Source organism: Somniosus microcephalus, chromosome 4, assembly GCF_052327205.1.
Source record: "Somniosus microcephalus isolate GS21.2 chromosome 4, FLI_Smic_1.0, whole genome shotgun sequence".
In the NCBI taxonomy this organism is placed as follows: Eukaryota; Metazoa; Chordata; class Chondrichthyes; order Squaliformes; family Somniosidae; genus Somniosus; species Somniosus microcephalus.
The window spans coordinates 226,470,429-226,542,517 of record NC_140990.1 but is presented as its reverse complement, the minus strand read 5'-3'; the positions used below and the strand labels follow the sequence as shown (position 1 = coordinate 226,542,517).

The 72,089-nt window shown below is 45.8% G+C and overlaps 1 protein-coding gene across 2 annotated transcripts; it reads right to left on the bottom strand.

Moving 5' to 3' along the window:
- Positions 1-26,928: 26,928 nt before the first annotated feature.
- On the bottom strand, positions 26,929-70,073 carry slc40a1 (solute carrier family 40 member 1). 2 transcript variants are annotated; one of them, XM_085985892.1, is made up of 8 exons: positions 69,586-70,073; positions 69,310-69,377; positions 64,054-64,213; positions 52,078-52,193; positions 50,362-50,488; positions 37,230-37,475; positions 34,777-35,445; positions 26,929-29,062 (listed from the first exon to the last, which is right to left on the bottom strand). In XM_085985892.1, the coding sequence occupies exons 1-8, from the start codon at positions 69,626-69,628 to the stop codon at positions 28,737-28,739; spliced, it is 1,755 nt and encodes a 584-aa protein (XP_085842018.1). In that variant the 5' UTR covers positions 69,629-70,073; the 3' UTR covers positions 26,929-28,736. The 2 variants fall into 2 exon arrangements, with proteins under 2 accessions (XP_085842018.1, XP_085842019.1); XM_085985893.1 differs by lacking the exon at positions 69,586-70,073 and adding an exon at positions 64,834-65,002.
- Positions 70,074-72,089: the final 2,016 nt, after the last annotated feature.

Below are 72,089 nucleotides of genomic sequence, written 5' to 3'. Positions count from 1 at the left end.
ATCCTCAAGGCAGCCCTGCCCAATTTGATTTGTCCAATTAATATGATAGTTAAAATCCCCCATAATTATAGATGTTCCCTTATTACAAGCCTCAACTATTTCCTGATTGATACTCTGTCCAACAGAGTTGCCACTGTTCGGAGGCCTATAGACTACGCCCACTAGTGTTTTTTTCCCTTTATTATTCCTTACCTCCACCCAAACTGTTTCATTATCCTGATCTTTTGACCCAATATCATTTCTCTGTATTACAGTGATTCCTTCCTTTATTAGCATAGCCACCCCACCTCCCCTTCCTTCCTGCCTGTCCTTCCTGATTGTTAAATAACCTGGTATGTTTAATTCCCAGGCATTGTCACCCTGCAGCCATGTTTCTGTAATGGCCACAAGATCATACCCATATGTAGTTATTTGTGCCATTAACTCGTCTATTTTGTTACGAATGCTATGTGCATTCAGATAGAGAACTTTCAAAGATGTTTTGTGACACTTAGTTCCTGCTTTTGCCCTTTTTATTACTTTACCTTTTACTCCATACCTTCTGCCCCTTCCTGACACACTCTGGTTTTCAATTTCCCCACTGCTACCTAAGTCTATGACCTTCTCTGTGGTCATTTTTATTATTTGCTCTCTAGGAACCTCCCCCCCACTAGTTAGCATGCAGGTACAGCAAGTAATTAGGAAGGCAAATGGAATGTGCACCCCACTAGTTACAGTTTGCCAACCTGAAAATGACCCATTTATCCCATTTTCTGTTAGTTAGCCAATCCTCTATCTATGCTAATATATTACCCCCAAGCCCGTGAGCTCTTATCTTGTGCAGTAACCTTTTATGTGGCACCTTATCGAATGCAATCTTCGCTGTACTTGCCATAGAGGGAGTGCAGCGAAGGTTCACCAGACTGATTCCTGGGATGGCATGACTGTCATATGAGGAGAAATTGGGTCGACTAGGCCTGAATTCACTAGAGTTTAGAAGAATGAGAGGGGATCTCATTGAAATGTATACAATTCTGACAGGGCTAGACAGACTGGATGCAGGGAGGATGTTTCCCCTAGCTGGGGGTTCAAGAACAAAGGTTCACAGTCCCAGAATATGGGGTAGGACATTTAGGACTGAGATGAGGAGAAATTTCTTCACTCAGAGGGTGATGAACCTGTGGAATTCTCTACCACAGAAGGCTGTGGAGGCCAAGCCACTGAATATATTTAAGAAGGAGATAGATAGATTTCTAGACACAAAAGGCATCAAGGGGTATGGGGAGAGAGTGGGAATATGGTATTGAGATAGAGGATCAGCCATGATCATATTGAATGGTGGAGCAGGCTCGAAGGGCCAAATGGCCTACTCCTGCTCCTATTTTTCTATGTTTCTAATGTGGGCCTTTATTGCAAAGGGAATGGAGTATAAAAGTAGGGAAGTCCTGTTACAACTGTACAGGGCGTTGGTGAGACCACACCTGGAGTACTGCGTACAGTTTTGGTCTCCTTATTTAAGGAAGGATATACAGTACTTGCATTGGAGGCAGTTTAGAGAAGGTTCACAAGGTTGATTCCGGAGATGAAGGGGTTGTTTTATGAAGAAAGGTTGAGCAGGTTGGGCCTATATTCATTGGAGTTTCGAAGAATGAGAGATGATCTTATTGAAACATATAAGATTCTGAAGGGGCTTGACAGGGTAGATGCAGAGAGGATGTTTCCCCTCGTGGGGAATCTAGAACTAGGGGGCATAATTTCAGAATAAGGGGGCACTCATTTAAAATGGAAACGTGGAGGAATTTCTTCTCTCAGTGGGTTGTGAATCTTTGGAATTCTCTTCTCCAGAGAGCTGTGGAGGCTGGGTCATTGAATATATTTAAGGTGGATGTTATGTTCATTAATAAATAGACATTCTTATTATGAACACGGCTAGCTTTTGCTAGACACTTTTATTGAGCACATGTGGACTAGGTTCAGTATCTGTGGAGGCTTCCATTTTGACTGCTGCCTTATGGGTAGCCTAGCCTCATGGGTAATGTAGTCTTAATATATATACAGCTGGGTATTGTAGTCTTAATACATACAGCTATATACAGCTCTCCGGCTCCACCTAGTGTCCACTATAGAATGACATGTTATTGATCACTACATCCCCCTTTCTTTGAGGTTTAACAAAATCAGTATCAATCAACTTTCAAGAAAACAATAAAGATGATATCAGTAACACTTTTGTTAGTGCTCTATAAACATAAACATTTTCAAAACAGTCAACACATTTTCAAAGCTTTACATTGTACTCAAAGATTAAGTCTATCAGGCTTTTTTACTTCACGTGTGGATCTTCTCAACACGGGTAAGTCTGATGTGTCTTCATGAGATTGTTCTGGCGGTGAATGACAAGATGCAGTTGCGGCATTGTCATCAATCTGCTCTTGTATAGATTGCGGTCTCCTTGCGATCTTTGCTTGGAGAGGGTTTCAGTGTTTCCTTCACTCTTCATGCCATAACTCTCAATGTAGTCAATGCACTCTCGAAAAACTGCTGGCAGCTGGATCCCATCATACAGCATAGTCCTCTCAGCAGCCTCGGCTAATGGAACACCAAAGATTGGCCTGAGGGAAGAAGGAGTATCCACCGGAACTGCTTCCTGCTCTGGTGCAGGCTTCTTCTTTTTCTTTTTCTCTTTCCACTGCTTAACAACATCTGCTGCGGTTATATCTTTGGACTTTTTCTCCTTGTGTTTTTCCTCTTTGTGCTTTTCTTCCTTTGGCTTCTCTTTGACCTTAAAGTCTTTTTCTTTCTTCTTGGAGAAACTAGGCTTTTTGAAGACATGGATACCCTTTAGCCTTTTCATCCTTGATGGGCTCTCTGCTTCATCACCTGAGTCATCTGGTCTGCTTATGGCACAGTTTATACGGTAGACTCTCTTGACCAGTTCTAAGTCTTCACAAGCTTTGTCACCTAGTATCGAATCAAGTCTTTCAGCCACAACAGAAAACATGAGATGATGCACTTTGTCTTTGACTGTCACTTTAAGTCTGCATACACCTAAGCTATCTATTTTCTGTCCATTATAGCTCTTCAGTAGTACTGACTTTTTCTGTATTTTGGGCTTTTCTTTCATATTTTTTATGTCACTCATACTGATTAAGTTTGCTTTTGCCCCAGTGTCCAGTTTCAATGTAACTAATGCTCCATTTATCTGCAGTGGTATCATCCATTTGTCCACTTTTACTGCATTGACTTTATGTTCAGCATTGTCCATTTCTGAGGGCTGCACATTTTCTGTATCTTTTTAGATATCGTCACATGACACCATTCCTACAAAAAATGCCTCACTTAAATCAGTGTCCTCAATCACATTAACTTGTTGCCCTTTCGTTGTTTTTACTTTTGAAAAGCATTGTTTGGCAAAGTGATTCTTTCCATTACACTTTGTGCACATTTTTCCAAACGCTGGGCATTGTCTTAACTGGTGTTTGTAACCACAACGTTTACAATTAAAAGTTTCATCCTCCGATTGCTTTTCATTTCTGTTCTGCCCACGTTTCTTCCCCTTGTAGGACACAGCACCGACAGCAGCATTTTCACTCATTACAATCGCATCATTATTGATTTCACTGAAAGTCTTCGCGTGCTTTTGAGCTAGCTCGCTGGCTTGGCATATTTTCACCGCATTTTCCAAATTTAGTTCGGTTTCTCTCAACAGACGTTCCCTGACTTTTTTATCATGAATACCAAACACAATCTGGTCACGAATCATGGATGCTTTGAGCTCAGAGAAATTACATGTCTGTGCTTTCAGTTTCAGATCAGTTATAAAGCTATCAAAAGTCTCATTTTGTTGCTGTGTCCGAGAACGGAAGATGTATCTTTCATACGTCTCATTCTTTTTGGGAGAGCAATGTGCATCAAATTTTTTTAGCACATCTTCTAATTTTCCTCTGTTCTCCTCTGGATTAAATACAAATGTATTAAATACCTCTATCGCCTGTGGGCCTGCAACCGTAAGCAGCAATGCTATCTTCCTTGCGTCTGGCTTCGTACCGAATCTGATGGCTGCAATGTAGAGTTCGAATTGTTGTTTAAGAGTCTGCCAATTGTGGTCGATATTTCCCTCGAGATTCAAACGCTCTGGTGGCTGCAAATTCTCCATGTCGCTTTTCACAATTTTCAGCAGATCTTCACCACCCTGGTACCATGTTATGTTCATTAATAAATAGACATTCTTATTATGAACACAGCTAGCTTTTGCTAGACACTTTTATTGAGCACATGTGGACTAGGTTCAGTATCTGTGGAGGCTTCCATCTTGACTGCTGCCTTGTGGGTAGCCTAGCCTCTTGGGTAATGTAGTCTTAATATATATACAGCTGGGTAGTGTAGTCTTAATACATACAGCTATATACAGCTCTCCGGCTCCACCTAGTGTCCACTATAGAATGACATGTTATTGATCACTACAGTGGAGATAGACAGATTTTTGAATGGTAAGGTTGTCAAAGGTTATGGGGAGTGGGCAGGGACGTGTAGTTGAGGCCAAGATCAGATTAGCCATGATCTTATTGAATGGCGGAGTAGGCTCAAGGAGCCAAATTACCTTCTCCTGCTCCTACAGCTTATGTTCTTATGGAATGGGAGGTGAGCAGCCAGAGGTGGAGCAGTTAGACGTTGTGGTTCATGTGGGAACTAATGGCATAGATAGGGGTAGGTTTGAGGTGTTGCAAAATGATTTTAAGGAGTTAAGTTCTATATTAAGGAGAAAAACTTCCAGGGTAGTAATTTCTGAATTAATCTCAGTGCCACATGCTGGACCATGCAGGGAGAGAAAGATAAAGATTGTCAACGAGTGTAAATGGGAACAGGAAGTTACAAAGGGACATAGACAAAGTGAGTGGGCAAAAATATGGCAGATGGGGTTCAATGTGGGAAAGTCCTGAGGGTATTCACTTTGGATCCGAGGAAGACAAATCAAAATATTTTCTTAATGGTGATTTAGGACTAGGAGCTGTGGAGGAGCAAAAGGGATTTAGGTGACCATGTGCACAAATCACTAAAAGCTAGTGCACAGACACAAAAAGAATGTTGGCCTTTATCTCAATGGAGTTGGAACTCAAAAGTGAGGAAGTGATGTTTCAGTTGTACAGAGTCTTGGTCAGCCCCCACTTGGAGAACTGTGTTCAGTTTTGGGCACCGCGCCACTCAGAAAAGATATACTGGCCTTGGAGGCAGCACACTGCAGATTCACCAGAATGATACTGAGGCTCTTAAAGGGTTAAATTATGAGGGCAGGTTGCATAAATATACTTTAATTTCCTTCACTTTAGCAGGTTGAGGGTTGATCTAATTGATGTCTTTAAAATGATGAAAGGATTTAATAAGGTAGATACAGAGAAAATATTTTCTCTGGTGGGGAATCCAGAACAAGGGGGTAAAATCTTAAAATTAAAGCTAGGCCAATTAATAGTGAATCCCAGGAAGCATTTTTTCCACAGAAAGGATAGTGGAAATCTGGAATTCTATCCCGTAAAAGGCTGTGGATACTGGGTTAATTGAAATTTTCAAGACTGAGATTTATAGATTTTTGTTAATAAGGGTATCAAGGAATATGGAGGAAAGGCTGAAGAACTGAGTTGGTACAGATCATCCATGATCTAATAGAATGGCAGAATGGCCTACTCATGTTCACATGAAACCTCAAGTGGAGTTTTTGTGGTAAAAATTTATGACCAGAGTCAACTTAGTCAAGTCCAGTGTCAGAGCCTACCACTCCTAGGCCTCAGGGGCATCACTGTTGAACCATTATTTGTGCTTTTTATTCCTGCCCCTTGATAATGTCCACCGTTATATTGTTATCAAGTATCACAGGGGGAGAAATTGGGTATAGCCCCGTTTGGGACGCTAGAATTGGCGCGGCGCAAATTTTATCGCCAGGCGCAACTTATCGCCACCTCGAGCAATATTGGGTTACTGCGCCCCTAAAGGTGATTGCAGCGTTGATTCAGGCGCTGCACGGGAGTCTTAAGGCGCTAGCCCGGCAGCGCTAACCCGGCGGCGCTACTCAATATGTCGGCGGCCGGGCGCAGCGCAGGTGCTGTCAATAATCGATTACCCCGAGACATGCTGGCGCTGGCCAGCTCTTAAAGGGGCGGGTCAATTAGGATCAGTAGCCACACTCTGCGCCTTGTAGGCCTCAAAATCGGCACTGTGCTTTCTGTGGCGTTCCAAACTTTGAACATATGGAGAGGGTGAGGCAGAGAGCGGAGCGCTTTACCGATGGGGCATTGGATGCTTTGGTTGGCGAAGTGGAATGCCGGCGAGCTGTGCTGTACCCCGACAATGGCAGGCGGCCTCATCAGAGCGAGTACCGCAGGGCTTGGAGGGAAGTTTGTCAAAGAGTCACCTCAAGCAGCGTAGTGGCCAGGACTCCTGTGCAATGCAGGAAGAAGTTCAACGACCTCACTCGGGTCATTAGGGTGAGTGCCTTTTTCGCAATCTTCTTCATCCCTCCATCTGCACCTGACATTATGGCCAGAGGGTGCGCGAAGCCCCAATGGCCATCTGTCAGTCAGCACCCATGGCCCTTTCTGGAAACACACACGCACATTCAGCTCAATGCATAATGTAAGGGCTATTCTACCATGGGGAGCATGTGATGTCAGCTCAATGCATAATGTAAGGGCTATTCCACCATGGGGGGCATGTGATGTCAGCTCAATGCATAATGTAAGGGCTACTCTACCATGGGGGGCATGTGATGTCAGCTCAATGCATAATGTAAGGGCTATTCTACCATGGGGGGCATGTGATGTCAGCTCAATGCATAATGTAAGGGCTATTCTACCATGGGGTGGCATGTGATGTCAGCTCAGGCCAGCATGTTTCATCACTTCCCGTCCTTTCTCCTGCAGGCCAAGCTGGCCAGGAACCGGAGGGAGCAGCTTTGTACCGGAGGAGGCCCTCCTCAGCTGCAGACACTGACGAACCTGGAGGAACGAGTCCACCAGATTGTTGGAGGCCGGATGAGTGGTCCTGTCACCACTGGAGCTGCCGACCCCATTGTGCACAGCGATGGTAAGGTCATCACCTTTTGAACTCTCTCCTTCCACTTGTTCCCCCCACCAGCATGCTTTTTCACTCTGGACCCATGTCAGAGCATTGCAGCACTCATGCATCCCTTGCTGCCACCCTGTCCTTTTGCTAAAGCCACTCTTCAACCTCCCTGCTTTCAGATGCTGCATCACCAGCTCGGGAGCCGGGCCCTCAACCTGCCACTGCCACTGACTCCGGAGGCGACGAGCAGGAGGAAGCCGGACCATCCATTCCACCCTCAGGCGAGCCAGCCCATCTGCAGACTGGGGATAGTACTTCCCTGGAGGGGATCGGGGGGGATGGCTCTGAGGAGGAACCAGCTCCAGCACCCAGCGGGCTGCAGCAACGCAAGGGGGGTAGGGAAGCTCGGGGGCCGTCTCCCCGGAGGGCGAGTCAGGCCGCGAGTACTGCTGCACAGAGCACAGAAGAGGTGAGTTCCCTCGCAGAAATGAGTGCCCAGGCTCGGCTCAGGCACACTGAGCTCGTGGCTGCAGTGGCAAGGATGCCTGAATCCATCGAGACACTGGCAAGGAGTGTCCAAGAATTCGGGGCAGCACAGGCAAGGAGCACGCAGGACTTTGGGGCAGCACTGGAAAGGACTGTCCAGGACTTTGGGACATCACTGGAAAGGACTGTCCAGGGCTTCACCGAAGCAGTGGAAAGGACTGTCCCGGCCTTCAGCGAAGCACTGGAAAGGACTGTCCAGGGCTTCACCGAAGCACTGGCACCTGCCACGCAAGTGCTGAGTGCTGCCATGCAGTTACTCGCTGGTCTCATGCAGACGCATATTGAGGCCACACGACCAATGACTGCTGCCACCCTTGCTGGATCAGGCAGGATTACCCGGGGCCCTTGGAGCACCACAGCAGGCCAGCAATCTGTGGACCAGCCAATTGGTGCGCATGCTGCTGTGCTGCCCCGTCAGAGTGCCAGTGTGTCGGCCGACCAGGGAGCTGCTGTCGGCTCTCAGGATGTCAGCATTCCTGATGCCACCGCTGGCACGTCTCCACTGCAGCTGCCACCACCTGCAGGACAGACTGCTTCCACCCATGCACAGTTGGAGCAGTCAGCATCCGGGCCCTCCAAGGCCAGAGATCGTCCAGGACGTCCCTCAGGGGCATCTGCGCTTTCGGACAGCCAGCAGGCCTCCCCCAGCCTTGATGCAGCCACTGGGGTCCCATTACAGAGGAGCTGCAGGGAGGGAAGGGGCCGATCTCGCAAGAGAAGTAGATCACCATCAAGGGGGAAAGAGTAGAAGGTGCTGCTGAGATGTCTTATTTGTAGAAATCAAGGCCGTAGATGCTGGTCAGAATGTTAGTAATGTTTTGGATAGTCTCCCGGGTGTGCGAGGCACTTATGTGTTAGTGTGTTAGTTTTGCTTTCTGTTGCCATTGCTTTGTCATGTTGGAAGGAAGCACATTTTGCAAAATAAACAACTTTTTATTTACATTGGCCATGTCTGCTATTTACATTCATACTGCCCTTCATAGGCTTTGGGTTATCCGAACGTTTCCATTCCTGCTCTTCGAATGGCACCAAGCATTCCGTGAGAGGGGCCTAGAAGCGGCTTGTTGTCAGCCTCTGACGGATGGCCCTTCCAGTTTGTACCTCCCCCCCGTCTTGGTCCTCCTCCTCCTCCTCCGCTGGTGCTTCAATGTCTGGTGGCATTGGCTGGGTGCGTAGGATGGCGAGGTTATGCAGCATGCAACAGACAACCACGAAGTGGGAGACTCGCTCTGGTGAGTACTGCAAGGCGCCTCCGGACTGGTCCAGACAGTGGAACCGCTGCTTCAGCACACCGATTATGTGCTCCACAATGTTCCTCGTCACCTGATGGCTCGCATTGTAGCGCTCTTCAGCAGGGGTGCTGGGCGAACGGAGCGGGGTCATCAGCCATGGGCACAGAGGATAGCCCTTGTCACCGAGAAGCCAGCCCCCTGGGTGAGCCGGGGCTTCGAATAGGTCTGCAACTGAAGTGTGGCGCAGGATGAAGGCGTCGTGGCTGCTGCCTGGGAACTGCGCATTGACTGCGAGGATCAGCTGTCGGTGGTCACAGACCAGCTGAACATTCAAGGAATGGAACCCCTTGCGGTTGCGGAACTCCTCCGGATTCAAAACAGGCGCCCGCAAAGCCACGTGCGTGTAATCAATGGTGCCCTGCACCACGGGGAAGTCCGCTATTGCTGCAAAGCCCTCTGCGCGCTCCCGCTGCTTCTCCAGTGTCTAGGGAAGATGTACTGCCGCCTCCTTTTAAATAGGGCATCTGTTACTTGACGGATGCAGCAATGCACCGCAAACTGCGATATGTTGGTGATGTCCCCAGTTGTTGCCTGAAAGGAGCCGCTCGCATAGAAATTCAGGGCAACAGTCATCTTGGCAGCCACCGACAGAGAGGTCCTGCACCTTATCTGAGGCTGCAGATCTGGCTAAAGCAGGTGGCACAGCTCAGTCACCACCTCCTTTTTGAAGCGCAGCCTTCTAAGACACTGCTTCTCTGACATGTTCAAGTAAGAGAACTGCTGTCGGAAAACCCTGGCAGCGTAAGGTCTGGTGTGGCGACGTCTGTTGGCCCTCCTCTGTCTGGCCATTCCTGCCCCTCTCTCCCTGCGTCTCTGTGCCCTTTCCAGATGGTTCAGCAGCAGGACGTTCCCCTCCAATGCAGCCCCCATAATAATAGCGCACAAGAAATTGTTAACATTGTAAATGCTCACCAGCAGCAAGGTGATGGTCAGAAGGCTGAAGTTCCTCTGGCCAGCACTGGCTCACTGGTGCAATGGCTCTCAGAGTGCAGCTCAGCAACTCTGTGAAAGTCTCGAAGAAGTTGTGCTCCCAAAATGGCTGCCGCTTTTATACCAGTGCAGTCCCCTTTAAAGAGCGCCCCCCCAGCCCAAGAGTGACTGGGGAACATTCCAGGTAAGCAGTCCTTATTAGCGCCAGGCGGAACAGAGGGAGGCGCCACTGAATTTCCGGTCCGGGGCACCAAAAAGGCGTTGCACACTGAAATGATGTCATGATCTGCCTGTGCCCGCGAGCGGGCGCTAAGATTTAGCGCCGGCACTAAAAGCCCACTCAATATGGCAAGAGGCGCAGGGTTCGCGGCGCCCGGGCGCTAGTTGGTTAGCGCCCCACTTCTCGGCCTCTTTAGGTGCTAATCGCTGGCGCTACCAACCGAATTTCTCCCCCACCAAATTTGGCAGTGTCAAGACTCAGTGCTTGAGTTAAGTATAACTTTTCAAAAATGTTATCATAAGAGGGGATGTGAGAGTGAAAATGCAATGTTAACATGACTGGCATATGATTAAGACCCCAGATAAAGAGGAACCAGTTGCACATTCTAAGTTCCTACTTTTTATTATGAAAGATATTTCAACTTTTCACATTTTTAACTGTCAGCTCATGAAGAAGCAGAACACACAGAATGAGTTTCACTCATGATTCAGGCATAAGCTTAACCACAACATTCTCTTATATGTATAGCATCAGCGTCTTACAACATTTTGTACCATAGCAAAAATACTGTGCAACAAAAGTTCAGTGTCCCCCAGCTTGCTTAGACATTATAGAACTGCTAACCTTTCCTCATTTGGCCAAACATGATCTGCAAAACAATAATATTATTCATACCAGTGATCATTGTTGCAAGAAAAATGACATTTTAAATTAAAAAATATATATTAATTGCAAAACACTGTGCTGCACCTGATACCCCACTTACTGTAGCGCAAACTGTCTCAACAGTCAAGATCACATTCTTGGAGTAGACGGTTCCTGATTGTTCCAAACATTTAATCTACAAAAACATTCCCCAAAATGGCATGCCTTGGTCTATTTTGTTACTCGGATTCAGATCTAGCAACTCCTCTCCCCTTGTAGGTAAAGGAGTAATAAAATGGTTGGAATGAGAAAGACTATTGATTCCTTCCAGTTCATCTCTGACATTCAGGAGCAACATAGAGTACTTGCATCTTTCTGCTCCTTGGAATCAAGCCTGAATCCCTCAACACTCTGCCTGATCCATTTCTTTTTCAGATGCTTCAATTGGCATTCACTGCATTAGCTGACAGACTATTATATAAATGAACAATTGTTAAATATAAAAAGTCAACACAAAGGTCAAAGATAAGAACAAATGGGAGAGATCAGATAGTTCATCTGATTCATCTCTCTATGGTAACCTACAATCCCACCATTACAGCATCCAACTGCCTCTTGAATGATTCCAGGGGTTTTGGATCTACTATCCTATCCAGAAGACCATCCTAGGTATTATTCAATATTTACATGAAAATGTGCCTTCTGGCATCGGTGGATAACTTGCCTTTTACCAATTTGCGCCTATGTCCTTTGTACTACAGCCATGGTTTACGCTGAAATAGTCTTAGAATAAATCTTCTCTAGTCCATTTAGTACTTTTTGTACCTCTATAAGCTGCCTCCTTTCAAAGCTGAAAAGTCCAAGATTTTCTAATCTTTTCTCATAACTCTGTCCACTGACACTGTGGATCAGCCTCTTTGTGATAGAACAGATAGATTCTGATCAATACCTCATACAATAGCAATACAACCTCGTTAGGTTGTACTTTAGCCCCCTGCGAATGTACCTTATTTGCTGTTTTTTACTGCAGCTTAAGTACTGTATTGATGGTTTCACAAATTTATATAACTCATAGACGTCTTTTGTGACATGCTGTACTCCTGTTTCATTTAACACGTATTCTACCTTGGTGTCTTTATGTGTATCCATAATTACCTAAAAGATGTAAATTCTACTGAATTTGTTTGTGTTGTTTGCTCATTACTTGTCTTGTTTCCTATATAGTACTTGTTTTCTTGTGTATTAATTTGTAGAAGGGTTAATAGTAAACATCTCCACCTTTAGAATATTCTCCCATCGTGTACTGTGGCACTACCCCTGTGCTAAGTTAACAACAACAATATAAATTCAAGTTGTTCTTGTAAATTGGACAGATTAAGGACAATCTAGCAGTCCAAAACTGAGCATCCATGAGGCACTGTGAGCCACCATCAGCAGCAGAATCATATAACACTACAATCTATAACCTAGTCTGGCACATCCCTTGCTTGTTGATTAGCATCAACCCAGGAGACCAATCCTGTTTGAATGCAGAGTATAGAAAGGTATGCCAGGAGCTGCACCAGGCATACCTTGGAATGAAGTATCAATGGAGGCAAGCTACTACACAGGGCTGCCAACGTGCTAAACATCAGAAGTAACAGGCTATAGACAGTGTTAAGTGGTCCCACAAGCAACATAATAGAGCAAAGCTCTGTAGCCGGCCATATCTAGTCAAATATGGTAGTGGACAACCAAGTAACTAACAGGTGGAGGAGGCTCCATGAACATTTTCATCCTCAACCATGGTGGAGCACAACAAGTGAGTGCAAGATACAAGGTTTAAGTGTTTGCAAGTGCCGTCAGCCAAAAGTGCCAGTGGATGATCCTATCTGGTCTCCTCCCAAGGTCCTCACCATCAAAGCTGCAATGTCAAGCCAATTCAGTTCACTCCATGTGACATTAAGAAGCAGCTGAGTGCACTGGACACTGATAACTGAAAGTAGCTGCCCTCAACATCAAGGAAGCATTCAATTTGAATATGGCACCAAGGGGCCCTAGCAAAACTGAGGTAAATGGGGGTCAAAGAGAAAACCCTCCAGTGGCTGGAGTCATACTTGACAGGCAGATAGCTCTGGTTATCAGAGGTCAGTCATTGCAGTCCCAGGACATCGCTGCAGCATTCCAGCCCAACCATCTTCAGCTACTTCATCAATGACCTTCCCTCTGTCATAAAGTTCAGAATGGGGCTGTTCCCTGACGATTCTACAGTGTCCAGCTCCATCCATAACTCCTTCGATAATGAAGCAGCCCATCCCAGCCTACAGAAGAATCTGCATAACATCCAAATTGGGTAGACAAATGCCAGGTAATGACCATCTTGAATGAAAAAACCTAGCTATGTCCCCGGACCTTCAGCACTACCACCATCGCTATGTACCCCACCAGCAATATCTTAGGGGTCACCATTGACCAGAAGCTTAACAGAGTCAGCCATATCAGCACTGTGGCTACAAGGGTAGGGCAGAGGCGGGGTACTCCGCAATGAGCGTTTCACCTCCTGACCCCTCAAAGCTTCTCCATTATCTACAAGGCTCAAGTCAGGAATGTGATAGAAAACTCACCTGGATAAGTGCAGCTGGAACAACACTCAAGAACCTCAACAACCATCCAGGTTCACTTGATTGGTGCCCTTGTCACCAGGCTCAAAATCCACTCCCTCCATCACCACTGTGGTTGCAGTATGTACAATCGACAGGATGCACTCCAGCAACTCATCAAGATTACTTCATAGAATTACATAGATTATACGGCACAGAAACAGACCATTTGGCCCAACCAGTCTATGCTGGTGTTTATGCTCCATTCAAGCCTCCTCCCATCTTTCCACATCTAACTTTATCAGCATAACCCTCTATTTCCCACTCCCTCATATGCTTATCTAGCCTGCCGTTAAATGCATCTATACTATTCACCTCAACCCTTCCCTGTGGTAGCAAGTTCCACATTCTCACCACTCTCTGGGTAAAGAAGTTTCTTCTGAATTCCCTATTTGATTTCTTGGTGACTTCAACAACACTTCCCTTCTCTGTGACCTCTACCACTGAGAGGGACATGGGCAGCAATGTCTTGGGAACATCATCACCTCCAAGTTTCCCTCCAAGTCACACGCCATTCTGATTGGGACATATATCACCATTCCCTCAGCGCCACTGGATCACTATCTTAGAATTTCCTACCTAGCGCCATTGTAGACGCCCCACAAGGACTGCAGCAGTTGAAAAAGAAAGCCCACAACCACCTTCTTAGAGAAACTTGGGATGGGCAATAAATTTAGTCTTGTTAGCATTGCCTACACTCCAAGGACCAATAAGAAAAAAGCCTTGTAGCAAATGAAGTAAATCCATATCCATGAATAGGAGGCAGTGCAAAAAAGGCAACCAAACTGAAACCTAGCTGGTATCTGAGCTCTGAGGAAAGGTTGAAGAGCCTGGGCTTGTTTACTTTGAAGTAGAAAAGGTTCTGGGAAGAAATTATTTGAGCATTCAAGATTCTTCAGGGAATAGATAAATTGAACCCAGATAATATGTTTGAGATTGTTGGAAACTCAAGCTTAAAAGAGCAAAGGTGCACATGCAGTTTAGATTTTAGCACACAGAAGATAGTGAAGGTGTTGAATTGACTGTCCAGGGAGACAGTGGAGGCAAATAGTGTGGAAAAATGCAATGGAGAATTTGATAGCTATTTAAGGGAGTGGGTGAGTGAGTGGTATTATACTTCAGATCAGCCAGATGGACTGCAGTCATTTCCAGTTATGTACATTCTGTTCCCGCACATTCCTATGTTGTTATTGTACCTACTCTACTCCTGTTGGCACTTTGTAACTTATTGACTCTGTCTCTGAAATCATGGCCAGGAATTTCATCAGAGCTGCTTATGCTTTGCTGGTGTAACTTTGCCGGAAGTATGTCGGAAACCCAGTGTACAGGTGTAAATGGAGTTTCTGCCGTACATCCGGAGTAACTCCCATACACCGGAGAAATTCCAGGCCTATGTTTATAAAAGACTGTATGGCACATTGAGTTAGGACACCGACTTTTCACTTCTGGCACCAGGCCAGGTAGACGTGATAAAAATCTCCTGTCTCTGACAGCTGTTCTTGGTGATAAATAACATGAGTTCAAGCAGGTTCGTGAAAATCTCTGGCGGACATGAGTAAACAGCATAATACTGCCCAGAATTCAGCAATTTAATTCAGGCAGACTGATATATAGGGTATTAAAGGGGAACATCACTGGGATAAATGGAAACATTTCAGTGTAAGTGTGGGAGCAGTCATATTTATTAGAGACACTGCATGGAACATAATGAATGGGATCGGCGGGTTGATACAGTGGTTAGAAAAACATATGGGTTACTTGGGTTTATAAATAGAGGGATAGAATATAAACGCAAAGAGATCATGCTAAAACTTTATAAATCACTGGTTAGGCCTCAGCTGGAGTATTGTGGACAATTCTGTGGGCACCACACTTCAGGAAAGATGTAAAGGCCTTAGAAAGGGTACAGAGGAGGTTTACCAGGATGTTATCAGGGATAGATAGACTTCAGTTATGAGGAGAGGTTGAAAAAGTTAGGACTGTTCTCTTTAGAACAGAGAAGGTTAAGAGGTGACCTAATAGAGGTTTTCAAGATGATGAGAGGTTTTGATAGAATAATCAGGGAAAAAATAGTACCTCTGGTGAGTGGGTCAATAACTAGAGATCATAGATTCAAAATAATCTGAAAAAAATCTAGAGGGGAGATGAGGAGAATTTTTTTCACTCGGAGAGTTGTCGGGATCTGGAACGCTCTACCTGAGGTACTTGAGGATGAGGAACTTACAGAGTTACGGCCAAAGAGTGGGAATGTGGGACTAAGCATGACTGCTCTTTCAAAGAGCCAGCACAGGCGCAACGGGCCAAATGGCCTCCTTCTGTGCTATAAGTTTGTTTGATTCTATGACAGTTGTGAGTAGCAACATCAATCCATGTTGTCGCTGAGAAAGGGATTTTACACAAAATGTCTGTTTCCAGGTTGCCTGGACCCAGTGGTTTTAAAAGCATAGAACACAGGGACAAGGGCAGATTCAGAGATAACAGTAAGTGCACAGAAATACACCTTTATATAACTGTTACAACTGTGGCAATTCAAATAAACACTCTGGAACTTTAACTATTTTATCATCATAATGTAGCGGTACCACCGAGTGTCCCTTGCTTACTGTGCATAATTCTCTTTAACGATGTTTATGTAGAGTTTGCATGTACGGGGCGTTGCCCCTTTAAGAGCGCGGGCAAACGCGATGATGTCACGTCGCAAACCACGTGACTGCCCAAACGCGGGTAAACGCGATGACATCACGTCGCCAACCACATGACTGCCCAAGAGCGCGGGCAAACGCAATGATGTCACGTCGCAGATCACGTGACCACCCAAGCGCGGGAAAACGCGGGCAAACGCGATGATGTCACGATGTAAGCGCGACGACGTCACGACGCAAATGACCGGACTGCCTAAGCAGTCCTCATGGAACCTCCATCTTGTTAAGACCTGTTTTAGTGGCTCTCCTGTATCGTTCTCATCAAACTGTTTGAACTCGTTTAAGACCTGTTTGATTGATCTCCTGAGTCGACCTCAGTTATTAGTTAGGGATTCGTCAATTCCTACAATAATATAATTACAAGTTGGTTCAGTTGCCAGAAAGAAGCAGGACCTTTCAGATTTTGATGTATGGTGCAGAAAGGAATGGGCTTTGGAAATAGTTATGTTTCTGCAGTATGAATATCCAGTACTGAACTTTTTCTTCCAGCTTTCTGTCCTGTCCTGAAGTCACTAACTTGTGTTTGGATGCAGTTCCACGGGTGCTGCTTGTTATCCAGTACCTCACCCAAGTGACCATTCTTCAGGTGTAAGCAGGAATAGTGGATATTTCAGGACTACCGAGGACATCACAGCCAAGACACCACTGTCTTCACCAAAAACCCACATACATGCACTTTCCAGCAGAAGTCACTGAATAGTGATCACGAGTGAGAACCTGGCTGATATATTTGCCCCTCTGTAGCACAAGAATACTGAGCTCAGTTGTAACATCTCTGCTGCTGTCCCAGCAAAGACCAGCTGTCTCAGCAAAGACCAGCTGTCCCAGCAAAGACCAGCTGTCCCAGCAAAGACCAGCTGTCCCAGCAAAGACCAGCTAGCTCATCAAAGACCAGCTGTCCCAGCAAAGACCAGCTGTCCCAGCAAAGACCAGCTAACTCAGCAAAGACCAGCTAGCTCAGCAAAGATTAGGGATTGAACCCGGAACCATCCTAGTCTGTATGGTGCAGTTCCAAATTAGATAGGGAATTTACATCCTAGGGTACTTAAGGAATAATCTACATCCTAGGGTACTTAAGGAAGTGGCCCTAGAAATAGTAGAGGCATTGCTGGTCATCTTCCAAAATTCGATAGACTCTGGAACAGTACCCATGGATTGGCGGGTAGCTAATGTTACCCCACTGTTCAAAAAGGGTGGTAGAGAGAAAACGGGGAATTACAGACTGGTAAGCCTGACATCGGTAGTGGGGAAAATGCTAGAGTCCTTTATAAAGGATGTACAGGAAACTTTGTGCTATCCAGCACCGACGGGACTGAGCTGTTGCCGTTCCCTCAAAACTGCCAGACACACCAGCACTAATGTTGAAAGAGACGGAAGCTTTTGAGCTCCGTATCTGTCAACAAACCCTTTTGCTTAGCAACAGCTTCTAAACAGTCCAAGCATCTCTGTAGCGTCTCTGTAGCTTAGCAACAGCTTCAGCAGACCTTGCAGAGCTTGACTGTTGAGGAAAAAAGCAACGAGAAGAAAAAAAACCTAACGAAAACGGCTCCTGATTTTTGCCGGTGGCTCGAGCATTCCGGACAGTTAGCCTCCGGATAACACAAAGTTTCCTGTAATAGAAGAACACTTGGAAAAAAGTGACCGGATCGGACAAAGTCAACATGGATTTACAAAAGGTAAATCATGCTTGACTAATCTACTGGAATTTTTTGAGGATGTAACTGGTAAAATAAATAAGGGAGAACCAGTGGATGTGGTGTATTTGGATTTTCAAAAGGCTTTCGATAAGGTCCCGCATAAGAGATTAGTGTGTAAAATTAAGGCACATGGGATTGGGGGCAAGGTATTGAGTTCGATAGAGAACTGGTTGGCAGACAGAAAGCAAAGAGTCCCCACGATCCGATATCCAGCCCCAGCAGACGGCAGGCCTGGGCCCCGCGACCCGCTCGACATCTACGAGGACGACACGCCTGTGCCACAGCCCACGCAGGACTCGACGCCGGAAGCTCCACTACCCCTGCCGTCGCCACGCCGATCACAGCGGCAGACAAGACCTCCGGAGAGACTCCAATACACTAACTTTTAATACACTTCACCCCGCCGGACTCAATTTTAAACAAGGGGTGAATGTGGTAAACCACTGTTTGTATTCCACTGTGTACATGCCTGGACATGCCTCGGCTGACTCCTCCCACAAGTCCTAGTATAAAGGTGACTGCTCCCCAGCCCTTTGTATTTCTGGACCGGTCGACCACTTGAGGCAGACCTTCATTCTTTTGTTAATAAAAGCCTTTAGTTACTCTCTTAACTCTCAGTCTTTTATGAGTAATTGATAGCGCATCAGAGTTGGAATAAACAGCTCTTTTTCCGAGTGGCAGGCAGTGACTAGTGGGGTACCGCAGGGATTGGTCCTTGGACCCCAGCTATTCATAATATATATTAATGGTCTGGACGAGGGAACTAGATGTAATATCTCCAAGTTTGCAGACGACACAAAGCTGGGTGGGAGGGTATGCTGTGAGGAGGATGCCGAGAAACTCCAGTATGATTTGGATAGGCTGGGTGATTGGGCAGAAGCATGGCAGATGCAATATAACGTGGATAAATGCGAGGTTATCCACTTTGGTGTCAAAAACAGGAAGACAGCGTATTATCTGAATGGCAATAGATTGGGAGAAGGGGAAGTGCAACGAGACCTGGGCATCCTTGTGCACCAGTCGCTGAAAGTAAGCATGCAGGTGCAGCAGGCGGTTAAGAAGGCAAATGGTATGTTGGCCTTCGTAGCGAGAGGGTTTGAGTACAGGAACAAGGATGTCTTGCTGCAGTTGTACAGGGCCTTGGTGAGACCACATCTTGAGTATTGTGTGCAGTTTTGGTCGCCTTATCTGAGGAAGGAGGTTCTTGCCATGGAAGGAGTGCAGCGAAGATACACCAGGCTGATACCTGGGATGGCAGGAATGACGTATAAGGAGAGATTGGGTCGATTGGGCTTGTACTCGTTGGAGTTTAGAAGAATGAGAGGGGATCTCATCGAAACTTATAAAATTCTAACAGGACTGGACAGGCTAGATGCTGGAAGGATATTCCCGATGGTCGGGGAGTCCAGAACCAGGGGTCACAGACTAAGGATAAGGGGTAAGCCATTTAGGACAGAGATGAGGATGAATTTCTTCACCCAGAGAGTGGTGAACCTGTGGAATTCTCTACCAAAGAAGGCAGTTGAGGCCAATTAATTAAATATATTCAAGAAGGAATTGGATATATTTCTTAAGGCTAAAGGGATCAAGGGATATGGAGAGAAGGCAAGAACAGGGTACTGAATTTGGATGATCAGCCATGATCTCATTGAATGGCGGAGCAGGCTCGAGGGGCCGAATGGCCTACTCCTGCTCCTATCTTCTATGTTTCTATGTTACCAATTGAGCCATTGGGGGGAATTTTTCTGGGGGTTCAGCGGTTTGGTGGCGGGTCGGGTGGGAAAATGTTTTTTTTTGACAGCAGGTCGGGAACCCACTGTCAACCCACCTCCACACGACTTTTCAAAATGTTAGGTCCGTCAACGCTGAACAAACCCAACATGCAGCGGCAGCGGGGGGCGGGGGGTGGGGGGGCAGGGGACAAATCAGCCAATTATTGGCTTGTTTAGAAGCCCTTAGCAGTGATATTTTACTCATCTTTTAATTTTACCAGGTCGTTCATGGATTTCATGCTGCTCCTGGACCCCGTGGGCTGGGTTTTGTCATTGGGGTGGGCTGGGGTTGTGTCATCCGCTTTTCATGTTATCCACCTGATTCCAAATCGATGTGGGAGATTGATGCGATTTTCACATAATTGGGCAATTGAGTTCCAGCGTGTGGGAACCCATGGCCCAATTCGTTTTTTCAGTCTGAAATTCGCCTCCGATGACGTCATCATTGCTGCTGCATTTAAGGTCTGCAAGAAGCCTTGCTTCTTCTGCAGACTGCCAACCTTTTCGCCTTTGCACTGAGGGACCTGGAGGCAGAATGAGCAGCGGGAGACCTAAGTCTGCTCCCAGATTTGATGGCGTCGCCCTGCAAGCTTTGGTGGAGGGAGCAAGAGCTAGTAAGGAGGTGCTCTTCCCTTCTTCAGGGAGGAAGATGCCTCCCCAGCAAACGAAGGCTGTGTGGGTCCAGGTGGCCAAGGAGGTGAACGCGTTGTCCCTCATCCGCAGAACCTGGCTTCAGTACAGGAAGAGGTTTCATGACCTTCTGCACACTGGAAAAGTGAGTATGACTTTGCCATCACCCTCAATCTGATCCCCATTGCCTCTCCTCACCAGCACTCAGCTTTAGCAACCTCTTCCTCCACATCCCACTTGACACTGACATCCATGCACCCTTACCCATTCCCTCTCTCTCTATGGTCACATTCACCTAACTATTCGACTATGCAGCCCTCACACTCCCTATCACTGTGATGCTATGAAAACAACTTACAACACATAGGGAGGGCCCTTGGTCTTGCCAACTCACTCCATCTTTGTCTCCTTCTAAGTATCTATGCTATGGATTCTCTACACTCACTCCTTCATTCTCACTCAAACTCCACTTGTCTCCCTCATTGCAGGAAAAGAGAGCCAACAATAAGAGGGAAAGAGCGAGGACAGGAGGAGGGCCACCCTCAGTAGCCCACCTCACCCCTTGGGAGGAGGCGGTCCTGGAAATCGTGGGTCTCGAGGACGATGCGCAAGTGGGGGACGGACAGATGGGTGCATCAGAGAAAGCTGGTGACAGAATAGTTTTTCATCTCTCTCATTGACATTGCATGAGTCGCTGATAATGATTCTGAATCTCTAACAGATGGACTTATGATCATCTGCAATATGCAATGTGCATGTAACCTTGACCTCACAAATCTGACTTTTTTCTTTACTCACCCACAGGACCATCGCACCCATCCCCACTATCCAGGAGGAACAGTCTGAGTCTCCAGACTCCTCAGAGGAAGCTGCAGCCTCTGAGAGCGCAGCGTCAGCAGAATTCAGCCAACCCAGCACCAGCGCAGACACTCGCACCTCGGTGGGACCATCGCGAGATAGAGTAGTGTTGTCACCTGGTGTATTACAGCTCACAAGTGCGCATCAGCAGATTGTGAAGACAGGGACAGCAGTGGAGAGTCCTAGTCGGAGGGCGCAGGACTCTCCCAGCATGGCTCAGCTGCATGTCGACCCTCTGCCTCTGGGTCCATCCAGAAGAACAGCGGTGCTGGAACTCCAGGAAGAGGTGCAGGAGTCTCTGGCAGGTTTTGTCTCCAGGGTCGCTGCGAGTGTGGAGCGAATGGAGGAGTCCATCGCGAACATGAGCAGAGCCTTTGTGGAGTCATTGGCGCATGAACGCAGCACCACGGAAAGGATGGCAACCTCTGTGGAAAGGATGGCTACAGTAGACGAGAGGATGGCTATGGCCATGGAGGAGCTAAGTCGCCAGAGTGTAGAAAACATGGTGGCCTAGAAATTCAGTCTGGGCACTTTTGGGGCGCTAAAGTCGGGCGTTCGCTAAAGTTAGCGCCCGCCGGAAAGTGTAGGCCACATCGCCGAAATTCAGTAGAGTTGGCCAAGAGTTTGGCCGAGCGCTGAAACTGGCGTTGCAATGCTCTCTTCAGGCGCTAAGCCGGCGATGCGGCCTGATAACGCCGAGGCCGGGCGCAGCGCAGGTGCGGTCATGTTTTGATTGACAGCAGACACCCTGACGCCGGCCTGCTCTTAAAGGGGGAAGGGTCGACTTTGACTGCTGCCACGCCCTGCATACTGGAGCCCTGCAGCTAGGCCTCAACACTGCTGGTGGGCCAAAATAGCGCCTGGAGCCATGGAGAGGGCCCGTGAACGAGCGCAGCGCTTCTCAGAGCATGCTCTGAGGGTGCTGATTAATGGTGTCGAAAACAAAAGAGAGATCTTGTGCCCGGACAGTGGCAAGAAGGCTCCCAGGAGCCAGTACAGGAAAGCCTGGAGGAAAATTGCCCGCAGGGTGTCATCCACCTGCGATGTCCCCAGGAGTGCGGACCAATGCCGCAAGAAGTACAACGACCTCACTCGGATGGTGAAGGTGAGTACCCTTTCCAGTGTCCTCCTCATCCTTGCATGTGCACCTCACATTATGGGCAAAGGGACCTCAAAGGACTAATGGGCAGCCCTCCTCCCGCAGCAATGGCACTGGCATGATCATCAATAGCACTTTCTGCACTTAACACACTGGCCAAGCTATTCGACCATGGGAGGCAGTGCACACAGCAACAGGGCACCACACTGGCCAAGCTATTCGACCATGGGAGGCAGTGCACACAGCAACAGGGCACCACACTGGCCAAGCTATTCGACCATGGGAGGCAGTGCACCCAGCAACAGGGCACCACACTGTACTTAGAGGCCGTCCTTTCTCTTGCAGGCCAAGCTGGCGCGGAATTTGAGGAGCCAGTCTGTCACCGGTGGAGGCCGTCCCGAGTACCAGGCGCTCAGTGAGCTGGAGGAGAGCGTGGCTCGACTCATGCGTGCCCGGGTGACTGGCCCTGTTGCGATCGGAGATGCGGACCCTGTACTGGGACCCACTGGTAAGGACATGACCGGTTGGACCTCTGTCGTTGCCCTTGCGCTTCAGATCTACATCCTTTCGCACTGACCGACAAATGCGCATAATGCCACCACTCAGGCCTCCCTCGCTGACGCCCTGTCCTCACTCTAAAGCTACTCTTGTGCCTTCCTGCTTTCAGCTGGTGAGGAGGAGGTGGTCCCTGAAGCTCAGAGTGCCAGGCCCTTGGAGGAGGAGGACAACGAGGACCAGGAGGAAGGCGGCACATCGGGGGAACCCTCATCCGCGCCAGGGGATGGCAATGGAGGGGAGACGTCTGGCCTGCAGGAGAGCCAGGGGGAAGTGTTGCAGGGGAGGGCAGATCCTGGGCCCAGTGGGCTCGAGGCACGCGGGAAGGGTCCGGCAGCACGCCGGCCTTCTCCCCAGAGGGGGGAGGTGTTGCAGGGGAGGGCAGATCCTGGGCCCAGTGGGCTCGAGGCACGCGGGAAGGGTCGGCCAGCTCGGCGGCCTTCTCCCCAGAGGGAGAGTCCGCCCTCCAGTCCGGAGACGGTCCTCGCCCAGGAGGTGCGCCTCCTCGATGAGATGTTGGCGGCGTCTGAGCGGCGCCACCAGGAGTTCATGGGGGTTGTGCAACAGATGCCTCAGGCCATTGAGTCCCTGGCTCATAGTGTGGTCGCTTTCGGGGAATCACAGGCCAGGGGGGTCGAACAACTCGCGGCAGCGCACGACAGGGGTGTCCAGCAACTCGCGGCAGCCCAGGACGCGACTCGCGAGATGAGTGGTGCCGTCCAGACACTGGCAGAGCTGATGCGGGCACATACCAGGGCAGTTCGGGCACTCACTTCTGCCACACTCGCTGTGGCGCGGAAGCATCGCCAGGGCACCCGCCGCCCTGCTGCAGCGCAGCGGTCTTGCCTCCACCAGATTGCTGCGCTTGCTGCACTGCCAGCCCGGCCGAGTGCCAGTGTCTCTGGCGAGCACCGCGCGCCTGCCATCAGCCAGCTTGCCCCCATTGGTGCAGCCGACACTGCCACTCCCCCAGCCAAGGTGCGACGAGCTGCTGCTGAGACTGATGCTGGCCAGCCACAGCTGCAGCAGTCAGCAGCCGGCCCCTCCCGGGCCGGGCCTCGCCTAGGCCGACCCCCAAGGGCATCTGCCGACACGCATTGTGGCCCTCATGAGCCTTCCCCCAGCCTTGCCACACCCGCAGGGCCCAGGTTGAGGCGGAGCAGCAGGTCGGGCAGGGGCCAGAGAAGCCTGTCTAAGGACTCGCCCTCTCGGCACACCTATTAGAGTGTGGTGATAGCGGTTTTTTTTATATTGGGGGGCTTGTGTTCTGGGGGGGCATTATTTTGGTAAGGCCGAGGATCAAGGCATTTTTTGTTTTTATGGGGGTGTTTGTGTTGTGGAGGGGGGGGCTTATTTTTGTAAGGCCGATGATAAAGGCCATTTGGATGGGCAAGTTTTGTTAGTCCTCCCCAGGTTTTGGGAGTGACAGATGTTTTTGACTGTTTTTTGGGGGTCTTGTCTGTTTTTCTGTTTCATGTGGGAAGGGCCCTGAGTTTGTGAAATAAAGCTTTTTATTTATTCAGCATGTCCACGTCTCAGGTTTCAAGTGGTTGTTGCGTTAACCGGCTGAGGGCTTGCGGTGTGGCTGCCTTCAGGTGCGTTCATTGCCACAGCCCATTCCCTGACAGGGGGCCTAGAAGTGTCGATCAATAAGCCCCCGGCGGACGGCCCTTGGACCTTGTGGCTCCCTCCTGGGCTGGTACTCCTCCTCCTCCTCCTCATGGTCCTCCTGCTCGTCCTCCTGAGGTGGTGGTGCAATGTCAGGTGGCAGTGCCTGAGTCCTGCGGATAGCCAGGTTGTGCAGCATGCAGCACACGACGACGAACTGGGAGACTCTATCCGGCGAATACTGTAGAGATCCGCCGGAACGATCCAGGCAGCGGAACCGTTGCTTGAGGACGCCTATCGTTTGCTCTATGATGTTCCTTGTGGCTTGATGGCTTTCGTTGTATGCCTCCTCCGCTGGGGTCCTGGGCGCGCGGAGCGGGGTCATGAGCCATGTACACAAAGGGTAGCCCTTGTCCCCGATAAGCCATCCCCTTGGTGGAGGCTGTGCCTCGAACATGTCAGCCACAGTAGTCTGGCGCAGGATAAATGCATCGTGGCTGCTTCCTGGGAAGCGGGCATTGACAGCTAGGATGCGCTGCCTGTGGTCCCACACCAGCTGTACATTTAGGGAATGGTAGCCCTTCCGGTTGCGGTAATCCTCGGCATTGTGGATAGGTGCCCGCATAGCCACATGCGTGCAGTCAATGGCGCCCTGCACCATGGGGAAGCGCGCGATCCTGGCAAATCCGACTGCACGCTGCTCCTGCCTCTGTCGGGTCATGGGGAAGGAGATGAATTGGTGTCTCCTCGCGAAAAGTGCATCGGTGACCTGCCGGATGCAGCGATGCGCGGCGAACTGGGAGATGTTCGCTATGTCCCCAGCAGCGGCTTGGAAGGAGCCGCTTGCATAAAAGTTCAGAGCCACCGTGACCTTCACTTCCACCGAGAGAGACGTCCTGCACATCAGCTGTGGATGCAGATCTCTGTGAAGCAGCTGGCAGATCTCTGCAACCACCTCCCTTCTGAAGCGCAGCCTCTTAACACAATGCGCCGTAGTCATGGTGAGATAGGACACCTGCTGCCGGTATTGCCTGAGTGGGTAAGGCCTACGTTGCCGACGCCTGATGGCCCCTCTGCGTCTAGGCATGGCTGGCCCTCTCTCACAGCGTCTGCGAGCCCTTCGCACATAATGCTGCAACTGAGGGTTGGACCCCCATACAGCCCCCATAATAAAGTTGAAAACAGTGAAATCAAATGAATCAAATGTCAAAGCACTGGCCAGAAGCCAAAAATACCTCTCCTATGTTGTCCCAAATCAGTAAGCTCTGTCCCTTGGTCTCTGTCCAGAAATCCAAAGCAGTAAAGTCATTGCAGCAAAATGGCTGGGCTTTATAGGTCAGTGTAAGTGCCCTTTAATTAGCGCTCCCCGAGGCCCACAGGGCCTCTGTTGTGTTCCACTTCACAGTTCTTAGCAGCGCCACGCCCACATTGGGCGGGCGCCACTGAATTTCCGGTTTGGGGCGCAAACAGCGTTGCACGACGAGATGACGTCATAAGCTGCGCGCGCAGCTGAGCGGGCGCAAACACTTTGCGCCGGCGCTAAATGTCAACTGAATTTGGGCGTTGGCGCAGATCGGTCTGCGCCCGGGTGCTAAGTGCCTAGCACTGGAAATATACCCCTCTTATGGCGTTACCGGCTGGCGCAACCAACTGAATTTCTAGGCCGGTGAGTGTTCAGAATAGACTGACATCTCTGGAGGAGCGATGGTCAGCTACTGAACAGAGAAACCAGACCTTCATGGAAGTCCTTCTGAGTAGGACTGCCAGTGCAGATACGGGTCCCCATGGCCCCCCTGATGAGCAGCAAGGTGCTCTCAAGCCACTTGCAAGCGCTGAGGTGGACCTGACCCATGAGAGGGATGTTGGTGGCAGAGAACAAGGAAGTGGGGGCTCCTCTCCAAGCGCTCACATGACCATGCCACCATCCACCACCTTAAACATTCACTCCCACCACCACCGGCGTACCATGGCTGCAGTATGCACCATCTACGAGATGCACTGCAGTAACTCACCAAGGCTCCTTCGGCAGCACCTCCCAAACCGGTCTAGAAGGACAAGGGCAGCAGGCGCATGGGAACACCACCACCTCCAAGTTCCCCTCCAAGTCACACACCATCCTGACTTGGAAGTATATCGCCATTTCTTCATCGTTGCTGGGCAAAATCCTGGAACTCCCTCCCTAACAGCACTGTGGGAGTACCTTCACCACATGGACTGCAGCGGTTCAAGGCAGCGGCTCACCACCACCTTCTCAAGGGCAATTGGGGATTGACAATAAATGCTGGCTTTGCCAGCGACACCCAGAACCCATGAATGAATAAGCATATGGAATCATGGGAGATCCTGGGTGTAGCCCCTGTGCAGTGCTTGTCAGTGTTTGCAGCACCTCAATGCTGTGGAACACTGACAGCACAACTGTCAAAATCAATTTGTGCATGGTCCCTTTAAGGAAACCAGCTGATGACATGTCATCAAATGACATCATCAGACCCGCTTCCTTCAATAGGTCGGCAAACGCGCTGGGCAAGCTTAACAATCCCAATCATTGTAAAATCATTCTACAGAGCAAGATGGAGCCAGCAGTGGGGTCGGGACCTGCTACCGGCATCGCCCGCCACGGGCCCGCCGATGTAGGGGAAGTCACAGCCATCGTTATGTTTAATTGTAAAACAACACAGAATATACCACCACAACCAACGCATGTTATTTTAGCAACATTTTATTTAGCAGTGCTTTCAATTTCAGAAACTGTGGCTTTGGAGTGTTTAGCACATGTATCATGTTCATAAAGTTTCAGTTTTCATCCAGGAGATTGTAAAATTACAAATAGATTTCAAAACATTGGTTAACACACCTCTATTATGAAACCAGAAATTTAATTTCAAACTCTAGTATAACACATAAATATGGACATAGATTTTTCTGAAGCTATACTTACAAAAAAATTAGGAATTTTAGAAATTCAAATTCAAATCCATAACCAGTCTATGATTGATTTCTCATAATTTTGCATAAAATCACAGCAGTTGCAATTGTACGAAAGAGATTCCCAGTCAGTCTCGCTATAGATGTCCAGTACTTGCTTCTAACAAATGATTCACCTGCACTGACGGTATAATGTCCACTTTTAAACATGGAAATATAGTGATGAAAAATGTACTCTCTGCCCATTTATTTCTTCTGAGCATCAGTACCTCAGACTTGTGTTAGGCTACTGGGTAATATGCTAGAGGCCAGGCCCACATATCCTGTTACATAGTTAGGGGGAAATTATTCTGATATTATTCTGATCGCTATGCATAGTGACATTTTTCTTTGCAAATGTGTTTACGATTTCACTTGAAGCAATGACCAGAGGAAATCCTCTTGAACACAGTTACAATATCAATATACATTGCAACCACAGCAAGTCTTCCCCTCCCCCACCATCACCACACAGGTTCCACTAGGTTAGATAAATACCTGAAAATTAACGATTTCTCATATAAAAATTACCCATTTTCCAAATGCACCATGGATTTGAACTTGAATGGAATAATATGTCATAAAAAAGGTCTTAATCAGTTTGGTAAAAAATCCCTTTTGAATGTATGGGAATTCCATTGATTCTATCCTTACATTAACAAGAGAAAGAGCAATGTGACAAATTGATATTAAGCCCACTTGTCAGTTTAAAGGTTTCGAGTCTAACATATCAAATGTTTGCTAACGTTCACATTTTCTGCACACCCAAAAACTCACCGCAAAGTATTTTCATACACTGCTATATTAATCATTTATTTCAGCATCGCATTCATTTTTAATATCAAGGCACAATTTAGTTGGGAATATTGCTTCCTTTAAAATATAATTTAATTTTTTTAGTTTCTGACATATTAAACCCCACATTACTTTGAAAAATATTATTGGCAGTTTGGCAAACATTTCCTTTAATGATATTAGCACCAAAAAGTAGCAAATATATTGGCGAAAGTCAAATACATTGTTCTGTAGCATATAAATGTTAAAGAGACTATACCCACTTTGTTAGTACATCATGAAACTACGTTTAAAAGTTAACCCCAACCACATCTCATTTAACATATTTCAGCCTTGTTAACATGAATACAAATCATGTAGCATGTTCATTCAAAACCCTTTTGTTGTTTTTCTCTGACCAAAGCAGTAGTTGATAATATTGATCAGTCACTGCAGTATTTTAAAGTTGTCACAATATTTTCTGACACGTTTCTCAGTCAACTGCTCACTACTGAAACTGCAAATGGACTCCAGAGGTATGATGCATGCTATAGGAGATATCTACTTGAGCTGTATTTGCAAAATATTACTTTAACATAGTATGTAACAGAAAAAATATAAAGGCACTAAGAAAATTTGGCCTTAGAAGGATTCTGTACTATATTACTGCTTGAGTTGTCTAAGCTACTTGAAAAGTAGATATGCTGAAAATATAAGTCTAATGGTTATAAAGCATAGGATAAGATGAGGGATATTATCTCTTTAATCACTACTCAAGTGTTAACTGCCACACAGTCAGTTATTTTGGGATTTTTGGCCTGAGTTGTCGGGTCTTTGAGGGTGCATGCAAACAGCTGTCTTCCTAATGATTTGTAAGCAAATCTGAAATACATCAAGTGCCCTATGGCAACAAAGGAAGTTGAAATGATTACAAGAATGCCAAACGCTTCTGGATTTGGAGCTAATATCACCATGATAAAATGCACTAGGTCTAGAAGATAATTCATGGAATCCTGTACGCCATTAATGATGCCTCGTTCTGATTCGTCCACGTTTTCTTGAATGAGCTGTGTGACTGTTAAATCAAAGGACCAAAGCCCTGAGAAAAGATAAATAAAAGTCACTATCAGCTTCACAAATTAAAACAAGTGCTCAACTCTACAGGAAGTAGTGGGCCTGATAGTGAGAAAAGGCTGTACAACCTATGATTTTTTTTTATATAAACAAGAATTCCCACAATGTGTAATGTCTATATAATCACTCTCTTTCTCGCACACATTTCACATTTATTAGGTTCCTGTATCTTTATTAAATTTTTCTGTAATTTCTGAACATCATAATTCAACATTGTGGGCATTGTTCCAAATTTTTTCTTGAAGTTTCAACTGTCCAAATAAAATTGTAGTTATGGCTCCATATGTGTGTTAAAGGCAAGAGAAAAAGGCCATCAGGTTAAAGTCTCTGACCCCCTTCATAGATTACACTGTCTATCTTCCTTCTCACCATAACCTTCATTCCCTTATTTCTCCATATAAATATACCTAATGGGCTTGAATTTCCCAGGGCCGTGGAGGCGGGAATGGAGGCATGTGGGGTGTTAAAATTGTAAAAAGTGGCGGGCGGACCCAACCCCGCCTCCAAGCAATTTTCAAGAAATCGTGTTTACTGCTCCCATCCCCGTCCCGCCTCCAAGAGGTGGGATAGGCCCTTAAGGCCCTTAACAAGCACTAAATTGCCTCTATTATCCCATTTTGAAAGGCCTTTGTGATTTTAACCCTTTTCCCACGTGAAGCACGCCTGTTCTGAAACATGACGGTGAAACCTGGCGGGAGCACAATTGGATTGCTGACTATTAGCTGCAGCTCCACCATTAAATAGGATATTTGATCAGCCATCATTTGCAGGTGGCAGGACTTTGTTGTCTCAGGTCTGGGGGAACTTTTAGAAGGCATAACCACAGCTGTGGAAGTTTGCAGCTTGACACCCATCTCCAGTGTGACCTCCTGGGAAACCCCTCTCGCCACCTTGACTGAGCGCTTCCTCAACTGAGGCATATACCAGAAGCATGGGAGCCATTTATTTCCTTCCCTTCTGGATATCAGATGAGGACGAAGATCAGCCGCGGCACCAGCAGAACCATGAACAGCAGCAACACCAACAGCAGCAGCACCAACAGCAGCAGCACCAACAGGAGCACCAAGCTGCTGCTCACCCGCCTGAAGCTGCACAGGCCAGAAGGGGCCAACGCATGGAAGCCCGTCGGCGCAGGAGATACCCCCCAAACAGGGTCTACACACACAGGGTCAGCTACCTCAACATGACTGAGCAGCAGTGCCAAAGGCAGCTCCGACTTTCGCGAGAGGTAGTGGGTGACATCTGTGCAATGCTGCAACAAGACCTGGAGCCCAGAGGACCAGGTGGACAACCCTTATCAGTGGCCGTCAAAGTCACCACCGCACTCAACTTTTTTGCCTCCGGCTCATTCCAGGGATCAGCAGCAGACATCAGCGGCATCTCCCAGGTGGCCGCACACACTTGCATCATGCAGGTAACCGATGCCCTCTTTGCCATCGCGCACAATCACATCCATTTCACCAAGGATCAAGCAAGTGTCACGGCGCATGCAGTTGGATTAGCTCATCTGGTAGGCTTTCCAAGGGTGCAGGGCGTCGTTGACTGCACACGTGGCCCTTAAGGCACCCCATCGCAATCCAAGTATTTTTGTCAACCGCAAGGGCTTCCACTCCCTCAATGTTCAGCTGGTGTGTGACCACAAGAAGGAAATTTTGCATGTTTGTGCCAATTACCCTGGCAGTTGCCATGACTCCTTCATACTGCACCAGTCTAGAGTGCCTCCGCTATTCAGTCTACCAGACCAACTTAACGGATGGCTACTCGGAGACAAGGGCTACCCCCTGAAGATGTGGCTAATAACGCCATTGAGGAGCCCATCCAACGAAGCTGAGGAGAGCTACAACTCCAGCCACATTTCCACCAGATCAATAATTGAGCAAACCATCAGTTTGCTGAAGATGTGCTTCAGATGCCTGGATAGATCAGGTGGAGCCCTGCAGTACTCAGCAGCCAGGGTCTCCAGAATCGTCGTGGTTTGCTGTGCACTTCACAACATGGCACAGCGTCGTGGCTTGCAGATTCCTGAGGACCAAGTGGCTCCTCACATATTCTCCTCAGATGAGGAGGTGGAGGAGAAGGTGGAGGAGGAGGAGGAGGAGAGCGAAAACGAACATCTTGCTGAGGCCCATCAACCAGCGGTAGCAGTACGCGAGAACATTGCTGCCCGGGATGCAAGGAACCCGCTCATCTTGGCCAGATTTGCTTAGCCTAGCCAATCAAGGACTTTTACCTCGCAGCTTCTTACCTGAGCTTCGACAATGGCCAAGAACCAGCGGATTCCTAACAATTTGACCACCATACTGACAATTGCAAGTAATCCTAAGCCCTCAATGTGGAAGTCCCATTAGTGAAATGACACATGCCACAACTGCAGCAGTAGCCATCAGATTTTTTATTTACAGTAATCATCTGATGGCTTTTTAACATTAAATATCAAATTTCACCCAAGTGACTACCCTTGTGACTATTTGTGCAGTATCTTTCCCTTACATTTGCTCCTATGTGGTGCTTCCCCTGTGGCTTCAGCAGATGTGGAGGCCCCTTGCTCAGTTTCTTGCTGCTCCTGTCTCAACACCTTTGGCGGGCGTCCTCTGGGGTTGTGAGCCTGTGAGGGCTCGCCAACAGTCTGCTGCTCCTGCAGCTGTGCAGGGGTTGAGACGCCGATCTCAGTTGGGTGGGGACTCTGGTGGGGCTCTGACCGAGGGCTCTGCAGTGGCATGGAAGTGTGAGCGCTTGGAGAGCAGCTCCCACTTCCTTGATGTCTGCCACCAACTTCCCTCTCATGGGTCAGGTCCCCCTCAGCGCTTGCAAGTGGCTTGATAGCACTTTGCTGCACATCAGGGGGGCCATGGGGACCCGTATCAACACTGGCAGTCCTACTCAGAAGGACTTCCATGAAGGTCTGGTTTCTCTGTTCAATAGATGACAATCGCTCCTCCAGAGATGTCATTCTATTCAGAACACTCACCATGTTTTCTGCATTCTGGCGACTTATCACCTCCATGGAGGTTGCCATCCTTTCCATGGTGATGCGTTCATGCACCAATGACTCCACAAAGGCTCTGCTCATGTTTGCAATGGACTCCTCCATTCACTCCACACTCACAGCTACCCTAGAGGCAAAACCTGCCAGAGACTCCTGCATCTGTTCCTGGAGTTCCAGCACCGCTGATCTTGTGGATGGACCCAGAGGCAGAGGGTTGACATGCAGCTGAGCCAAGCTGGGAGAGTCCTTGCCCTACAACTAGGACTCTCCACTGCTGTCCCTGTCTGCACAATCTGCTGATGCTCACTTGTGAGCTGTGATACACCAGATGACGAAACTGCATTATCTCGCAAAGGTACCACCTTGGTGTTAGTGTCTGCGCTGGTGCTGGGTGCGCTGAATTCTGCTGACGCTGCGCCCTCAGAGGTTGCAGCTTCCTCTGAGGAGTCTGGATGCTCAGGCTCTTCCTCCTGGCTAGTGGGGATGGGTGCTTGTGATGGTCCTGTGGGGGAGTAAAGGAAAGAGTCAGAGATGTGAAGCCAAGGTTACATGCACATTGCAGATGATCATAAGTCCATCTGTTAGAGCTTCAGAATCATTATCAGCGACTCATGCAATGTCAATGAGAGAGATGGAAAACTATTCTGTCACCAGCTTGCTGTAATGCAGCCGTCTGTCCGTCCCCCACTTGTGCATCGTCCTACGCTCCCACGATCTCCAGGACTGCATCCTCCCAAGGGGTGAGCTGGGCTACTGAGGGTGGCCCTCCTCCTGTCCTCGCTCTTTCCCTCTTATTGTGAGCTCTCTTTTCCTGCAATGAGTGAGACAAGTGGAGTTTGAGTGAGAATGAAGGAGACAAGTTTAGAGAATCCATAACATAGATGCTTAGAAGGAGGCAAAGATGGAGTGAGGTGGCAAGACCAAGGGCCCTCCCTGTGTGTTGTAAGTTGTTTTCATAGCATCACAGTGATAGGGAGTGTGAGGGCTGCATAGTCGAATAGTTAGGTGAATGTGACCATAGAGAGAGAGGGAATGGGTAAGGGTGCATGGATGTCAGTGTCAAGTGGGATGTGGAGGAAGAGATTGCTAAAGCTGAGTGCTGCTGAGGAGAGGCAATGTGGATCAGATTGAGGGTGATGGGAAAGTCATACTCACTTTTCCAGTGCGCAGGTGGTCATGAAACCTCTCCCTGCACTGAAGCCAGGTTCTGCGGGTTATCGACAAAGAGTTGACCTCCTGGGCCACCTGGATTCACACAGCCTTGGTCTGCTGGGGAGGCTTCTTCCTCCCTGAAGAAGGGAAGAGCACCTCTTTATTGGCTCTTGCTCCCTCCACTAAAGCTTGCAGGGCGATGTCATCAAACCTGGGAGCAGACCTAGGTCTCTCGCTGGTCATTCTGCCTCCAGGTCCCTCTAACATGAAAGGCCAAAAGGCTGGCAGTCTGCAGAAGAAGCAAGGCTTGTTGCTGACCTTAAATGCAGCTGCAACGATGACGTCATCGGAGGCGAGTTTCAGACTGAAAATACTAATTGGGCCATGGGTTCCCACACGCTGTAACTCAATTGCCCACTTAAGTTAAAATCGCATTATTCTCCCACATCGATTTAGAATCGGGTGGCTAACACGAAAAGCGGATTACACGACCCCAGCCCGCCCCAGTGACAAAATCCAGCCCTATGTCTCTTGAACACATTTATACTGTTCATTTCAATGTCCTTCCCTGATAATTTATTCCAGAACACTATTATTTCTTGGGAGTAAAACTTCTGCATGATTCCCCTAATTACATCTAACATCCTAATTCTAAATAGTGTCCCTTGGTATTTGAACCTTCACCATAGTGAACAATTTGCTGGATCAATTTTGTCAATTTACTTCATTTAAATCACCTCAGTCTTCTCTTTCCCAAAAGAAACAAGGGCAGCCACCTTGCTATTTGCTCATAATTTAAATTCCTGTTACCTGGAATCCCCTTTGTTGCTCAACTATATACCCTTCTCAAGAACAATAATAACCATCCTATGATTAGATGACCAGAATTACACAAACCTCCATGTAACCAATACCTTATACAGAAACAATGCAATGCATTTTGATTTATACTTTGTCCTTCTGTTAACGCAACTCTATTTAGTTGCGTTTTTTAATTGCAGCTAAGCTGATAATTTTGCAGAGTTATCCACTATGACCTTGAGATCTTTTTCGCTTTGCAATTACATGGTGCCAATATTAGCGTAAAATTAGCATTTTAGTACACCATTTTAGCAGAGACTTTAAGCTGCTTGAATTAAAAGGACTAGCACTTCATGTTAAAATAGAACTTCATATTCCCCGACTTCTGTCCATGAAGTTTGAATTTTTGGCCTGCTTCTTAATTGAACATGATTGTCTCAAGTAGTTGAATTATCAGTTCTCAACCAGTGCTAAATAAGACATCATATAGTAGCAAGACATTCTTTCTCACAAGGAAGGAAAAACTGACCGAATCCATGTTAGTTCCTGCTGTCTAATTGTGGTACAAATCCTGGAAAGTCCATAGTTTAGATTTACTCTCCTAGTGCAAAAGGTTAAAAGGGAGAGTGATATAAATAATTTAGTTTCAAGTTTGGGGCTAAGAAGTTCACTTTTTGAGGCGAAGTTCCACTAACCTACACATCTCTATAGTTAACCTTACAGCTAAGTTTCATACTTACCAACTCTTGCAGCAATGATGCCAGCAAAGAGCAAACTCACTGAGATGTAAGATTCTGGTAGATATTGATCATCACTTGTGGATTCAGTTGTTGAGTTGGTATATCCGACTGTAGTGAATAGCTGAGGTTCCATAGTTGGTATAACAGATTCGATCAAGGTATTCGCATCCATATATCTGCTGCTGAACTCATCAAAAGGTGATACGGATAAATCTAAGGGGCTTCCAGGCATGAAGACGGAAAATACACACAAAATCAGACATGAAAACTGAGCCACACCGGAGATGAAGCCTGTACGGATCAGGCCACATTTTCGGCGAATCCATGTAAAGGCAATAGTGCCCAGAATTCCAGCAATAGCAGAGGCCCCCATCAGCAAGCTAAGAAAAGCTCCACTCAAACCTTGGGTGTAGGCATATCCAGTTGTAATACAATCAAAACCAAGGACAGTCATGTAGAGGAATGCGAGGCCCATGCCAGCCCAGAATACAGGTTGGTTGTAATAAGCTACCCACCCATCCCTTAATGTATAGAAAGGCTCAAGAACTTTAGCACCACAATGTTGCTCTTTTTCTTTTTCCAGTGTCTTCACATTCATCAGATGAGCGCCTTCGGCTGGATAGACCGATCCTGGTTTTTCATCAGTGTTTGTTTGGCCACACTCAATATCTGAAAACACATAACATCTTCAATCAATACCCAATGGCAGTCTCCGATCAATCTAGGTGGAAGTAGTGATCAAACCTCTCAGAACACGCAGCTGTTTACAGGTTTCATTTTCCCGCATTTAATCAATTTACTGGACTACTGCCACACAGGCTCCCTGTCCTATATGAAAGCAATTCCCCTCAGTTAGCAACATTGGCAAATTTAAAACTGAACGAACTTTTCTTCCTAATTAAATGAATAAGAGTATACTAAAAAAAAATTAACGTATACTGGTGTGCTGACATCATCAACATAATTCACAATGTTTCTAATAACTCAGTTACAGTGTTTGTGTTATCACAGCTCCATTGAATAGAGAATTTCACAGATACCAAATATCCATGGATTAACTAATAGAGTAATATTAATGTCAGTAACAATTAGCACTTGCTTTATGCAATTAGGACTTCATTTATTGATAAACTGTTGCATCTGTCAATATTGAGGATAGGGTACCTTTCCACGTCTTGTACACAGTGACAGAACAGGCACTCCCATGTCAAATGAAGCACAGATTTAATGTAAAGCTCTCTCTGCTGTGCCTCAACAAGGTCTCCTGATCCCAATCTCTTCACACACCAGCCATCCTGATGACCAACTTAGTGTCACTTTGTGCCACATTACGGCTAGTTTTGTGTTGTGGACTCACACCTGGGTTGAGTCCGTTCACATTCGTTTCACGTGGAACCCTTACAGTCAGTACAGAGAATGTTATCACTTCACGTAAATTCAAACTGAATTTCAGAAGCCCACTTAAAGATTAAAACAATGCCTTTTCATCCTTATTGCTGTCAACTATTTAGCTTCTAGATTTTTTACAGGATAACTTTGGCAGATATGATATGAATATCTACTTCATTTTAAACAATGACATAGAATAAAAATGTACACAGAAGAGTGAGGAGGAGGAATGAGAATTCATGAGACTGTTTTACCAAATACACAGCATCTACAACAGTTACAGTCATTTACTGGCCATACAATTTACAGGGGTTTTTACTCTTATGATGTCATGTCAGCACACTGGGAATACACAATATTTGTTAATTGTAAAGCTGATAGCTAAAGTATCACAGGATTTTGTTTTGTATTATTTCATGTTTCTAAGTACCAGCATAATTCTACCTTTATATGATAGATGTGCTTAATAAAATGGTCAGACATACAAGTGCAGTAACTCAAATCAAATGAAAAGACAAAAAAGGCTGCTAGCCTGTTCCTACGCCTCTGCAGCCCATGAGGCAAACACTATGGTGATGGGTGACTCTCCCTCATATTTGTTTTTCTTTCATTTGGGGAGGGGCACCACAATATAATCAAATCTGCCACTTAAACTCCAGGAATAGCAGGCAGACTGGGGACAGGGTGGAAAGAAACTCCACCTCTGCAACTCATTGATGAAATGCCTTATACACCAATGGGCTGTTGGTCATATTATTGTTCCTAACCCTTCCGTGAACATGCTGATAATATTTTATATTTCTTTTATAAATCAAGGTTCAAGTCTCCTTAAATACAGTTCATGGTACAGATTGTGATTGACTTAAGTTAGATTGGAATAACAGTTTGTGTTATGACTCACTACAGGAGAAAGACTAGAACTCAATAACAAATTAGAGACAACACAATCATGTTAGGAGAATAGCATAACTCACATTAATGGATATCCTGTGTGCAGCTATAACTGAGCTGTCTGTTGTCTATCAAACTAACTGGTCATTAGTCATTGACATGTTATTGATTACCTTTTTGTTTGTTCAGTGGTTTCATCTCCTGTTCATCCACCTTCTGACCAGATTTGATGGCCAGTGCAGGTGTTCTTTGGTAAATTTTCCACAGCAGATAATATTCGAGACACATGGAGCAGAGATTCCAACCAGAGATAAAACCACAGCCAATTACAGGGGAGCCAAATGTCATTATTTGTCCAACTGCCATCGGAGCCAATATATTTGTCACCTGATCAATTCTGCGAACTGTAGCATTCATATCTATAGGGACAGAAAACAACTAGTGTTTGTATTATCTGGACACACAGTGGGTTTGTGCATTTGACATTCATTCATTAATAACAAAAAAATATTCTTAATAATACTCGGGGGTACAGTAGCACAGTGGTTATGTTACTAGACTAGATAATCTGGAGGCCTGGACTAATGAGATACGTAAGTTCAAATCCCACCACAGCAGCTGGGGAATTTAAATTTGAAATAATTAAATAAAACCTGAATCAGTAATGGTGACCATGAAACTGTCGGATTGTTGTAAAAACCCATCTGGTTCACTAATGTCCTTTAGGGAAGGAAATCTGCCCTCCTTACCCAGTCTGGCCTTTTTGTGACTGTAGACCTGCAGCAATGTGGTTGACTCTTAACTGCTCTCTGAAATGGCCTAGTAAGCCACTCAGTGGTATTCAAGAAGGTGGCTCACCACCTTCTCAAGGGCAATTATGGATGGGCAATAAATCCCATCCCATGAATAAATAATTATAATTGTAAACTCCTTTTATATTTTTATTTTACAGGCAGTTACAATGGTTTTAATAACAATAGTCAATAACATTATTATACCGTTTCTATAAATATTTTGACAAAGTATGAAGAGCTGTAGTTTAGGTTAAGCTTTATAAATATGGAAAAGCAGCACCAATGAGCTGGTTTACTGCTTAGAAATGACTATGCAATTAGGAATCTGTTTAAAGGCCTTTAATAAGTAAGCCTTTTGTGATAACATCATGAACTTTATTACTCTAGATGTTTATTCCTCAGCAGCAACCACCTAATCTGTTATTATAAAAAGAATTTGACCCATATTTTAAGACACAAAAAGTACTTGCAGCTATTCACTTTACATAGAACTCCTCATAGAATGTGGCAGAATTTAAAACACTTTGGGGGTGAAATTGGGTATAGCCCCGCTTGGGGCGCTAGAATTGGCGGTGCGCAAAATCTATCGCCAGGCGCAACTTATCGCCACCTCGAGCGATATTGGGTTGCATCGTCCCTAAAGGTGATTGCGGCGTAAAATCAGGCACTGCACGGGACTCCTAAGGCGCTAACCTGGCGGCGCTACCCAATATCTGGGCGGCCGGGCGCAGCGCAGGTGCTGTCAATAATCGATGACCACGAGACATGCTGGCGCCGGCCAGCTCTTAAAGGGGCGGGTCATTTAGGATCAGCAGCCACACTCATCGCCCTGTAGGCCTCAAAATCGGCGCTGTTCATTCTGTGGCGTTACAAACTTTGACCAGATGGAGAGGGTGAGGCAGAGAGCGGAGCGCTTTACCGATGGGGCATTGGATGCATTGGTTGGCGCAGTGGAGCGCCGGCGAGCTGTGCTGTACCCTGACAATGGCAGGAGGCCTCATCAGAACGAGTACCGCAGAGCTTGGAGGGAAGTTTCACAAATAGTCAAATCCAGCAGCGTGGCGCCCAGGACTCCTGTGCAATGCAGGAAGAAGTTCAACGATCTCACTCGGGTCGTTAGGGTGAGTGGCTTTTTGGCAATCTTCTTCATCCTTCCATCTCCACCTGACTTTATGGCCAGAGGGTGCGCGATGCCTCAATGGCCATCTGTCAGCCAGCACCCATGTCCCTTTCTGGGAACACACACGCATATTCAAATCAGGGCATACTGTAAGGGCTGTTCCACCATGGGGGGCATGAGATGACCACTCAGGGCATACTGTAAGGGCTGTTCCACCATGGGGGGCATGAGATGACAACTCAGGGCAGCATGTTTCATCACTTCCCATCCTTTCTCCTGCAGGCCAAGCTGACCAGGAACCGGAGGGAACAGATTCGTACCAGAGGAGGCCCTCCTCAGCTGCAGACACTGACGGACCTGGAGGAAAGAGTCCACCGGATTGTTGGAGGCCGGATGAGTGGTCCTGTCACCACTGTAGCTGCCGACCCCATTGTGCACAGCGATGGTAAGGTCATCACCTTTTTGAACTGCCTCTTTCCACTTGTTCCCCCCACCAGCATGCTTTTTCACTCTGGACCCATGTCAGAGCATTGCAGCACTCTTGCATCCCTTGCTGCCACCCTGTCCTTTCGCTAAAGCCACTCTTCAACCTCCCTGCTTTCAGATGCTGCATCACCAGCTCGGGAGCCGGGCCATCAAGCTGCCAGGGACACTGACTCCAGAGGCGATGAGCAGGAGGAAGCCGGACCATCCGTACCACCCTCAGGCGAGCCAGCCCATCTGCAGACTGGGGATAGTGCTTCCCTGGAGGGGAGCGGGGGGGATGGCTCTGAGGAGGAATCAGTTGCAGGAACCAGTGGCCTCCAGCAACGCAAGGGGGGTAGGGAAGCTCGGGAGCCGTCTCCCCGGAGGGCGAGTCAGGCCACGATGACTGCTGCACAGAGCGCAGAAGAGGTGCGTTCCCTCGCAGAAATGAGCGCCCAGGCTCGGCTCAGGCACACTGAGCTGATGGCTGCAGTGGCAAGGATGCCTGAATCCATCGAGACACTGGCAAGGTGTGTGCAAGTCTTCGGGGCAGCACAGGCGAGGAGTGTACAAGACTTCGGGGCAGCACAGGAAAGGAGTGCCCAGGGCTTCGGTACATCATTGGAAAGGACTGTCCAGGGCTTCGGTACATCACTGGAAAGGACTGTCTAGGGCTTGACCGAAGCACTGGAAAGGACTGTCCAGGGCTTCACCGAAGCACTGACACCTGCCACGCAAGTGCTGAGTGCTGCCATGCAGTCACTCGCTGGCCTCATGCAGAGGCAGATTGAGGCCACGCAAGCACTGACTGCTGCCACCCTCGATGGATCAGGCAGGATTACCCGGGGCCCTTGCAGCACCACAGCAGGCCAGCAATCTGTGGACCAACCGATTGGTTCGCATGCTGCGGTGCTGCCCCATCAGAGTGCCAGTGTGTCGGCCGACCACGGAGCAGGTGTCCGCTCTCAGGATGTCAGCATTCCTGATGCCACCATTGGCACGTCTCCACTGCAGCTGCCATCACCTGCAGGACAGACTGCTTCCACCCATGCCCAGTTGGAGCAGTCAGCATCCGGGCCCTCCAAGCCCAGAGTCCGTCCAGGCCGTCCCTCAGGGGCACCTGCGCTTTTGGACAGTCAGCAGGCATCCCCCAGCCTTCATGCAGCCACTGGGGTCCCATTACGGAGGAGCTGCAGGGAGGGAAGGGGCCGTTCTCGCAAGAGAAGTAGATCACCATCAAAGGGGAAAGAGTAGAAGGTGCTGCTGAGATGTCTTATTTCTAGAAATCAAGGCCGTGGATGCTGGTCTGAATGTTAGTAATGTTTTGGATAGTCTCCCGGGTGTGCGAGACACGTATGTGTTAGTTTGTTAGTTAAGCTTTCTGGTGCCATTGCTTTGTCATGTTGGAAGGAAGCACATTTTTCAAAATAAACAAATTATTTTATTGACATTGGCCATGTCTGCTATTTACATTCATACTGGCCTTCATAGGCTTTGGGTTATCCGAATGGTTGCATTCCTGGTCTTCGATTGGCACCAAGCATTCCGTCAGAGGGGCCTAGAACCGACTCCTTATCAGCCTCTGACGGACGGCCTTTCCAGTTTCTGGGACCCTCCCGTCTTGGTCCTCCTGCTCCTCCTCCTGCTCCTCCTCCTCTGCTGGTCCTCCAATGTCTGCTGGCATTGGCTGGGTGCGCAGGGTGGCGAGGTTATGGAGCATGCAGCAGACAATGACGAAGTGGGAGACTCGCTCTGGTGAGTACTGCAAGGCGCCTCCCGAATGGTCCAAACAGCAGAACCGCTGCTTCAGCATGCCGATTGTGTGCTCCACAATGTTCCTCGTCGCCTGATGCCTGACGTTGTAGTGCTCTTCTGCAGGGGTGTTGGCGAACGGAGCGGGGTCATCAGCCATGGGCACAGAGGATAGCCCTTGTCACCGGGAAGCCAGCCTTCTGGGTGAGCCGGGGCCTCGAAAAGGTCTGCTACTGAAGTTTGGCGCAGGATGAATGCGTCGTGGCTGCTGCCTGGGAACTGAGCATTGACTGCGAGGATCAGCTGCCAGTGGTCACAGACCAGCTGCACATTCAAGGAGTGGAACCCCTTGCAGTTGTGGAAGTCCTCAGGATTCAAAACAGGCGCCCGCAAAGCCACGTGCGTGCAGTCAATGGCGCCCTGCACCATGGGGAAGTCCGCTATTGCCGCGAAGCCCTCTGCGCGCTCCCGCTGCTTCTCCGGTGTCACAGTGAAGGAGATGTACTGCCGCCGCCTTTTAAACAGGGCATCTGTTACTTGCTGGATGCAGCTATGCACCGCAAACTGGAAGATGTTGGCAATGTCCCCAGTTGCTGCCTGAAAGGAGCCGGTCGCATAGAAATTCAGTGCTACTGTAATCTTGACAGCCACCGACAGAGAGGTCCTGCAACTTATCTGCGGCTGAAGATCTGCCTGAAGCAGGTGGCACAGCTCAGTCACCACCTCCTTTCTGAATCGCAGCCTCCTAAGACACTGCTCCTCCGACATGTTGAGGTAAGAGAACTGCTGCCTGAATACCTGCAGCGTAAGGTCTGGTGTGGCGACGTCTGTTGGCCCTCCTCCGTCTGGCCATTCCTGGCCCTCTCTCCCTCCATCTCTGTGCCCTTTCCAGATGGTCGAGCAGCAGGACGTTCCCCTTCAAAGCAGCCCCCATAATAATAGGTAACAAGAAATTATACAGGGTGTAAAGGCTCACCAGCAGCAGGGTGATGGTCTGAAGGCTGAAGGTCCTCTGGCAGCGCTGGGTCACTAGTGATATGGCTCTCAGAGTGCAACTCTGCAACTCTGTGAAAATCCCAAAGAAGTTGTGCTCCCAAAATGGCTGCCGCTTTTATACCAGTGCAGTCCCCTTTAAAGAGTGCCCTCCTAAGCCCGAGAGCGACTAGGGAACGTTCCAGTAAGCTGTCCTTATTAGCGCCAGGCGGAACGAAGGGGCGCACCACTGAATTTCCGGTCCGGGGCGCCAGAAAGGCGTTGCACACTGAAATGACGTCACGATCTGCCTGCGCCCGCGAGCGGCCGCTAAGATTTAGCGCCGGCGCTAAAAGCCACTCAATATGGCAAGAGGCGCTGGGTTCACTGCGCCTGGCCGAAAATTGGCTAACGCCCCACTTCTCGGCCTCTTTAGGCGCTAATCGCTGGTGCTACCAACCAAATTTCTCCCCCTTTCTCTTGGGATGAAAGGTTCATTTAATTTGCCTGTAATATCACAGATGATAGAATAGGATTTTGATCGGAAGCACTTTGAAGTGTTTCTATGCAGTAAGGTGCAAAAAAAATGTAAGTATTATTATCTAAAATGTCCTAACAAGCACAAGCAAATATACTTCATTCAAGCCAAGATAAAAATGTACTTGGCCCTGGCCCCCCAGCCCTACATTCCATCATACTCATCGTTGTCAATTTTTGAGTCATGTCTCAAGACACCAAAATAATCATTCTTTGCCATTTTTAAAGAAGAAGGCAAGGTTGCAGGCAGCACTGAGCAGCCAGTACAGGAATTAAGTGCACCCACCAGAATTTAACTGTGGAAAATATGTATGAAATTCCGGGCACAGTCCCAGCCAGTCAAGGAAACTTATGCTTACTTTGTTTAGAGGAGGAGGCAGTTGGAAGATTGCATGATGGTTGATCTGCTAAGACTGATGCATCAAAGGAATAAGCATATACGGTTCACTCTAAACTGCAGCATGTTGCTAGTTTGTCAAACATTATAAAACTAGGGCCGATTGCAACTTCCATAAGCCAATTTTGAACCGTCCTGTGATGTCCAAGGCATCTGCTTAGTTTGACTATGCTTTAATTCAACCATGCCTTCAATAACTCCTCCTTATAATACACTCCAATAAGCCATAAATTCTATTAGAACACCTATTATTTATGATTTGTTCATTAATTGAGAAACCGCAGAGAAACTTTTTCTATAGCTCACTGCTCAAGATTGGAACACATCCAAACATCTGCGGCAGAAACAATAATTTGATACCTGAACAAGGCAGGTCTACAATGGTCAAGGGAACTGCTAACAATTGACCAACCAGCCTGCCTTATTAAAGGCCTGTCACTGAGGGGCTGAGATCCTTCCCACTCAGTTCCAGATATTTCAAAAAGCGAATGACCAACAGATAGGGTTAACCTAGCTGAACAAGCAGCTGGACACTTACCAGCTGACTAAAATACTTTAATATGCTTTGCATGTGGGTCACTCTCAACAACAAATTTTGAAGAAATCTTGCTAAGACCTGCTCCTGTTATTTTTGGTGAAAATGTTTAGCTTGTTTCCATAGGTCTTACTTTTTGAAAGAAAACAATGACAGGGTGTGCGCTCAGCAAGGGACCCAAGTTTGGTTTCACACTCCCAGTCACCAGTTCCCCGAGGTCATCCAGCAAGGCCATCTGCAGTGGCCCCACTGAAAGTCAGCAGCCTTCCGCCAGCCATGCTGCAGCCACTGGGGTAGCAATGTGTAACAGCACTAGGATAGGCAAGACACACACAAGACACTTTACTAAGGGAATGCACAAGGGTGATTAGTTGATTTTTTTGGATGTAATATTGGATGCATATATGGATAAAGTTGGATTGGAAAGTTTGCTTTGTGGTGGCTTTTATTTCAGCACTGTGGCCAAGAGGATGCTGTGATGCTCAGTAACAGAGGGAAGGCAAGGTGTGGGTAAATGTTGAAAGGGGAATTGCGGTTGTGTTCGCTGGTACCACAGGCAGATGAAGCCCAGCCACAAAGGGGCTGTCTGGGTTGCCTCCTTCCATCCGCTTCCTCCTCTTCTGTTTTTTCCTCTTCTGCTTTTTCCTCTTCTGCTTCCTCCTCCCTCTGCGAGCAGCTTGTCCCCTTTGCTACCTCTGCTCCATCTCCAAGTCATACTGCAGCCCAAGGAGAACTGCAACTAGAGCCATCAGGACTGGGACCACGTGTTGTTCTCAGAGGCCTTCCTTTAGTAGCCAAAGCCTTGCAAACATCCAGCAGCACTCCCTGCATTTCCTGCAGACTTTAACAACTTTTTTAATGTATTCCACTACTCCAATAAAATGTAAAGAAACCAGTACAAAAGCAAAAGCCTAAACTTCTGAAAGTTGTGTGTGTCCCTTTAAGAAGCACAGGCACCGGCTCCGTTGTATGCTGCACACACGTCCTGCCATGCGTGGTTTGGAGAGGGCATTAGTAAGAGCGGCGACATCCAAAATCCCAGATCGTGCATCAATTCAGCGTTGCACGCCAATTAACATCACGATCTGGATCATTTAAATACGTGAAGCGAGCGCAGGCGACGGCAGCCCTGCCAACCTGCCCAAAATGGCAGCCGCCGCATTCTGCACTGGAAGCAAGTAGGTCGCCATTTTTTCTTACAAACCGGCCGTAATGGCCGGCCCAATGCCTCCAATTTCCCAGTCTATGAATTTCTGTGAGTTGACAATCAATTTCACTCAGAGTTCATAAAAGTTCAGTGCTAGTAGTGTAAAGTGCTCACTGGCATCCATGTATCAGCACAAGGATTTAATTGGGCATATTCCAAGCTTTTATTTGTCATATGAGGACACACTAGAGGTTAGACAGCATGATGTAACACTGCTTACACTATGAACTTCCACAAAACAGATGATAATTATTATGACAAATAAATACCAAAAAGGTGACGTTCTATCCATAAGCATGTTGGGGATTGAAATTGCATTGTACATTATTAGTAATAAATGCATTAACATGCTTGTTTCTTTGTCTAATATTTTGGCAGCTCTTAAAGGATTGCATTTCACTTGAAGAGGAGCTGCACTCAGGAACTAGAAGTAAGTTTTCAGGTTGCGGCAAAATGGGGGACAGAAACAATGGGGGTGTGTTCCATTTGAGGATGCTGCTCTGAAGATGTTGCTCCAGGAGATTGCCCTCATCAGAGTAGAGAGGCATCCTCCTATCACAGGCAATATCCAAAATGCCTGGGTAGATGTAGCCAAGTAAGTTATTGAAAATTCTGCACTCAGGAAGATTGCCAAAGTAAGAATATGCTGAAGAAGGGTTTCGACCTGAAACGTTGACTCTATTTCTCTCTCCACGGATGTTGCCTGGCCTGCTGAGTTTTTCCAGCATTTTCTGTTGTTATTAAGAATACGCTGATTTGTCCAGTCTAAGTATATGGCACAATGAGTTTGTTATCGACTTGGTGTAGCTTCACTAAGGCAGTATACAAAGGACTCAGGCAAATTTTTGTTCTTTCACACATGCACCAGCATGCCCACATTGCTGATTATATTTCTAGTAATGTCGATCATAAATCTTGAAAGCTGAGACCACCAAGCACAATGTCAGCAGAAGCTACTTGGGGGCTGCATGTTCATGGACTCACATAATGTGGCATGTAGTCCGGACACTTGAGTGACATTGTCTATGGTCTTTCAGAATATTTGTATCTGGTTACAGGAAAAGGCCACATGTAACTGACAAAAACAGTTGGTCAGAGGGGACCATCCCAACTGCCATTCACTGATTCAGTACAAGGAGTAAGACCTCCAAAAAAGGAAATGGGGGAGAGAAAGTTTGGAGGCCTACCCAAAGCTTAAGACTGGTGCCATCCTTTGCTTTCATTCTTTCTCCTCCTTACTCACTAATTCATTGTGCCACAGTAGTATAACATACAATATTGTGTCATACAAGCTCAGTTGGAAGGGTTGCCTTACTGCCAGCATTTAAATGTGGCAGATAGAGTGCAGGACCAGGCAGCCAATGCAGCATTAGACTTGGAGCCACTTCCATCTTAAGAGGCATACATTAATACCCAGCAGTCAGTCAATGCACCTCTTCCTCCCACTGGGGAATCACTAGGTTAGCTAGTTTGACAAAGGGTTTAACACTGTGGGGAGATACACCAAACAGACATGCACTTCACACATTAATAGAGAAGTATGAAATGGTTTTATTTTGCTTTAACTGTGTCCTGAGAGTTCCCTTGGAATGGGCCACAATAAGATGGCAGCAGAGGAACAGATTGATATTCATGGCAGTTCCGATAAGGAATGATGGGAATTATATTGGTTGACATCATTGTGTACAAGTGGATAGGTCTGTTTGTACATTGGGCAGAATAGGGACATAAGCCAACATGTCAATTAGAGCCTTCGGGCTGGATTTTCATTGAGTCGTCGGGTAGGAGGCGGGACTACAACTTTCAGAGTTGTAGTCCCGCCTCCATCGAGTTCCAGCCAACCCACGCGATTTTCACTTGATTGACCTTGTTGAGCCCACCCAGCGGGCTCAGCAGGCCAATTAAGGGCTACCCGGCAACAGGTGATGTCACAGATTGATATTTCATCTGTCAAGACCTTTTGACAGATGAAATATCAGCGTTTCACAGCTGTTTGAAGCTGTCAAACACTGACAATCTGTACTTTAAGTTAATTCCTTCCTCTCAGGCTGATTTAGAGATCTCCCTGGAACAGAAAGCTGAATGCTGCAATTTGACAGCTCGCAGCCATTCTGCTTTCTGTGCCGGTGAGGTGAAGGACTCCCGAGACCTGAAGGAAGGAAGGCTGTAAAGGTAAGTAAATGTTAGTAGAACTTCTTTAAACACACTTACCTTTGCACTCATGCACCCATCACTCACCTGAACACCGGACATCTCGACCCCTCCAAGCCCTTCATCCCGACGGTCCGCCTCCTCTAACTTGGCGTGGTTTGGAGCCATCGGGAATCCCACACTTCAACATTAAAAATAGGGATTAGGCTAAAAACTGCCTGTTAACTACCTGTTAACAGGCAGTTAATTGGCACTAATCCCCTTCCCGCCTCGGGGAGGCGGCTCCCAGTGCAGGTCGGGTACCCGCCTCCTTTGAAACTGGCATGGAGGCGGGTTGGGTATGGGATGGGTTCGGGACCCCCGATTTCAGGATTTTAACCCCCCGCATGCCTCCAATCCCACCTCCACAACCCAATGAAAATCCTGCCCTTCCTGTCTGAAAATGGGGTTCAGCAGGCATCTATTAAGCTTTGGTCTCAGTGTCCTCCATGGCCAATGGTTGGGATTGGGTCTTCACTTGTCACTGTTAATGCCGTACAGTTGTATTGTGCAATATGCAACAGACTACTATTCATTGAGTCCTTGGTGGCGATACATTAAGGACCCAACCCACCCCTGAGCAATCCAAGCATGAGAATCTTTGTGTCAATATGTTGATGATATATTACATCATGATCCTGATGGATACATATGCCTCATTATATTGCTGTTCAGCTCTTATTTATATCTGTCTGAAGGGGGTCAGCACTGACATGGAACCATCCATCCAGTAATCCTATCCCTTCAAATAATGATGAAATGTTAGATGATGTAAAATTAAGATGTTGTGATTGCTACCAGGATAGCAGGCATCCACATGCATAATTTTGTGATTATGGTCACAGACCAGATGCACATTAATGGAATGAAGACTGGGATTGGGGGAAGGCCCTGTTGTGGAACATGTCTGAAGGTTGACATTATTGATTGATTAATTTGACATACATCCATTGCTGTTGCTCGAAAGAATCCAGAAGAATAAATGTTAAAGGCTGTGATCAGCTTGACAACCCCCAACAGAACCAAACCCATTGTGGAACATATCTGAAGATCTATCTTGAAGAAATGCTGTAATTCCATATAGATATTTAAAAATTGATGATTATAAAGATAAATATAGACACAAATGTTGAAATACTCTATGAAACACAGTGGAGCCAGCCTTGTTAGGACCAAGAAAATGTCATTTGTGGAATATAACTGTTGGGGTTAAATAACAGACTGCAGCATTCAACTGAATGTTTGAGTTTATCTTCAATGAAAAGGGAAACTTTTACCTACTTTTACCTTCTTAGAAATTTTACCTGCAGTTATTCAACTCTCTCAGGAGATGGAAGAAACTGGAGCAAATCCATGACTGCACATATTGTACGTGGACTGTTAGGTGAAGTGGCACTGATAGGCTGATTGGCCTTTTCTCATTCCACATTTTTTATATTCTTACTCACAGAATTAAAAATATAGTGGAACTTGTAATGTGTTGGGAATATCTCTTGGTGTCTTTATTTACAAAAGAAGGAAGATCAGAAACAGGTTGGAAAAAGTAAAAAATATGTTCTGTTTTTCCTGCTAATTTCAATTCTTCTTACCCCTGTGCAAGATATTACTGTGGAGGTAAAATTCAACTTCGGAAAATCAGGCAGGGTGTATAACAGGCGGACGATCCGCTACCACCAGTTCTGTGCCACCGCCCAAGTTGAATTTTACCCGTGTGTCTGAAAATGAGTTATAACTGAAAATCTGAACCATTTTCTGCTACCTGGTGCCTCTTTAAAAATTACAACCTCCCCAGAGTAGGTGTTTTAATAGGGTGTCACTTGCTCTTTTAATAATAACGCATGTAGATACTCATCTTTCTTAAAGTATACTTTATACACTATTCTTCTGTACGTAAAATCAATTTTTCCCAATGCACAGAAAATAAAATGGCAATTTTGAGCCACTGAACTTTATCACAGAGGCCAGTCATCACTTCTTGTTTTCATGGGAGAGGAGCAGAGTTCCAGGCTCAGAGCCAACCTATATGGAGTTAGTTTTAACAGTATTGCAATGTATATTTTTAAATTTAAAACTCAGGATACATGAAGTAATTCAAAAAGCATAAAGAAGACTGTAAGGGGAAATATGCATTTGTATTAAAGCCTAACAGTCCAATTAAAACATATTGCTGCTTTAAACATTTTCACTGAGGTCGTGCCAAACAGCCTCTATTTTAGGACTGTAGTAAACTGATCTGTCACTATCTTTGCATTTCAGTCCTGTACTTAGCAAAGACCTCACGAGCTGAATTTGTGACAAGAACTTTTAAATCTTGTTAAAGTAAATTAATATGGGGTATTTCATGAAGTTGGAAACCTTGTAACTTTAGAACAATTCCCGATTTACAACTGATTTGCCAATTGTTTTCCCCTTTTCTCCCTTCCACTTTTCTAAAGGTGGCAACCTTTGCTGGGGTGCAGTTCCATGGGGTTGAGGAGAAGTACCTCACAGCCAAACCCAATCCTGTCCTTGTCTGACATCGACACAAATGCAATTTCCAGCGGGGGTCAGTCGAGTATGCCGAAAAGCAGGAATCATGCTTGATTTTGCCCTCTTTAACCCAGGAGCGCTGAGGCCAATTGCAGTGTCCGCTATTAGCTTACTCAGGATCAGGAATCATACTTGGTCTGTATAGCTCTGTTACATTCTGACTTTCCCAACTAAGTCGCTGTGGAGCTGATATGGTTGAGGTTTAAAGGGGCTATCTGCTCTATAATTACCATCTCCCCTGCTAAAATAGATTGCCGTGGCTGCTTCACACATTGTGTACCTAGAACAGCTGATAAAACAAACTGCCACTTTTAACAAATTCGTCAATGATTATCCTTGAGTAAATCTATTGGGAAAGACTAGGGCCTTGACTTGCAGTATAATTGATTTATTCTTTACAAAAGATAAAACATAGAGGAGCCCTAAACAGAACATGATATCAAAAACTGTTGCACGTAACACCCTTGGTAGCATTTAGCACAGGTTATTTATTAACATGATCAGATGTGTAAGAATTGCCAATATATATTCTGTTAGAATATAATTACCCAATGCATGCACTGAATTACAAGATTAAGCTGACCTTCATTTGTCTTTTGGCTTTTATGAGGTAGGACATCATGATCTGCCTTTTTCTGCAATGTTATCTAGTGAGCAGTTTTCACACCAAACCAGAGCATCTAGATTCTAGACAAAGAATGCACTAATCTGCAGATTCATCGGAAATGACCAAATGTTCCTGTGCAGTTCCAGAATGCACACCCTTCATACAGCATCGGGAGTAAAGAGTACAGCATTGACTTTTACCTGCCAATTTGCTTCTGTCTTCACCTGCAACAACAACAATCCAGTCTCTCTGAATTGTGATTCCCATAGCAGTACTCGCTAGATTTGCAATGTTGGCAATGGTAATGACCAAAATGTAGCAGGCCGTCTATAAAAATTTTAAACAAAAATAGCATTAGAGAAACAGTTAAAAGACCCACATTTATGTTTAAACAAAAAAATCAACATTACATTCTGGTTTTCTTCACTGGATACTAGTTTGGTTTAAATGAATGATAATGTTTGTGCTTTTGCTAACATGAGAAAAATGAACTCATATCGAGGGCTTCAAGTAAACAGGTCAGGCACCCGATGCATCTCTTGTTGATGTCTCTCATGGGGTTAACAGGACTTGCTACTTGTTCTCTGGACATAATCTCCCAGTTTAGAAGGCTAGGCACCATCCTAGGGAAAGGCAGCATGATTTAGATAACAGAACAGAGCGGCCTGACCTATTAACATCAACAGTCTGTACAATTAAAGAGACCAGCAAAGATTTGGATCAATAATACGAAAGGCTGTTAAAAATTTAACTTTCATCCGAAATTCCTCAAACACTCTTACTGCTTGTGGCATATTAGGATTCCTCCTGCCATCTTTAATAGTCCAACTTCAACAGTAATTCGAAGAGAGATCTCTGACAATATACGCCCTTCAATTTAATACAAGCAGAGTTAGCTAGAATGACTTTTTATGTTGGTGTAACCTCTCTCATGACCTCCACAGACAGCGCTTTGTAATGACTGGGAAAACTGCTAGTTTGCTAAAACACTGGACAATGAACAACACATAGTTATAAATGTTAGCCTGCACTTGCATTTACTATGTTGTTAAGCAGTACAATGGTCTAAAGGAGGTTGATTCAAAACAGTAAAACAAAAGTACTGGAAAATGTTGGAAACAATTTAAATGATTGCACTCTCACAGCTCTTGATATCAAAGACTAGAGCCCTCATTTTAGTCTGGGGTGGGAGTGCGGGGGCCAGCATGAGGTCCAGGTCACCTTAACTCCTGGGCCTCATTTAAATCGGTCCACGCTGAATCCCGGCCGAAGCTGGTGGGGATAGCATGGAGGCTGGCAGGCGGGAGCGAGAAATCGCACAGCTGTAAGTCGTCACCGTGGTCCTAAGTTGGCAGGGGGAGGGTCTGAGACGATCGCAGTTGGAGGAGGGGTGGGAGGTGGTGGGGGGAGCCTGGAGCTCAGGAGGCCCAAGGGAGCAGGGATGCTCCTCCTAGCCCACAAGGAAATGTTAAAACAAAATATTCAACTGAATTTACCTGGGTCTCTTCTGGCTCCGATGCTGCTTGTTGGCAGCTTTTTCAGGCAGGTCTAGGACCAAGCGTGATTTGTACAATTTTTAATTAAATTCGCATAGGGGCCTGAATTACATCATCGGTTTCCAATCATTTAAATATTTATGAGGCCCCCGTCTGCTTATGGCAGACAGGCTTGACGCTCTCCAAAACATGGGAGTTAAAATGGTGGGGGCACGGGTGCTATGGGAACGCAGCAGGTAGCACCCGCCCGCCATTTTAACACCCTCGCCTGCACCGTTTCTGCCGGAGGGGCAGGATTAACATCGGGGCTTACATTGTTGGAAAATAACATATTGATGTTTTTACATTATTTCAGTCAAGGACTGGCACAGTTGAAAATTTCTAAACTGAAGCATTGAACAGTTGATAACGAAGACTTACAAGTAACCATCCATGGAACATGGTGTTAAGAGGAGATTTAAACAGGAAAACCATCATCAGGATGACCCCACAAATGATGACTGAGATATTCTGAACAATCAAGGATGTTTGGGCAACTATCACAGGATTGAAAAAAGACTTACATTAGTTATATTGAAATGAATTACAATTGTTCACAAAATTATTTTGGAAAATAAAAACCTAATATCAGTGCAGTGCTATTTCCCCACAATTTAGTTATTTATACCATTATACTAATGTTTCACAATTTCTATACACAGATCAACAAGTATAAATAAAATATCTTGTAAGTATTCAGAAAAATGCAACAAGACTCTTTGGGAGTGAAAGGCCTCTGTCAATAATTTTACTGAAAAAGCAGGAGTATAGAATGGGATTGCAGTAAACAGGTGGAATTTCACCACATTTAGGATGACTTGCATTGAAGCATCCGTTTTATGAAATTATTTGCTGCCAGCGGGGAACCTCACTGAGAGCATATATCAGAGAATCGTGGGCAGACTTCCCCCCCCCCACCCCCCACAACCCAGGTTTCCCGTCAATGAATCAAATACCTGCGATTTCCTGATATGTACTTCAAGTCGGTGAGGTTTTCTGCGACAGCTCCATTTATAAAGTTAGCCATCGTTTATCTAATGTTTTCCTTGCAAGAAAGAAAGTAGGCTTTGCTCAACACTGCTGCATGCAAGAGGACGAAAGGTCATCGAGCTGAAACGTTGACTCTGTTTTTCTCCCACCAGATGCTACCTGACCTGCTGAGTATTTCCAGCATTTTTTGTTTTTATTTCCAATTTCCAGTATCCGCAGTATTTTGCTTTTGTATAAGTGGCAGAAAGGTCGGTAATCAAAGGACACAGATTTAAGGTAATTGGCAAAAGAAACAGTGGCGACAAACTCCATTCCCCAGCCACTGACTCCATCCCTCTCCCTAGCACCTATCTGAGGCTGAAGCACACTGTTCGCAACCTTGGTGTCATATTTGACCCTGAAATGAGCTTCCAACCACATATCCGCAGCATAACAAAGACTGCCTACTTCCACCTCCATAACATCACTCGTCTTCGACCTTGCCTCAGCTCCTCATCTGCTGAAACCCTCATCCATGCCTTTGTTACCTCTAGACTTGACAATTCCAATACACTCCTGGTTGGCCTCCTACGTTCTACCCTACGTAAACTTGAAGTCATCCAAAACTCAGCTGCCCGTGTCTTAACTCGCACCAAATCCCGTTCACCCTTCACCCCTGTGCTCGCTGACCTACACTGGCTTAAGCAACACCTCAATTTCAAAATTCTCATCCTTGTTTTCAAATCCCCCCATGGCCTCGCCCCTCCCTATCTCTGTAATCTCCTCCAGCTCCACGACCCCACCCCGAGATATCTGCGCTCCTCTATGTCTGTCCTCTTGAACATCCCTGATTATAATCGCACAACCATTGGTGGCCGTGCCTTCAGATGCCTAGACCCTAAGCTCTGGAATTCCCTCCCTAAACCTCTCCGCCTCACTACCTCTCTTTCCTTCTTTAAGACGCACTTAAAACCTACCTCTTTGACAAAGCCTTTGGTTATCTGCCCTAATTTCTCCTTATGTGGCTCGGTGTCAAACTTTTGTCTTATAACACTTCTGCGAAGCGCCTTGGGATGTTTTGCTATGTTAAAGGCGCTATATAAATACAAGTTGTTGTTGTTGCTATTGACATGAGGAGAAAAAAAATTTACGCAGCAAGTTGTTATGATCTGGAATGCATTACCTGAATGGTTGGTGGAAGCAGATTCAATAGTAATTTTCAAAAGGGAATTGGATAAATACTTGAAGGGGAATAATTTACAGGGCTATGGGGAAAGAGCCGGATAGTGGGACTGATTGGATAGCTCTTTCAAAGAGCCAGCACAGGCACGACGGGTCAAATAGCCTCCTTCTGTGTTGTATCATTCTATGATTTTTGAGAATTTGAACATACTATATGGTACCCCAAACAGCAATGAGATGGATAACCAGTTAATCTGTTTTGGTGGTATTAGTTGCAGAATCAATGTTAGCCAAGACACCAAGAGAACTTTTTTTCAATTTCATTCACAGGAGGTGGGCGTCACTGGCAAGGCCAGCATTTATTGACAATCCCTAATTGCCCTTGAGAAGATGGTGGTGAGCCACCTTCTTGAACCGCTGCAGTCCGTGTAGTGAAGGTACTCCCACAGTGCAGTTAGTGAGGGAGTTCCAGGATTTTGACCCAGCGACGATGAAGGAACAGCGATATATTTCCAAATCAGGATGGTGTGTAACTTGGAGGGGAACTTGCAGGTGATGGTGTTCCCATGTGCCTGCTTCCCTTCTCATTCTAGGTGGTAGAGGTCGTGGGTTTGGAAGGTGCTGCCGAAGAAATCTTGGTGAGTTGCCGCATTGCATCTTGTAGATGGTACACACTGCAGCCACAGTATGCTGGTGGTGGAGGGAGTGAATGTTTAAGGTGGTAGATGGGTGCCAATCAAGTGGGCTGCTTTGCCCTGGATGGTATCGAGCTTCTTGAGTGTTGTTGGAGCTGCACTCATCCAGGCAAGTGGAGAATATTCCATCACACTCAAGACTTGTGCCTTGTAGCTGGTGGAAAGGCTTTGGGGAGTCGGAAGGTGAGTCACTCGTCACAGAGTACTCAACCTCTGACCTGCTCTTGTAGTCACCTAATTTATGTTGCTGGTCCTGGCAGAACCCAAACTGAGCATCGGTGAGCAGGATTGTTGGTAAGTGCCGCTTGGTAGCACTGTCGACGACACCTTCCATCAATTTTTTAATGATTTTTTAACGATTGAGATTAGACTGATGGGGTAGTGATTGACCAGATTGGATTTATCCTGCTTTTTGTGGACAGGACATACCTGGGCAGTTTTCCACTTTGTCGGGCAGATGGCTTTACTGGAACAGCTTGGCAAGAGGCACAGCTAGTTCTAGGGCGCAAGTCTTCAGCACTACAGCTGGGATGTTGTCAGGGCTCCTAGCCTTTGCTATATTCAGTGCGCTCAGCTGTTTCTTGATATCATGTGGAGTGCATTGAATTGGCTGAAGACTGGCTTCTGTGATGGTGGGGACCTCAGGAGGAGGCTGAAATGAATCATCCATCAGTACTTCTGGTTGAAGATGGTTACAAACACTTCAGCCTTGTCTTTTGCACAGACGTGTTGGGCTCTGCCATCATTGAGGATGGGGATGTTCGTTCATGGACCCTTCTCCTCCTGTTAGTTGTTTAATTGTCCACCACCATTCACGACAGGATGAGGCAGGACTGCAGAACTTTGATCTGATCAGTTGGTGGCCCACAGCACCTCATGGATGCTGAGTTTTGAGCTGCTAGATCTGTTCTGAATCTATCCCATTTAGCATGGTGGTAGTGCCACACAACACGATGGAGGGTGTATCTTAACTCACTCCAAGTCTCTTTCACCCATCACCCCTGTGCTTGCTGACCTTCACTCATTCCCGGTCCGACAATGCCTCAATTTTAAAATCCTCATCCTAGTTTTCAAATCCCTCCATGGCCTTGCCCCTCCCTATTTCTGTAACCTCCTCCAGCCCTACAAGTGTTAAGTCTGTGTGTCCCAGTTATGCTTATTATAAATCACTGGACACAGACCACAAGAATAACTTTAACAGGTCTTTACTATTCGGAGGTCAGGGCTGAACTGCCCAGCAAATCCCTACACAACACTTATATACCGGTGTGGTCACCACCGGTATTACAGTATACAGCAGCCAAGAGAAAGTAGTACATCTCTTAAGGTAGTTCTGTTAAGGTGGAACAGGTTACATACACCACAACAAGCCTTCGAGATCTCTGCGCTCCTCCAACTCTGGCCTCTTGCGCATCCCCCATTTTAATTACTCCACCACTGGCAGCCGTGCTTTCAGCTGCCTTGGCCCTAAGCCCTGGAATTCTCTCCCTAAACTGCTCCACCTCTCTCTCTCCCTTTAAGAAGCTCATTAAAACCTACCTCTTTGTCAAAGCTTTTGGTCATCTGTCTTGATATCTCCTTCTGTGACTCAGTGTGAAAAATGCTTTTATTGATATCGCTCTTGTTAAGCTTTGGGACATTTTCTGCATTAAATGTGTGCTATAAATGTAAGTTGTTGTTGTAGTAACATTCTCCAGCCTTACAACATTCCAAGATTTCTGCGCTCCTCCAATTGTGGCCTCTTGTGCATCCCCGATTTTCATCACTCCACCATTGGTGCTGTGCCTTCAGCTGCTAGGCCGTAAAGTCTGGATTTCCCTCCCTAAACCTCTCTGCTTCTCTATCTCTCTCCTCCTTTAAGACCCTCCTTAAAACCCATCTCTTTGGCCAAGCTTTTGGTCACCTGTTGCAATATCTCCTTATGTGACTCGGTGTCAAAAATTGTTTGATAAAGCTCCTGGGAATTGCCTTAGAATGTTTTACTACATTAAAGGCGCTGTATAAATGCAAATTGTTATTGTTGTGGGATCGCTTAGCTCTGTTGATAGCATGCTGCTTCTGCTGTTTAGCCTGAATGCAGTCCTGTGTTGTAGCTTCACCAGGTTGGCACTTCATTTTTAGGTATGCCTGGTGCTGCTCCTGGCATACTCTTCTACACTCCTCATTGAACCAGTGTTGGTCGCCTAGCTTCACGGTAATGGTGGTAATGGTAGAGTGAGGGATATGCCGGGCCATGAGGTTACAGATTGTGGTGGAATACAATTTTGATGCTGCTGATGGCCCACAGCACCTCAAGGATGCTGAGTTTTGAGCTGCTAGATCTGTTCTGAATCTATCCCATTTAGCACAGTGGTAGTGCCACACAATATGATGGAGGATGTCCTCAGTGTGAAGACAGGACTTTGTCTCCACCAGGACTGTACAGTGGTCACTCCTACCAATACTGTTATAGATAGATGTATTTGTGACAGGTAGCTTGGTGAGGACGAGGTCAAGTAGGTTTTTCCCTCGTATTGGTTCTCTCACCACCTGCCACAGACCCAGTCTGACAGCTATGTCCTTCAGGACTTGGCCAGCTTGGTCAGTAGTGGTCCTACCAAGCCACTCTTGGTTATAGACATTGAAGTCCCCCATCCAGAGTAAATTCTGTGCCCTTACTACCCTCAGTGTTGCTTCCAAGTGGTGTTCAACATGGAGGAGTACTGATTCATCAGCTGAGGGAGGGCACTAGGTGGTAATCAGCAGGAGGTTTCCTTGCCCATGTTTGACCTGATGCCACGAGACTTCATGGGATCCGGAGTCAATGTTGAGGACTCCCAGAGCCACTCCCTCCCGACTATATACCACCGTGCTGCCAGCTCTGGTGGGTCTGTCCTTGCGTGGGACAGGACTTACCCAGGGATAGTGATGGAGGAATCTGGGACCTTGACTCCCTGCTCTCCTCACAAAAGTGCCACGTGATCTTTTATGTCAACCTGAACAGGCAGAGGAGATCTCAGTTTGACGTCACATTCAAAAGATGGCACCTCTGACAATGCAGCACTCTCTCAGTACTACACTAAAGTGTCAGCCTAGATTAAATGCATGCGTCCTCGAGTGGAACTTAAACCCATAACTTTCAACCTAGAGGTAAGAGTGCTACTACTGAGCCAAGGTGCCACTTTCTAGTGGAATGTTTGTTTATTAGGAAAAAAAATGTCCAATTAAACATAAAAGCAGATATCTAGGAAAGAATTTCTCAATGAGAGCCTAGCAAACCCTTGCCATCATCTTTCACTTCCCCCCCAACTCCCATGACTGAACAGAAAGAAATCCTTTCTCCTCAAATACATCTTAGCCTCTTGTTATGGCTGTTCTCTGCAGAATGTAGTACACCGCTAATATCTTGCCAACTCTCTCTGGGTCACACTGTAGAGGACCCTTGCTGCAGCCAAGATACTGGAACCAATGTTTGAGCTCGCAGAATGACTGCTTGGGGATATTCTTAAGTCTCGAATGTGATTTATTGTAAACTGTTTTCTAGGGGTTTGTACAGATCACATTTTGAACAGATAATTATACCTCTGAGTAGTCAGCAAATCAATTTGTGTTCATTCTGAAATAAGTGAGAAACCTGTTATTTCCTTAAGGTATGGGCAATGTAAACATTCCTTGGAAACTGTATTCACACGCTTAATTATTTTGCGCTCATTACAGACTGTTTGGCTATTCATTAGGGATATCATTTTCTGTTGATGAATGCCATGGAATTTTTGCATGGGTACTTTAATGGCCAAATGAGTGCAGTTGATAGCTTCCTGGGAACGCCACATCTTTTGAAAGCCCCCGTCAGCCTCACCTGCCACTCTACTATACCAATTTTAAGGCCAAGCAGGACATCTGTGCCCTGGTTAATACACTACTGCACCACAAACTAACTGATTCAGGGTAAAATTCTAGCCATGCCTGGAAGGAACCTGTGGCAAAGATATTGGAGTGTCAATTGTAAGAATTCGCAATCATTTACAGCTCCGAAGATTAATTTCTTTGATTAAAGAATCCCTGGGTGATACACCTTTAAATATTTCAGGGATCAAAAATGGCTGTCAGACCGCATGGCCGAAGACAAAGGACTTGGAAAACAGCTTTCTGTGTCTGTGAAGAAAGGTTCAATGGCAGTCAAATCTGTCAAAGGGGAGTTTCCCCCCACCCTGCAGCAGGACAATTGATGCCTGTTTACAGAACATTATACAAATGTTGACTCTAAGATCAAGTGCTTGAAACTGCCAGCATGAACAAAGGAACTTTGTTTGCTAAGCACGCAAGACTGTCAATCAATTGCGGTTCCAGATGACCACAGGACAATGCTTTGTTTACAAAGAAATTGAATGTGATTAGCATTTGTTTGTATATCAAGTGGACACATCCAAACTGAGGAGAAACCATTTAAATGAATGGGAGAACACATTCAAACCCATTACTGGACAATGGGGCAGTTGGATCTCTTTTGTTTTAGCCCAGAAACATCCAGATCTGGGCGGGCCCCAAAAGGGGATATAAAAGATAGCTTCCCAGAAGTTCTCTCTCTCTTTGGCCTCGCCTCCGTGTCCCTCTACAGCGTGGGAGTCTGTCTGTAGAAGCGAAACACCAGCAGTTTACTTTTAAAACACTGGGGTGTTTTTCACTTCGGGGCAGTGAAGATCTAAGTTCACAGGACACGGAGCAGGCATTTCCAGTGGTGAGCATATATTTTTCTGGCCTTCCATAAGGCAACCTAGGGTAGGTATAGGGGTGGGAGTAAAGTGGGAATTTCGTTAGAATTGTGATTTTAGTCAACTTCCTTCATTGTGTCCATTTCTCCTCCCCTATTTAAGCAAGACAATGTTGCACTTAGCAGAGAAGTGCTATAGTGAACATTGAATTTGGTATTTAAAACTGTATTAAAAAGGAGTAGCTGTTTTAAAGTACTGTATGTAAAACTGTATTAAAAGGGGTGTTGCATCAAGCTGTAGAGCTGTGGTGAACGCTGTGTAGCTATTTTTTAAAGTCTATATTACTGTATTTAAAATAAGGTAGTGTTGCACTGGGCAGGGAGCCCTCTAGTGGACACTAAGTGTACTGCGTTTAAGCAAAAGTGTTGTACCAGGCGTAAGAGCTATATCGATTTTTCTAAGTTGGTTCTTTCTTTTGTTTTCAATAAATACTGGTCTGTTTTGCACCCAAACCACGAGTCACGTTGTTTTCTGTCTACATCGCTACCGAATAAGTCCGGCGGTCAGAACTCAGGAATAGGGGAGTGCTTCGAAACCACAAGGGGGTCCCTGGAGCATCTCAGAGGCTTCTGACTGGCCAGAGACAAATAACCCCAACCCCGCTAGCGTGTGTGCATATTCCTTACAAAATGGCGACCGCGGCAGGACGTCGGCAATGGTGTGTGATGTGGCAGACAGTGGTTTGAGTGGAGAGAGCAGCAGTTATTGGGTTTCTTTTTATCCCACTAGTTTGTCTGTGGTTAGGTTCCCGCAGGCTTGGGGAAGTCACCCGCAGGCTTAGGGAAGCCAGGGCAGAGAGCTGGGATAGGGAAAGGGAGGTTGAGGATTACCAGGCCAAGATAGAGCGCCTGGTGTTCCAGTTTAGTGAGGGCAAAAGCCACACGAGGTACGAGTCAGTGTACCTGAAGTGCCTAGTTGCAGAGGCCAAGAACAATGAGATGAAGGTGCGGGAGGAGAATGCGCGCCTCATATAAGAATTAAAAGAGCAGGAGGAAAAGGTTAGGGAGGTAAAGGCAGCATATAAGCTGGCCTGCGAGCAAGGGTTTGAGGAAGCAGATCATGGCCCCTGTAGGGCAGAGATAGAAATCCCGAATATGGCTTTAAAAAGAGCAAAGGGGATGATATGCCTGATCAGCCCGGAGGCAGGTCCGAGCTTTCAGGAGCTCTGGCAGCAAAGGGGGGTGGAGGATGAGGTGGTAGAGACAGAAATATCCCCCCCCCGGGTCGAGTCACTATTGAAGGCAGTGCGGTCTCTTCTAACTGGCCAGAGACAAATAACCCCAACCCCGCTAGCGTGGGCTAATTCCTGACACATTGTCACTTTTACCATCATTGCCAGCGCCATGCTAATGTTGCTCCTTGGCTGCCTGTTTGATTCCGAGAAATGGAACAATTCATCTATGGCTTCTTTAGGGAGGCATAACCTCCTTCCACGTTGCTCCTTGGTCAAATCAAATTAGCTCTGTTACCAGTGAACACGGTTCCTGGAGTAGTAGGGAATCCTGATTTTTCTCCTATGGCCTTTAACCACCAACACTAATATGCTGCTCGTCCTCCACCTTTAACATGTTCTACAAATGAAGACTTGCCTATAATACACCCATACTGCTGTGTGGGCCAAAACAGCTAAGCTGTTCTTTCATTGCCTTATCTTTTGCAACATGGTGGACCTCTGCTGACTCTCCCCACTGCCTTAATGTCACCTTTAGAGCAAGTACAATTAATGCAATGTGGACTGGAGGGCAAACATGTGCAAATTTGCACATTCGCATTTAACTGCTGTTTAACAAATTCAAAAACAATATGAATGTTGGGTCTGTTAACATTTGGGGAATGTTAACAAAAATGTTCTAATCATCTGTCAATGATAACACACAAAATTACTGCACAATAATGCAAATCTAGTGCATCTCACCACCACCTTCTCAAGGGCAATTAGGGATGGGCAATAAATGCTGGCCTTGCCAGCGACGCCCACTTCCCATAAAACAATTTTTTTTTTTTTTTTAAAACGTTAATTTCATCTCCATAAAGACTGAGCTGGATTGATGTAAAGGCCAAACTGGAGAGATAAACAGAGAGAGAAAGATTGATTCATAGAACCACAAAAATGAAAGGAGAGAAAAATAAAGACTAAGTCAAGGAGACACAAGCAAAATCTGAGTCAGAGACAAAAAGATCAATTTAGAGAGATGCAAAAAACCAAATTAGAATCACAAAGACCTAACAGGACAGACAAAAAGACTGCAGCAGCGACTGACACACAGCAACTCCAAGTGACACCAGAGAACAAGCAGCAGTGATAAAGCATTGACATGTTTAGCTTCTGAACTTCCTATCATACTTCCATTGTATGTGCCAGCACCACTGCTTCCTCTACCAGACACAACAACTTACCAATGTTTGTGCTGGATGAAAATAATAGTCCCGCCTTTTATTTTCCAGATCTTTCTTTAATGTTATACAACAAACTATGAGTTGTTATAAAGTAAGATATTCGTACTAATGATTCTATTCTTCTCCTCATGAGTCTGAATCTTCCTGTCGGAGATATCTGCACTAATATGAAGTTTCTATAGAGATTCTGTCAGGCCAGAGGAGATGCTTCACATGCCATTATAGAGCATACTGGACAATCTCCATGCATAAAACATTCTTTTTTTTTAATTAAAAAAATATAAATATAACATAAATTAATGTACAACAGGCAATAGTGACAAATCCAGTTAATTATATTTGTAAATAGACATTAATAATTCATCCCTGGGATATGAGATCTTTGTTAATCATGGAATAAACTGGAGTGCGAGCGTGAGGTCCTCTACTTTGGATCCAAGAAAGACAATTCAGAATATATCCTCAATGGTGAGCGATGAGGGGGGCAATTTTCTACAGCGCGTTCAGGCGTTAAAGATCCTCCAAGATGGCCAAGTTGGGGTCTTGAGCTGCAACGCCAGTTTAGCCTGTGTTTAATGCAAGACGCGATCTTGGTAAAGGAGCTGAAGCCTGCACTAGGAACGGCCGCCCAGAGGCTCATTAAGGGGCTGATTGCCACTTTAAATGCCTGCTAGTGCTCATTAAGGAGGCTGCGCAGCATTTTGGTGGCTAGCGTTTGTCCCAACACCCTCTCCTAACAGCGACCAGCTGTTTGGGAGTAAACGCGGCATTGATGTGAATTTCAAGCTCTACTTAAAAGGGATACTCACCATTTCATGTTCACTTGCTGCTGGAGCTGTGAAGAGGCCCTCTGAACCACATCGGGAGACTTTCTGGGACACTTTGTCAAGACTTCACCAACACTCTAGCAAGATTTATTCGGGAAATTCTCTGAGGGTTTTACCTAAAATGACTAAGTGCTGTTCTACTCCACCTTATTGGAAAGGGAGTGCTTGGTCATGGATATCTTGCTAGGGGTCTCCCTTGGTCTGGAGGAGGAAGTGGAGGAGGACATGAGGCCAGACAGGGCAGGACCAGCTGCTGCAGGACAGAGGGACAGGACAAGGAGGGCGAGGTGGCGTCCTTCACTTCTGCGGGTACAGGACATCCATCCTCCTCTGGACCTCCTCAGCCAGGACCTCCATCAGCCAGGACCTCCAGTGCCACATCCGAGAACCTTTACGCCCTCTCCCTCGGTCCCTGAACCATCCTGTTGCTGTGTGCCAGCCAGCGCACTTCACAGCTTCAGTGGAGTGGGGGTGAGGAGCCCACATATACTGCTCCACAGAAATTGTGTCTAATCAGCAGGTTTCTGGTTTAGCACCTCCAGGCTAATTATGGTCATCAGCAATTAGGACCAAAATTGTATGCTAAATCCAGACTTTCAAACAGGCGAGTCTTATTAGCACAGTGCCCATTTAGTGCCTGTTTTCACCCTTTGGCCAAAATAACCCCTTGGAACTGTGGTGGAGCAAAAGCAATTTGGGTGTCCGTACACACAAATCACTAAAAGAAAGTACACAGGTACAAAAAGTAATCAAAACAGCTAATTGAATGCTGGCCTTTATCTCAAGGGGGTTGGAAAACAAAAGTGAAAAAGTGATGCTTCAGTCAGACCTCATCTGGAGTATTACATTCAGTGTTGGGCACCGAACCACAGGACAGACTCACCAGAATGGTACCAGGGCTTGAAGGGTTAAATTATGAGGACAGGTTTCATAAACTTGGTTTGTATTCCTTGAGTTTAGAAGGTTGAGGGGTGATCTACTTGAGGTCTTTAAAATGATAATGATAAAAGGATAATAATTTTTAAATGATGAAAGGATTCAATCGGGTAAATACAGAAAAACAATTTCCTCCGGTGGAGGAATCCAAAACAGGGGGTTATAAAATTAGATTTAGGCCATTTACGAGTGAACTGAGGAAGCTATTCTTCACACAAAGTTTTGTGAAAATCTGGAAGTCACTCCCCCCAAAAGGCTGTGGATGGTGAGTCAATTGAAATTTTCAAGACTGAGATTGATACATTTTAGTTGGGTAAGGGTATCAAGGGATATAAGCAAAGATGGTTGAATGGATTTGAGGTACTGTTCAACCATGTTATAATTGAATGGCAGAGCAGGTTCAATGGGCTGAATGGCCTACTCCTGTTTCTATGTTCCTATAACGGAATATGGCAGTATTATTTAAAGTTATCCACATTACTGTATACTTTGCACAACATGGTCCCATAGCAATAAATTGAGAAGAATTGGGCTTTTTCAAAGCTATATATTTAAAAGGGATGTACTACAGAAGTAAAATTACATTTGGTTAGACCATACCTTTAAGCCTGGGGGTTTTGTCCACCCAGTCACCAATGATAGCTCCCAGCAATAGCACAGACCCTGCAACGACCAGTCCATAGACAGCAGTCAGAAGCAGACTGTTGCCATAAAGCTCCACCAAAAACACTGACACAGCAAAGTGCCACATCCTATCTCCCTGTAACAAAACACAAAGTCCATTTAGCACAAGTCAAAAATTAAAGCTGCATTTTTAACAAATGTTTATTCATCCAGTTTCCAGCTAAAGGTCTTCAATTCTTTAATTAAAATGATTATTTCTTAAAATTTAAATTTGCTGAAGAATTAATTAGGATAGCACACTCTCAGTAACACCAATTTGGAGATGGTCTGCAGTCAAGTGACACGTTCAGGCCTAATAGTAAGCCAGCTACACCTGTTACTGACCAGACATTATCAGAGGAAACTGGGGCAGGCTGTTGGCAGGTAAAATGGAAGGGTTGTACCTCCCCCAAACTCAGATTAGATTAAAAAAACAGGTTTGGTAAGGGATGAAAGAATACAAGTGCACCTCTAGTCTTCTGAAAATGTTTCATCTTTACTTTAATTTTTGAGGGATTGGGGCGCAGAAGGCCATTTTTAAAAACATAATTTATCAGGTATGTTTGTGGTGGTTTGACTACTACCACTAAAGTAAAAAATGGCCTTTAATTAAGCTTCAAATGGCAGCCCTCCGATAGAGAAAGCACTGTAGCATAATTAATTACAATTGCCTCAAATGGTAAGCTTGGCTCCAACGGAAAGCTAAATGGCTCTTACTTCACGTAAATACCTTCAGGCCAACCATCTTGGCCTTGATCACAGGCAACCTGACCTCTATGTGCTTTTCTTGGTGTCGGGGAACATCCTGGCCAGATTCTAGAGTGTTCTAAAAGTCCATGCATGACATCTTGCACATGAGCAGTTGTTCCACTGCTGCTGAATCTGCCTGTCATTATAAATGGGATAGATTTGGCACCAATGGAATGGAATCAATTATTGAACCATGCTACTATTGTCTCACAGACGCTGAGACTCATCTCAGCAGGTGGTCTTCCAAATGCCTCCCTGAGGGAAAGCATCATATGAGGCAAACATAAAGGTCTAGCTCCCAATACCACTGGATCATATTGGCAGCCATTTTATCAAGGTGATGAAGGTCAACAGTATATTTTCTCACTGTTGGCATATACAATCCATCCTCTAAGTGTTAGTTGGCACAATAGGAACATAGGAACAGGAGTAGGTACTTTGCAACATCCTCAGAACATGAAAGGCGTTATATATAAATGCACGTTTTTGTTTCCCCCCCCCCAACACGGAGCTAGATATATGGGGAGAACTTTAAAGTTGTGATTGTTTTAGTGCAAGTGTTAAGCTGTTTCAGTGCTTCTGCAGTGTTCTGAACAACCCTGAATTGTAAACATGGCTAATTCAGAATGCTTCTAGTGCATTATAAACACGTTGAATATTTTATTTAACTGAAGTGGAAATCAGGTTATCTATATCAACTCAATATGCCACTGTTACATTACCACTTGAATATATCTAATACTTTCTATATTCAAATAATAGTATAATTCCTGTATGTGTCACCTCCTATTAAACTGTGCCAAGAGAGTTTCATTTTTAAATAAAATGATTATTTGCATAACCCTTGGACTTTAACACAAATGAAATAACTAAATATTTATGATGTTACCTTATTGCATAGTGATTATAGATATCAAGCCTAGGCAATATATATTTGGATAATCTCATACATCAGTGCATTAATTTCTTAAAATGTACACCAGGAGCTCATTCCTGCTGATGACAGAGTCTTGCCTTGCTGCTTCCAGTAGTGTAAACTAGTCTGGTCTGTTTCTGGAAGTTATCCTCACTGGAGGCATGCGACACAGATTAGCGATGGATATTCTGCTGCATTGAACTAGAAATCGAGCTGGACCTGGGAGAAGAGGCCCATATTCCAGCCAGGAAAGGCCACAGGAACCACTAAAGCAGATATTGGCCCTTATTTTCCAATCGGTGGCTTCCTGCATGTGAATGCCTCCGATCTGGAAAAAATCTACGCCCTTACTTGAAGGCTCCGGAGGTCCGGACATTTCCGCTCCTGGGCCTCTGCTCTACGAAATGCGCAGGGCCCAGGTATCCCAGGGGCGCATATGGTTCACAAGTATCCCTTGGATCATGTGGGCCATGGGGAACCAATGAAAGAAGGGAATCCCCCTTCATACTTTTGACAAGTCTCTCAGCTTAGACCCGTCAAAAGTATGAATGGGGATCACTCAAACAACACATCAAAACATTAAATAATTTTTTTTTAAATCACTTTAAAATTAGTTAAAATTATATTTAAAAAAAATTAAAGTTTTTTACGGGGCTAAAAATAAACTTACCTTTTTTAAAAGTATTTAATTTATAAATGCGTGAAAAAAAAGATTTTTCACTTTTTTTAAACTCTTATGCTGGTAAAGCCAGGCCTTATGCCTGCTTTTACCAGGCGTAAGATTTTTAAGGGATTTCAGCGGGCGAAGGTTCTGCAGAAAGCGGAACTCTCCCCCCACAGAGGCCCTTCTCCAGGGCAGGCATGCGATCTGTCAAGAGTCAGAAGTGCCGGTTTTCAGCGCACGCGCTTCGCATGCCTGAAACCGGCACTTGCAAGGTCCCTACGGCTGTGTACACAGCTCGTACCCACCCGTAGGGATCAGAAAATACAGCCCAATGTTATGGCCATGGCACTTTCAGCCTTTAAATGGCCTGCCTTATCTCTTGAATGAGTCTTCCGCACCACAGAAAAATACTGCTGCCAAGCATTTGCAATTGTGAAACCTTTGAGTGAGAGCCACTTGCAACACAGACTGTGCAGATTTCTGCTCAGATAAGAAAACATTTTAAGCAAACAACAACAACTTGTATTTATATAGCACCTTTAACATAGTAAAACGTCCCAAGGCGCTGCACAGGAGTATTTTAAGACAAAGAAATTTGACACTAATCCACATAAGGATAAATTAGGGCAGGTGACCAAAAGCTTGGTCAAAGAGGTAGGTTTTAAGGAGCGTCTTAAAAGGAGGAAAAAGAGAAGTAGCGAGGCGGAGAGGTTTAGGCAGGGAATTTCAGAGCTTAAGGCCCAGGGAACAGAAGGCACGGCCACTAATGGTGGAGTGATTATAAATCAGGGATTCTCAAGAGGGCAGAATTAGAGGAGCGCAGATATCTCGGTGGGGGGGGGGGGGTGGTTGTGGGGCTGAAGGAGATTACAGAGATAGAAAGGGGCGAAGCCATAGAGGGATTTGAAAACAAGGATGAGAAAAGACAGTCTTTTTTGGGACGAAGACCGAGATGCATAAAATATTTCAATAGAATTAAAAGTTTTGTTCTCACTCTGTATGGCTGGTTGTATTTTGTATAATGTGCCTGTTGCACAGAATAGCTCATCTGTCCCAGACCCGCTGTACTCTCTCCTGGTGACTGAACAGGAAGAAAAGTGGAAAACAGCCGCAAGATAAGAATTGAGGTGAAGCGAAGAATTGTAAAACAGAATTAGACAAAAAAGAGAAAAAAGATACAATGCAGAAAAAGGGGGAAATACAAACAAAATTTAAAGCAGGCTTCCATAAAGAAACTAGATTGAAACTAAAAAATATCCAAAATAAGAGGAAGATGAGAGAACCATAAAAAGTTAAGATAAAGGAAAATATAAGGAGTTTTGAAGAGCAAATGAAAGACAATCCACTGAGAATCTCTGACATGGCTATTCCTGTTACAAAATCTTTCCTGTGCCTTGCCTTTTGGGTCTGAATGTGGAATTAGGCTAAAATATGTTGGTGCCTAAAAGGTAAGTCTCTTTTTCTCCAGTAGAGTTAGAAAAGAATAAAAGAACTTGCATTTACATAAATCTTTCATGTCCTCAGGACTTCCCAGAGTGCTTCACAGTCAATTAATTACTTTTGAAGTGTAGCCACTGTTGTTCTGTATGCAAACATGGCAACCAATTTCTGCACGGCAAGGTTTCACAAATAGCAATGAAATGAATGACCAATTAATCGTGCTTTGGAGGTGTTGGTTGAAGAATGTTGGCCAGGAAGCAGGAGAACTCCCTGCACTTCTTTGAATAGTGCTGTGAGGTCTTTTACATTCACTTGAACAGGCAGACAGAGTCTTGATTTAACTTTTCACCCAAAAAACACAGATCTGATAATACAGTACTCCTCAGTACTGCACCGAAGTATCAGCCTAGATTATGTACTCAAATCCTTGGTTGTGCCTTGAAGCCACAACCTACTGATACAGAGGCAAGTGTGATCCAAACTGATATTTAGGCTATTGCATGGTAACTGAACCAGTAAAAGTTAAGATGAAGATAAAATGTAAAACATTTTGGGTTTTGGTGTTCTAGGCAATTTAAAATTAAATAGTGGTTGAAGTTCCTAACTGTTTGCAGCCAAGTTCCTTCCTTGGAAATGAGATGGATACTGCGTCGGCATATTCAGAAAATAAATAGGGTTACCAGAGCCACAAAACTGCCTTCTTAAGGTGACTGAAATTTTCATTTCAGTGAGAGGTTGGTGAGTCCTCTCCTCCTAGGAAGTCTTTCCCGGCCACTCTTCAGTTTTCCATTCCAACTGCTGTCTCATTCCTGTGGTTCCATAGACTGTAATGCACTGCACCTGTATTTCACCTTTTTAATTTTATCTTACATATTTCATAGACTTGCATAAGAACGTCAGGTTCGGTCAATAAAAGACCATCCAGTCTATATCACTTATCCTGGTCTTTCGACCCTTGCCCAGGAACCCACAATGACCTTTTTCATTTCTCTCCTGTTTTAGCTTATATTCCTCTACTCCCTGATGAATGAGGAATTTCTCCTATTTATTTTCTGAATGTTTCAACTAGATCACCTGTTCCATACCTGGAAGTGTGAAGTAATTCAGTTGTGTGTCAATACAGTTGTTATGAAATGTCACTGGGATAAGATTTCCTCTGGCCCCTATGTGTAGCTGCATCATAAATGTGAAGATTTCCTCTGTTCACTATTTCTAGCAAAATCCGAAACACATTCTGAAAGAAACAGTTACCAGTCCAGTGGAAGTACTGAACAGAGAAAATCTTCACATCAATCCATTCATGATGTTGCAACACAGCAGCTAACCAGATGAATCCTTACCTTACAAACTAGTTATCATATGAGGGGAGCAAAACAGAAATAAAGCGAGCAGCAAGCAGTATGAGCTTTGCAGCCGAACTTACCCATGTGGACAGTCCATGGCACAGGTAAATGAGAAACCCGGTGGTCTTGAAGTATCCCAGAAAAGAGGCTGTCGTTTAAAGAAGGGCGAGAAAAGTATATCAATTCCAAGTTACATCAATTAAAAATAAAGGCCAACTTTATATACTCCATCAAAATATATCTAATATTGACATTTGTTCGTTGACTATATTGAACATTCTTAAATAATTACGATAAAGTTGCATTAAATGTTCAAGTGTAAAACTGTCCAAATAATGGATGGCCAAAACACTTACCGCAGCAACCCTTCTTAGCAGCCCTGGTTTCAGTCTTCTCCATGTTTAAAGGTAGTTTTTGTTGCCCTTGGCAGGTTATTTTCAGTCCGATTCTAGCTCTTACTACACTCGGTTTTTAAAAAAAAAATCTGATTTAGAAAAAAAAAGTTTCTGAAATGGCAAGCGCCGCTGGTTGTTTCGTTATTAGGATTTCCAGGCTTAGCTAACACTGTAGCTGAAGCCGGAAAAGTGTTGTCGCTAAAATGCAATGTTAGGTCCGAACCCTAACACTTCCATGAGACCAGCCGCACGGTCCGGCTCCCAAATTCGAACAGTTCACATCATTTGGGAGTTTTGAAAGATCTGTTCAAAGGTATTTCCTGAGGAGAGCCCGGCCCCGTGACGTGCATCTGAACAGAAACCCCTGGCTAACTGATAACTGGAGCCATGCAAACTCCGAGCCGCTCGGAGCCCAGCGCTGCACAGAACAACTGTACAGTCACTGGATCAGCACTACTCCCCCACCGCTTCCGCTTCTTCTTACACACGTATGGCTGCACCAGGGAGGACCGGACCTTTCCTGTTCCTTCAGTTGCATTGTTCACTCTTTGAGTACGGAGTACTGCAAGAATAAGAAAACATCCAGGACTGCAACATAACCAATAACTTCAATTCTTATGTACGATACGAAATGTGAAACAAGCAGTCAGTGTATGCGAACGGTATATAATATATCTGTCATCTAATATATAGATAGATTTGTGGGACCTTGCTGTACACAAATTGGCTGCCACATTTCCTACAACAGTGACTACATTTCAAAAGTACGTCATTGACTGTAAAGCACTTTGGGGGCTTTGAAAGGCACTATATACTTTGCAAGTTCATTCAAAATACAGCTGGATGCTAAAATAGGAGTTTGATGAGCTTTCTTGGCCAATTTACTTGTCATCTCCGGTATTTCTCTGTATTGTCCGCCCTCTCAGATGGCGGTAAAAGATCCCACAGCATATTTCAAAGAAGAGCTGGGGAGTTCTCCTCAGTGCCCTGGCCAATATTTATCCCTCAACCAACACATAAAACAAATGGGCTGGTCATTTGTTTCATTGCTGTTTGTGGGACCTTGCTGTGTGCAAATATGTTCACAAGGAGAGAAACTATTGCCCGTGCATCGCTATACTGCAGAATGCACAAATATAAGCAGCAACTTGAGACAGAACCGTCAAGGGGGTTTGACACAAGAAGTTCTGCACCATAATCTTTCTGCATTAAGATTGTTCACTTAGTGTAAAACAGGAAGGGCTACAGGATGGGCAGCTATATGTTATATCAGAATGTCAGGACTACTTATCTCCTTTTAGGACAAGATAGCACAGAGTTAATGGGAGAACAGCAGCACAGGAGAGAACCCCAAGAGTTTCATGCCCTCAACCCTATTTCAGAAGGTCACCCTGGACATATTAGGCAAGAGAACATTGAGAGAGTAGATAGGAGAGGTTGGCGCCAGAGACCTTCTCCAAGGACAGGATGAATACCATCCTATTCTTGTCATGTCTTATACCACTTTCATTCACCAACATACAAGCAAAATGATCAAACATTCTATGCAAGTACTGTTGGAAACTTCTTCTTGGAGGCGCATTTGACCTATGTTCCTTTTCTGTGTTTGTAGGACCAGAAGAATATAGTAGGAGTATTGTCAATGTCCATAAATAAACCAGCTTCACCATACATGCCAACTTTCCATGTTTGGCGCAGACTGACAGCACAACTGGGGCACTGTCTACATGTCTGTACTCGCAGATAAAAATAACTGCAGATCAAGCTTCTCTCCTCAAAGTGCTACTCCTGGTTTCTCTCCTCCCACTCCAGAGTTCAGGTATTGGCTCTTACCCGCTATCACTACTGCTGAAAGTGATGGATTGTTGCTCCACATGGTTGGTGGAATTCCTGCAAGATAACAGATTCCCACCCACAGTGTGCATTGGAGTGAATCACTTACAGCAGCAGTGACTACAGGAGGTAGGAAACTACCTTTGAGTCTCCTTAGCTTTGAGATGAGGAGATGGGAGAAGGGAATAATGGCACTTTGGAGAAGGGAAGAGAGGAGAGAAGCTGAGAGCAGCAATTTAGAGGAAAATAAGGAAGATAAATCCCAGTTTTAACTAAGGGAGGAGGAAGGAGAGTGCAAGTATTGACTGATTGGGGAGAAGTAAAGTGCCAAATGAATTGTGGGGGTGGGGGCAGGTGGGAGAAGCAGAAGAATGTCAAACAAAGCACTGGGGTTCATTTCTAGAGGGATAGAATTGAAAAGCAGGGCAGTTATGTTAAACTTGTAGAGAACCTTGGTTAGACCACACTTGAGTATTCTGCACAGTTCTCCATGTTATAAACAGGATATAGAGGCACTGGAGAAGGCACAAAAAAAGTTACTAGAATGATACAAGAACTGAGAGGATATACCTGGGGCTCTTTTCTCGAGAAAAGAGAAGACCGAGGGGTGACCTGATAGAGGTCTTTAAGAT

Excerpts from the sequence above, each read along its gene's own strand:
- slc40a1 (XM_085985892.1), bottom strand. The coding sequence starts at position 69,628 with ATGGAGAAGACTGAAACCAGGGCTGCTAAGAAGGGTTGCTGCG. Across the intron at positions 35,446-37,229 it reads ACCACTGAACAAACAAAAAG|ATATTGAGTGTGGCCAAACA; the intron begins GTAATCAATAAC and ends ATGTGTTTTCAG. Across the intron at positions 29,063-34,776 it reads CATCATTGCTGCAAGAGTTG|GGCTTTGGTCCTTTGATTTA; the intron begins GTAAGTATGAAA and ends ATCTTTTCTCAG.